The sequence below is a fragment of the Herpailurus yagouaroundi genome, unplaced genomic scaffold (assembly GCF_014898765.1).
Source record: "Herpailurus yagouaroundi ecotype Mexico unplaced genomic scaffold, PumYag 100, whole genome shotgun sequence".
Lineage (NCBI taxonomy): Eukaryota > Metazoa > Chordata > Mammalia > Carnivora > Felidae > Herpailurus > Herpailurus yagouaroundi.
In genome coordinates, this window is record NW_024412391.1 from 52,885,915 (window position 1) to 52,958,003 (window position 72,089).

A 72,089-nucleotide genomic window follows, 5' to 3' on the forward strand; every position below is an offset into this window, starting at 1 on the left:
TATGGGACACACTTAAGCTTAAAAATTATTTGTTGTTTATCTGAAATTCAAACTTAACTGGGCATCTTGTACTTTATCTGACAATTGAAGAAAGGGAGGAAAGAGAAAATATCATTGTCACATTGCATTATGGTGCTATTGATCCCATAAATAAAAGTGGTATAAGTTGAGGTAAACACAAGAAGCCCTTGCAACAATTCTAACTGGATGTTATAAATTTACAGTTATTAAATCTGTCTGGAACATTGTCAGTGAAAAGGATAATATCCCAGACCAGCCCAAAACAGACAGAATCACTACAATGGAGACTGCTTCCTAGAAACTAAGAATTGGGCTGGACGGAACTTTCATTGACCTGCCTTCTAGCCAAATTATAGCTAGTTTCCAACAGACACTGAATGTCATGAAGGGAAATCCATATGCCCATCAGTTGACAAACATTGAGTCTTGTCGCATTAGAAGCAAAGAAAGTCAAACAAAAGAAAACAAGGGAAAATATATTTCAGAACATGGGAGAGTAACTCCTACCCAAGAACATAAGAGAAGTATTGTTTATACTTCTTGACATAAACAATAGTAGCAAGAGTATGAAGTTCATGACACAAGAGCCAGAAGTCAAAAGGATGCACTGAGAGGCTAGATACGCCAGATAAAGAAACTTTAGGATTTCAGAATTAAATATAGTCGGTGTATTAGAAATTTTATTGAAGTCAGTGAGGGAATTACAAACATTGAATCAGAGTTTAACTATGAGATGCTCTCTCAGAATTTATCAGAAAAAAAACAAATATAAAACTGAAGCTATTTAAAAAATGAAAAGATGACAGAAAGAATAAAGTTTCAAGAAAAAAGCAATCTAAATGCATCAAAATGAAAAAAAATGCATCAGATTTGCCATCTGCAACTATAAATGCCAGAAGAGAGAGTGGGGAAATAGCTGTAAAATTTGAGTGAAAATTGGTCCACCAATGCCCACATTTACCTAAATTATCCTTCTTGTGTAGAATAAAATTTACATTCTCACATATGAAAGATGCAGAAAACATATCACATGTGTACATTTCTTAATAATAAATTTTATTGAGAAATCCTTTATGTGTTCAAGAAAGTAATCAAATTGAGAATTCAAATCTCAGCATGTCCTGGAGAAAGTGTCTTGGTGGTTTCCATAATCACCCGAAGAACACTTTAGTGATGTAACAGTGTGGTTCTCAAATGCAGAAGAACTAAAAGTGGGGAGCAGGGGGTGATATTTGAAACCACCAGCAGTTAAGTCTCATTTCAGATTAATTAAATCAGAAATTCAGAGCAGGAGGCATAGAAGTGGGCATTGAAAGTCTTAAAAGCTCCATATTTGATTTTCATGTGTAGCTAGGGTTGAGACCCATTGTTTAGTTACAAAACAAGCCTGAGATCAGAGGGCCTGGGTTTGAACTCCTTGCCTAGGACTTCTGGGACAAGTAGTGAATGCAGGCAAATGGCTCAATCTAGGTGGACTAAATTTACTCATTTTACAAACTGCTATGATCATAGTTGTGCCAGTAATAATAACACCTGTCTCATATATTTGTCATTAGCACAAAATTAGAAAATGTATGTATCATTCACCAAAGGAGGTTTATACAATTTCTAGCAACAGCAAAGTATTTTCATGTCCTTTCTGGGACTGACAGTGTGTGTGTCTTGCTGTTAAGTTGGCCTTTCTTCCACAGATCACCACATTCGATGTAATTCCAAACACATTTCAGTTCTACAGAGAGCCAGGCTCGAAAGGACCTCTGAACTTTGGACCCTCCCATATCTTTTGAAGTAAACCAATCCTGGCGCTCTCCTCACTGTGTCCTTGCTCAAACCTACATGGCCCTCATAGAGCACAGCCCTGCTCTCTCCTGCCTCTGCGTCTTTGCTCCTTGCTCCTTGGTTCACACACCTGCTATCACCTCACTAACTCATCTTTCCTCTTCACTGTGCTTTCCTGTCTGCTCCAGCTCTCGGCAACCTTGCCTTGCACCCATATCAACTTAGTCCTATTCCCCAATACCTTACCTTATAAAATGGAGTTCTCTATTATTTATGACTTAGCACATATTTGCCCTAGATAAACCTTAATTTCCTGTGGGTGGTGTAGGAAGAAGAGAGAGTGATATGGGAAGAATATGTAACAATGCACAACAATGCTCATGATAAAGTATTGAAACGAACAAAGAAGTGGGACGCTAAAATGAATATCCAATATTGATTCAATTATGGAAAACCACATAAGGCAAAGACTGGAAAAATAAACTAAGGGGCTGGCAGTGGTTATCTCTTAGTGGTCAGATTATGAGGCACTTTTATGTTTTCTTCATACTTTTCTCTATTTCCCATGAGCAATATAAGTTCTGTAATAAGTCACAACATGTTTTATAAAGAAAAAGAACTGTGATACTAAGTGGTATATGTAACAGAATCAAACTTTTCCAAAAACATGTATTGTAAAAATACAAGAGAAAAAGTATAACGAAGATCTATGAGTGAAGATATATGAATGGTAAGGAGGCACACGAAAAGTTTTCTGAGTGTCATTATTTACTAAGAAAACGCAAATTAAAGTCACAATGAAATATTGGAACATGACTAAATTAAAATGTCTGACTACACCTGGGGTGCCTGGGTGGCTCAGTCAGTTGAGTGCTGGACTCTTGATTTCAGTTCAGGTCATGATCCTAGGCTCGTGGGATTGAGTCCCACATTGGGCTCTGTGCTGAGTGTGGAGCCTGCTTAAGATTTTCTCTCTCCTTCTCTCTCAGCCACTCTCCCCTGCTTGTGTTCTCTCTGTAAAAATTAAAATTAATTTTTAATTTAATTAAAATTAAAATTAATTAAAATTTAATTTAATTTAATTTCTGCCTGGGTGGCTCAGTCTGACTAGCTCAGGTCATGATCCGACAGCTTCTGGGTTCGAGCCCCACATCAGGCTCTGTGCTGACAGCTCAGGGCCTGGAGTGTGTTTCGGATTCTGTGTCTCCTTCTCTCTCTGCCCCTCCTCTGCTCGTGCTTTGTCTCTCTCTGCCTCAAAAATAAATAAATATTAAAAGATATATTTTTAATTAAAATTAAATTTAAAAATGTCTACCTAATAATAGCCAAATTCACATCTATATTTAATGTTGGCAGCAATGCCTATGATAGAAAAAAAATTGGAGATAACCTATCCAACCCTATAGAAATTATTGGAAAATTATTTTATCACTTGAAAATAGGACATTTTACTGTCCACAACAATTATGTTTTGAGAGAATTTTAAATGATAGGTTAAAAGTTTATAATATTATATTGAGGAAATATGTCACATGTCAACAATAGTTAATCTGTGGCAGTCGTAGGGGATATCTAATTTCTTTTCTTCATGCTTTTCCAAATGTTAGCATATATTACTTATATTACAAGAAAAAATAATTATGTCCTAATTTAGTAACTGTTTTTAGAATACAGGTACAATTACTTCAACAAAAGCATTCATTCTTTATGAACCAGTGTCCCTTGCTGTGAATAACTTGGGTTCCTGTGGCAATGGCTTTTCTTGATATATTTTGTATTTTTGGCTTCATTATTGGTCCATCTAATATCCTATATGGCATTGGTACTCAAAATGCGGTGTGTAGGGGCGCCTGGGTGGCTCAGTCGGTTGAGCGTCCGACTTCGGCTCAGGTCATGAGCTCGCGGTCCGTGAGTTTGAGCCCGGCGTCGGGCTCTGTGCTGACAGCTCAGGGCCTGGAGCCTGTTTCAGATTGTGTGTCTCCCTCTCTCTGACCCTCCCTCGTTCATGCTCTGTCTCTCCCTGTCTCAAAAATAAATAAACGTTAAAAAAAACTGCAGTGTGTATCCCTGGCAGTTCCTGAATTCAAAAGTATTTTTATAATAATACTAAGACATTATTTGCTTTTTACATTGTATTGACACGTGTACCAATGATACAAAAACAATAGTGGATAAACTTCTGGTGCCGTTATCATGCATCAGGGAGGTGACACCAAACTGTACCAGTTGTCACTGTTTTCTTTGCCATCACATACTCACTGTAAAAAACAAAAAAACAAAAAGACAAAAATATTTACTTTAGAATGTCCTTGAGGAAGCAGTAAAAGTTATTTTATTATCAGTCCTGAGTACATGTGTTTTTAATATTCTCTATGACACAATAGGAAATGAACCTGAAGCATACCAAGTATGATGACTGCCTTAAGGACAAACAAGCATAACAGCACAAGTGCTATAGACTGAATTCGAAGCTGAATTGGCACTTTTTTCGTGGGACACCCTTCTTACTTGAAAGGAAGATTTGGGGCACCTGGGTGGTTCAGTCAGATTTTGGCTCAGGTCATGATCTCAGCGACCTTAGGTTGGAGCCCCGCGTCAGGCTCCGTGCTCACAGCTGGGAGCCTGGAGCCTGCTTCAGATTCTGTGTCTCCCTGTCCTTCTGCCCCTGTCTCTCTCTCAAAAATAAATAAACATTTAAAAAAAGAAAGGATGACTGACAAAGAGCTTTGGTCATTCAGAGCTGTATATTTGATAGACATTCCCTTGAAAATGATCAAAGTGAGCTTGTTCCTTCTAGGAAAACAACTGGCAGTGTTTTAGTCAGTGATAAAATCTGAGCTTTCTGGTGAAAGAATTTTGAGAAACGTATCCATCACTGTAAGTTTAACAGCTTCCCGATACCTAGTGACTGTTCTATGTAATGAATTTAGTATTATTGAATATGATTTTTTTCTATGTTACATGATGAAATGGGTGCACATTTAGAAAAGCAATGTAACTCACCGAACCAACATATTACATATAACCCGTGCATGATGTTACAAAGTGATGCACGGGCAAAAGATCCATTCAAAGCGCAACAGAGACCAACGGCCTTTAAGCTAAAGAAGTAGAGTGTGCTGACAGTTTCAGATTCTATACTGCAATGAACTTTTTAGAGGCTATTATTATAATACCTTTTCGGTCACATTTGAATATAAGGTAAAATTTTCTTTATATGTTTCAGTAAAAATAACATATCCCAATAGATTAAGTGCAGAAACATGTAACATAAATCCATTAAGTTATTCTCAGTAAATCCCTGAGTTGGGTTTATAAAGCCATGAGTTTAGAGGCCCCCTGAGGTATTGCTTTAAATGAATGAGAATTACTATCAGTTTTCTGGTACGTACATTCAACAAAACAAAAGAAACTGCCTTGTTTTAAAAAATTATCGTAATGAGACATTTTCTCTGTTGTCTTTTGTATCAGAGATAAATAAATCATTTGTAAATATTTATTTTTTGGAAATCATCCTAACGTTATTGACCTATACACCCAAAATACATTTTTCCAGTGTATCCGTTAGGATCGTGTTTAACAATATAAAACCAAAATTACAGTGAAAGAGATTAATTTTTCTAACATAAAAAGAAGTTCAGGTAGGTCCTCCAGGGCTGGTGCAGTGGCTTTCACAATGTGGTACATGTTTTAGGCTTGTTACAGCTTTCTTCTTTGCCATTCCTAGCATAAGATTTTAATCTTCAAGTTTCCAGGGTGGTCACGCTACCATCCATGCTCCAGGCAGGAAGAAAGAGGCAAGGAAAGACAGCAGTAGGAGCTATTAGTTTTGCATCTCGTTGGCTAGAACTGTGTCACATGACCACTCATAGCTGAAAGAGAGGCTGGGAAATTGAGTTTTAACTCTTACTATCCTTACCGTCACTCACCCCTGACAGGCAGGGGAGGAATGGATTTGAAAAAACACATTGGATCAGCCAGTCCAAGTGTCTACTTTTTTGAGTAATATTGGCTCTTTTCAGTGGAAGAAAAAATAGAAACTGACAACCCACAGGAAAAATCAAGGTAGGCATGTACCTCCTCTTGGGTGAAATGAATACAGTAGCATTGACAGGGTGGCCAAAGGTGATATTAACTACAAAGCACACTCTGTTGAAAAGTAAACAGTAAATGCAGAACTTGGTTATATTCTTAAAAACAAGAAAAAACGAATTTGTAATTTTTCTTGTAGGAGAAAAAATCATTTTAGGATCAATAATCCATTACAGAATAGCAAATTCAGCTTCTGTCAATCTTCATCATGTGGCTCACAATATGTAAGGAAGATAAAAGAAGGGAAGACAGAATGTTTGTGAGCCAGTGCTTACTAGAAACAGTCATCTGAAGATGATATCACAATTCTTAATTGTAGGAAGGCTTCATTCCTTTTGCTGTTGGAATGAGCTGTTAAATTTGCTGTTAAATGAGCACAACTGTGTGTCTGGCTCTTTATAGTTAGGTTACAGCAATGCATAAGGTATCATCTCAGGAAACTCAACATTCCAGTGAAATTTGCTCTGAAGTTTTGCCCATTACTTTATCCACAAGAGGTTGATCAGCCAATTGATATAAAATTCTATGGAAAATACTACGGATATCAAGATTTCTGCCTATATTTTATATACTTCTCAAGATACAAAATACACTTTGCCCTACAACAGAGTCACTGAGTACATAATAAATGACTTAGTGACTCTTATTGGATAAGAGACTGGAGATAATTTTCTTGAAACCAAATTCTTACAAATTACTTTAAATAGGAAGTAGAGAGGAAAGCAATATAGCTATGTGCTTAGAACAGATTAATTATTATTCCTGCACTAGGAAGGAGATTGAGGAGCAAAAATTAGACTAGAAGTTTCTTTTTGCTGAAAGAATCAACTAAACTTTATTTTTTATTGTTAGCCAAATCATAATTTATGTAATCATTTCTATATCATTGTTTCCAATTTTTTCTATTGTTAATGATATTGTAAAAAAATCTTTGTGTGCTCTACTGTAGTATATCCTTTGGTATTCTTATTCATTTTATTTTCATTGAAGTACAGTTGACACACAATGTTTATATTAGTTTTAAGTGTACAACAGTGATTTGACAAGTCTATTTTTTTTTATTTTTTTTAACGTTTATTTATTTTTGAGACAGAGAGAGACAGAGCATGAACGGGGGAGGGTCAGAGAGAGGGAGACACAGAATCTGAAACAGGCTCCAGGCCCTGAGCGGTCAGCACAGAGCCCAACGTGGGGTTCGAACTCACGGAAGGCGAGCTCATGCCCTGAGCCGAAGTCGGACGCTTAACCAACTGAGCCACCCAGGCGCCCCGACAAGTCTATACATAATGCTGTGCTCAACACAAGTGTAGGTACCATCTGAGAAGTGACTAAATTTTATCTTCTTTCTAAGAAGATAGGAATATCCAAATAAAAAATAATACTTGAGGGCCAAATTGGATACTTTCTTCAGCTTTCCTAAATTTCAATGGTAGAAAATATTATGTGTGTATATATATATATATATATATATATATACATATATATATATGTATGTATATGTATCATCTGATATATTTTTGTAAGTATGGCTTTTACATTTTTTCTTTAAGCCAACATTTATTTGAAGTGGCTATTAAACTTCTTGATGAGTTTTTCTGCCTTGGAGTCTGCTGTTAGTCCCAAATAAAACCAAATACCTACTCAGATCTTTTTAACAGTTTACCAAGATTAAATGTGCCCAAACCATAACATTTATGTGGGTTTGACATTCTAGATTCTGCTTTCAACCCTAGCAGATGTTTAATTGGGGGAGGAAGGGAGAAAGAAATTTCCAGGTTTATACAGCCATTAGCGGAAGTCAGAACAATAGATAGGCTTTAGCCAAGCCTCTATTTAAACATCCAGCCGTTTGAACCTGAAGAGGGTCTTTAATTAGTCAATTCTGGTTCTGTATAACTTTGGGCCCCATGGTTCAGCATTTAGTCCTTTAAATAGGTTATAGTAGTGGAATATCTTTGCACATACGAATCTCTTTATTATGAAAATTTTGTGATAGCTTTTAGAAAAGGGGCATATCTATTAGATATTTTGTTGGAGAACATTTATGAATATCAAGTCTCCGCTTAGTTCTAAGTCTTGGCTGATAGGATTTCTTGTGGATCCTATTTCTCTAATGAAATAATTTTCCACCTGGAACTGTCTTTCCTTCATTCTTGTTAGTTCTATTAAAGTCCAAATCTGTATACAAAAATTCAATTTTAATTTTAAAATATCACTTTGCTTGTGTGTAAAAGCCAAGGCATTTTCATATAGATATCAAATGTAAGTATAATAAAACAGTTTCTGACTACAGTAGTCCCCCTTTGTATTCTGGACATATGTTCCAAGACCCCCAGTGGATTCCTGAATTATGGATAGTACCGAACCTTATATATACTATGATATTATACATACATACCTATGACAAAGTTGAATTTATAAATTAGGTTTGGTGAGAGATTAACAACAATAAGTAATAATAAAAATAGAACAATTATAACAGTATACTGTAATAAAAGTTCTGCAGATGTGGTCTCTCTCTCTCTCTCTCTCTCGCTGTCTCAAAGTACCTTATTATACTGTACTAATCCTTCTTCTTGTGATGATGTGGGATGATAAGGTGCCTATATGATAAAGTGAAGTGAGGTGAATGAGGTAGGCATTGTGACTTAACGTTAAGCTAGTATTGATCTTCTGATGATAAGTCAGACGTCATCTGCTTCCAGACCACGGTTGACTGTGGGTAACTGAAACCTCAAAAACTAAAACCAAATATGAGGGGAACTACTGCACAAGGCAAAAGAGAAGGGGAGAAAGTATGGTCCTGAAATGCAGAAGATCTGACCTTTGTCCCAGTTCTGCCATTCATCATTAATCTCCCTTTGTTTTTTCATACAACAAGTTAGGATATTGAAATAAAATATCAAAGGGTTTTTTTTAAATTTCTAAAATTTCATAAATCTTGTAAGTATTAGAGAATGGGCATATTCTATTTATTGTTATTTTACCGTTAAATCTTTACAGGATATCTAGCACACCAATATTGTAATGACATCAGGGAATACCTTACAGTTTACAAACATCATATGTACTATTAGGTTATTATTTTTTAGCTCTTTAGGCCCATCTCCCAGGAAAACGTAATTATGAGAACTAGAACAGATTGTTCCAAGAGGAACAGATTGAACAGATTGAACAAAGAGGAAGATTTGTACTTCTAAAATCTCATCTGGTAGTTTTTGTAAAATATATGACCTATTAAATCTAAAATCAAAGCCCACTTAATACTTATTAAAATTGTTCAGCCTCTCATGAAATTTTACACACTGCAGATTAGGAAGAAAATGTATACATTTTTCAAAAATCATACCAATGACACCACCCTTTTTCATTAGCATCATATCAAAATAAAAATTTATCCAGGACCTCCTTGAGGCAACATCTGTTCCATATTTACTTTGCTATTACCAATCTTTTCAGTTTTCTTAAACCTACTTCTAAAGATAAACTTGATTTCATAGAAGTCTAATTTCAAACACTGTAGAACAAGGCTCCCTTTGTTGAATTCAGAATCTACAGTACTTAGATTGTGGAAGTGTGTTTTTAATGAAGAACTTCATAGGAGGTATTTAGATCATTATTAATTTCATACGATACCAGTGGGAGCTCTTTTAGCATTTCCCCCTCTCTGCTATTCACAAAGTTACTGTGATGGTTTTATCATTTCCATAATGTGTCATTATTTTTCTCCTGACTTTTCCTGAGTTCCAGAGTCACATATTTCTCACCCCAAACCCTCTCAGGTGATTAGACTTTATAACTGCCCTCTGGGGCAACTTTATTTCATTTTGAGCAACTCTTGCAGGAAGTGCACACACACAAACTCATCCACAATACAAACACACAATCCATTCACTTATTCGGTGAACATTCGTTGAGCACCTTTTATATCCTGGACACTCTGCTAAATATTGTGGACGTCAAGGTAAATATTACATGCTTTTCCTTTAAGCAGAGTGCAGTCTATTGGCTAAGACAGACGTATAGCTAAGCATTACAGTGAATCGTTAGGTGGCAGATTAATTCAGATAAGTGCAAAGCCCAGATACAGATCAGCAGGGGAAGGATTGCTAGGACAACACTTTTTAAATTGAAGAGAAGAGTGAAGGCAGGGGCTGTGCTGCCACATGCTAGAGCTGGGACTGGGGATCCTCTTTATCTTCAAAGGAAGTCCATTTATTCTCCCACAGGGTGTGCATCGCATACACAAGTGGTTGGTTATTAGACCCTCTGAGCTTCACAACCCCATCCATTCATTCTCATTCCTCAGACTCAAACCATGTATTCTCATTCCCCAGAGAAAGAAACCTCCTTCACTTTGGGACTCCTGCCTTCTAGTTACGACCTTCCCGTACCCTCCTTGCTGTTGTTCATCGACACCCTTGTCACCGCTCCACGTTTATCAAGGACCTCAGCACTCTGATCATCTTCTTTCTTGCCACCAATTTCCTAGCCGGTTTCAATGTCAATGCAGACAGCCTGAACTAACAAACTTTCTGTGCAGTTCCCTGATCTTTTCAATTCCAGAGACCAGCACTGCCTGGTCCCTCCCACCTGTAACTTACCAGCGCCCTCTTATTTGCCTGTTCTGGATTCTTAAACTGCTTTCAGCAATTCCTTGCTTTGCATCCTATTTCTCTCAATCCCTTCTTTTCAGTGCTCCAGTTCTTTGACCACATCAAGACCACCACCGCGTTACTCTCCATTTTCATTCTATCCTTCCAGCATGTCTTGTCTTTTCTTGACTTGTGTCTGCCTGAACCCAAAGGGTTATTAATTCATCCCCTTGAGACCGAGTATGCCTGACACAAGCACCTGCTGAAGAAAACACGAAGCTTAGCTTTCTCTTTCTCAGCCTCATAGAAATCACTTTAATCTCCTACCAGCCAATCTCCTTGATGCCCTTGGTATTTTATCACTTTCACCTGATGGCTGAAATTCACAATCATAAGAAAACACTGACCCTCAGACCAGCACCGCTTTGACTTCTTGACCTCCTTCAGCCAACATCTGCATGTATCACAAACTATCCCCTTCCATTTCATTGGGAAGAGAGACACCCACCTCTGGCGAAAGCTAGTCTCTCTCTAACCTTTATCTCGTTCTCATTTCTGCCTATATCCTCCTCACCTGATTCATCCATCACCTTTTTCTCTCTTCATACCAGCCTCTCATTTTCAACAGATCAACGTAGTTAAGTTACTTTCGACTAAAAAACCATACTCCTTTCTGTTTCTGGTTCCTGCTCCACCTATTTCTTCCCCTTCTCCCCCTCTCATACCTAAGGGTCCACAAAAAAAAAAAAAAGAAAGAAAGAAAGAAACATGTGCTCTTAGCTTCCACTTCCTCACCTACGCTTTATCAATTTTTATTAAAAAATATTTTACATGTGTAAAATGATACGTATATATAAGATGTAAATGGTAATTAAAATGTGTCCAGAGTTAAGCTTAGGATATAGAATATTATCAATGCTTTTAAAATAAGCTTGTGGGGTGCCTGGGTGAGTTAGTCCGTTAAGCGTCTGACTTCGGCTCAGGTCATGATCTCACGGTTTGTGAGTTCAAGCCCGACCTCGGGCTCTGCACTGACGGTGGGGACCGGCTTGGGATCCTCTGACACCCTCTCTCTCTGCCTCTCCCCTGCTTGCTGTCTCTCACAAAAATAAATAAACCTTAAAAAAAATAAGCTTGTATTTCCCTTCTCATTCCAACCCCTTCCCCTACAAAGCAATCATGAATTTTTGCTCTTTTTCATTTGCTTCTCTATAATTTATATAGACCTCAATAATACAATTTCATTTTATATGTTTTGATTTTATATCATATCTATAATACTGTTTGTATTCTTCTATGACTTGCTTCGTTTGTTTGTTGTTTTTATTCCACACTAGGTTTGTGCAATGTATCTATATTGCTAAGCAGAGAAGTTGTGGTTCATAATGTGTTATAGCACAGGAATTTACTATAAATAGATGTTTCCAGTCGTTGCTATTATTCTATTGAACCACAGGACATTATAGTTCTGTAGTTTAAAAATATTTGATTGCAAGTATTTACTGTGGTTTATTCTACACAGAAAGTTCTGTTGTAAACATTCTTGCACATGTCTCCTTATGCCACGTGTGAGAAATTTTCTAGGCCAGGACATCTCTATATTTACTACATAAGGTAAAATTATCTTGCAGATTTATTGTTCCAGTTAGTATCAACATCATCAATGTTTAAAAGGTCCCATTGTTTCACATTCTTAATATCACATGGTATAACAGGAAAAAAATTGCAAATCTGTTAGATATAAAATTATATTTCATTGTTTTAAAAAAGCTTTTTTAAGATTTTTTTAATGTTTATTTATTGTTGAGAGAGAAAGAGAGAGAGCAGGGGAAGAGTCAGAGAGAGAGAGAGAGAGAGAGAGAGAGAGAGAGAGAAAATCCCAAGCAAATTCCATGGTCAGCGCAAGAGTCCAATGTGGAGCTTGAACTCACGAACCATGATATCACCACCTGAGACAAAATCAAGAGCCAGGTGTTGAACTGATTGAGCCACCCAGGCATCCCTTGTTTAAAAAAAAAAAAAAAAATTTTTACTAAGACTTTATTTTTTTAGAGCAGTTTTAGGTTTACAGCAAAACTGAGGGGAAGGTACAGAGATTTCTCATATACTCCCTATCTCCACACTTGCATACTCTCCCCCTTTATTAATATACCCCACCAGAATGGCACATTTGTTATCAATCTTGGACCCACCCTGACACATGCCAGTCACCCAAAGTCTGTAGTTTACACTATGGTTCATTCTTGGTGTTGCATATTCGCTGGATCTGGACAAATGACGACACCATCCATCATTAGGGTGACATGAGAGTGTTTTTGCTGTCCTGAAAACCTACTGTTCTCTGCCTATTTTGACCCTTCTTTTTCCCAACCCCTGGCAACTGCCAATCTTTTTTACGTTCTCCATAGTTTTGCCTTTTCCAGAATGTCATATAGTTGGAATCTTATAATATGTAGCCTTTCGGATTGGCCTTTTTCAGTTAGTAATATGCATTTAAGTTTCCTCCATGTTTTTCATGGCTTGACCATTTCTTTTTAGTGTTAATATTCCATTATCTGGATGTACTTCAGTTTATCCATTTACCTACTGAAGGATATTTTGGTTGCATTCGAGTTTGGGCAATTATGAACAAAGCTGCTATAAATACCTACATGCAGGTTTTTGTGTGGAAATAAGTTTTCAACTTATTCGGGTAAATACCTTAAAACCTTTGGCCCATCTTAAATGGTTGTTTGTTTTCTTATTGTTGAGTGACTAGGTTTCACTGTTTTGGTGATCTTATGTCTCTGGACTGTGAACTTCACAAGTGTTTTTGTTTTTCTTCTCCCCCACTTAGGTGGGACAGGATGACTACAGCCGACTGGAGTTAGGATTTACCTCCCTGCCCAGGTCCATTGGGCTCTGGTAATATCCCGGCCAGTTAAGCTCCCATCAACTAGTTTCTCCTGAAGTCAGTCCTTGTTTAAGAAGAACACAGATGATTCGGTTTATTTTAAAATGCTTCCTTTTCCCCTCCCCCTGCCAGAGCACCATTTTTCTCTGATATTTATTGTGGGAACCTGGTGGAGGTCTCAGAAGCAAAACTTAAAGTATTGTGGCCTCCCATGGCTAGGTTCCTGTGGAGTCTTTAACTCTCAGAGTTGTCCACACTGATGTCAAGCAACTTGTCAGGACAGGCCAGGCTTTTTCTTAGCGTGTTCCTGGTTCCCAGCGTGCTTTCCACGAGTGAATCTGCTCACGTAAGTGGCAACACCCTTTCTTGTCCTTTCCCTCCAATCTGGGGCACAACGTTCTCTTTGCCTTCAACTTTTCTCTGGACCCAAGAAAGATTGTTAATGTTCCATTCTTTTCAGCTTTGTACTTGTCTTTAGGATGGGGCATTGTCCAAATTCCTAATGTGCAGAATTGGCTTTTCTGGTTCGGTTTTTTCGTTTGCTTGTTTATTTTTCTGTTTAGTAATGAGGTTGTGTACTTTTCGTATTTTAATTGGCTATTTGTGTATTTATGTTCCCCGTTTTCTACTTAAAAAATTATTTGGTAAGTATTGTCTGTAAATTTTGAATGCTAATTTTTCAGTGATAGAGCTGGCAAACACATCTTTCCAGTTGTGGTACATCTTTCCTCCTCGTTTTTAGGTTTTTAGCCTGTCTTTTGATGAACACGATGGTGTTCTTAATGTTAATAGAGTCAAATTCACTAATTGTTTTCTTCAGTTTTTTTTTGTTGTTGCTGTTGTTGTTAAATCCTTTGCTACACCACGATAATGGAGATCTGTTTCCGTTTGGTTATGTGAAAAGTTTTAAGTTTGGACTTTGACACTTAATTTTTAAATCCATTTAGAACTGATTTTTGAGTGAGATATGAGGTAGGAATCCGTTTTCATTAAAAAAAATGTATATGGATACCCATTTCCACGGCACTACCTGTTGAGTCGTTCCTCTTTTGCTCACATATCCCGTTGTCAAAACTGGCCTACACCAAGTTTCCTTATAAGGAAACTTTGGTTTAATTCAGAGCCTGCTCTTCACTTCAGCTGATCTGTTTGTCTATTTCTGCACCAAAGAAACCATGATATCTGTAAGGGCATGTCTCCATGTTCGGTTTCAGTTTTCTTGACTCTAATCCTTCCACTTAAATTGTCAAATCAGGCTTTTAAACTTCAAGGAAAATCCATTTTAAAATTTGGAAGAAATTTCATGGACTCAGTATATCAATTTGGGGATAACTGACATATTTAAAATATTGAATGTTTTATTTATGAATACATATTTCTTAACATATGTCTTTTAAAAGCTACTACAAAAATATGTATGTTTAATTCTACAAATTGTATTTTCTGTTTAAGTTTTGTGTATTGATTATTTATAGTTGTTGAATTAAGCTCTTTTACTAATTTATATAATTTGTACCTTTCTTTAGTTTTTTAATGGAGATAATCATACCTGCAAATAATGAGGGGTTTTTTTTCCATTCTTTTTTATTCTTACATATTTTATTGAATTTTCTTGTTTTCATGTGCTTTTAAGATCCTTAGTTCAATGTTAAATATATGTGGTGATAGTATCTTTATTTTATTCCTCTTTTGGAAGAGAATGATTTTACCATTTTACCAAAGACTATGATGTTTCTTATGAAAAGTTGATACACACTCTTTGCCAGTTGGGAAAGTTTCCTTCAACTCAAGTTTGCTGAGAATTTCTAATATGAATGAACACTGTATCTGTCTTACTTGCAAAAAAGTGAGATGACTTTATGAGTTTTTACAGTTTTTGTTATTAATATAAATTAACTTCAAAAATGTTGACTAGCTTATATTTTGAAGAAAGTCAACTTAGTGTGTTTTTTAATATATTGTTGGATTTGGTTTGCCAATTTGTCACAGGATTTCTGCATCTGTGTTTATAATAAAGACTGAACCTATAATTTTTCTTTTGAGACTTTGCTTACTGGGTTTTGGAATCAAAATTATAATCTCATCAAACAAGTAAAAAAGAAGTGTCTCATCATGTTTAGTTTCTGGAAGAACGTATGTGATCATTGGAATTACTTGTTCTTTATATATCTGGTAGAATTTGTTGTCACCCTGGGGACGTGGGACATGGGATGTTTTATGAGAGATCGCAGTTGAATTTTTTCAATGATTACAGTATGACACAGATCTACTAGTTCTTTCATATATCCATTTTTGTAAGAGATAATTTTCTGGAAATGTGCCCATTTCATCTAAGTTTTCAATGTATTGTGTGCAACATTTTGCTATCATTCCAGTTTTTGTTAGTTCGGAAGCTTCGCCAGCATTATTTATATATTTCCCCTTTCTTCTTGATCAATTTTGTCTGAAACATCTGTATTTGTGTTCAAAGAACAGATATGGTTTTGTTGATCTCCTTATTGTATCTTTATTTTTTACTTTATTAATTTTGGGGTCTGTCTTTATCACCTCCTATGTTTGGGATTTTTGTTAATATTTTTCTAAACCAAGATGTCTGCTTAATTTATTTTCAGCTTTTCTAATACAAAGCCTTACTATGTAAGGCTAGAAATTGCTTTCTGTGAAATATCTATATTCTACATTTTTTTGATACATAAAATTTTTTTATAATTATAAAACTTTCTAATACTTATTGATTGCTTTGTGTTATTTAGAAGTGTTTTCAAATCCCTAAACATGAATCTTTTCATAATCTTCTTATTGACTTCAAACCTAATTTTGTTGTAGTTCTAGAATGTGATTCATGTTAAATCTTTCATATTTGTTTTATAACTATTGCATGGTTTCTCTATATAGTCAGTATCCTGAATGCTTGCAAATAAGGTTTTTCTCTAATTGTTTTGTATTTTATTCTACATCATACAGTGAAAACCTATTAATTGTGTTCTCAAAGTCTTCTATATCTTACTGGTTTTTTTTTTTTTTGAGGGGAGGGGGAAACTAATGGATCTATCACTTGCCAACCAATATATCTCAAAAATGACTCACTATGACTTATGGATCTCTCTCTGCTAATTTTTACTGTGAACATTGGCAATTGTGAAATTTGGTGCGTGTGATTTCTTTATCATTAGGTAGTGACCCACTAACTGAAACCAGGTTTTTTACCTTAAGTTCAATTTTATCTATTTTATCTGCTATTAGTATGGCCACATTAACTTTAGTTTACCCTTTCATTGAAAAATGTAGGTTTATATTTTACTTTTATTTTGACTCTCTTATTTTGTGCTATTTATGCTTAATGCAGTTTAGAATTAATCTGCATCTTCATATGACTTCACATTTTAACTCTGATCATGCTCTTTGTGACTAACTAGTTGTTTGATTTCTCCCTTGGTTATTATTTTTAAAACTCTCTTGCTGAAAATACCCTAAGGTATGTCATGTCCTGGCATAATTTTCTCCCCTTGAGTTTGGGGAGAGCTTGTGACTTGCTTCTAATCAATAGAACATAGCAAAAATAGTGGGATGTCACTACCTTGATTACATTATATGGCCAGGGTGATGGGATGATATGTCCATTATTTACATACTGAAGAGATTGTCCTTAATAACTTGAAGTTAGATGTCATTTGTGGGAGGTTCTATGAAACAAAGTGGACTCCAGCTAACAGCCAAGAAAAGGTCTGGGTCATCAGTTGTAGAGCCTCAAGGATATTAGTTCTGCTAATAATATGAATGAACTTGAAATGGATCCTTTCTCAGTAGCCCCTCCATATGAGAACAGCTCATTTATGCCTTGACTGCAGTCATGTGAGACCCCAGGTCATATAACCCAACTATGTTGTATCCAGACTCCTGATCCTTGGAAACTTAGAGATAATAAATACTGGTTGTTTTCAGCTACTAAGTTTGTGGTACTTTGTAACATAGCAATAGAAGACTAATACACTCTAAATTTATGTTGTATTATTTTATAAAGTTAATACTTGTTTAAGTTCACTCACTTTTACTATTTTATTTGCTCACCTTTCCTTCTTGAACTCAATTTTTCTGAAATGATTTTTTCTTAGTCTGGAAGTATGTATTTTAGAATTTCTTATTTTTATTTTCTTAAAGTGATATATAGTAGTATATAATTCTAGGTATGTAGCTATAAAATTGTTTTAATAAATGGGATCCTATATTACAGTTTCTGCCTTGTGTTGTTTGGAATTCAGTTATCATTCCAGTTGTTTCTTTGGAGGTAGTGTGTTTTTCTCTCCAGATTTTTTTTTTAATTTTTAATGTTTTATTTATTTTTAAGACCGAGAGAGACCGAGTGTGAGTGGGGATGGGGCAGAGAGAGAGGGAGACACAGAATCTAAACCAGGTTCCAGGCACTGAGGTGTTAGCACAGAGCCTGATATGGGGCTCAAACTCAGGAACCGTGAGATAATGACCTGAGCTGAAGTCGGACGCTCAACTGACTGAGCCACCTGGGCGCCCCATCTCTCTGGATTTTTTTTAAAGGTGTTTTCATTTGTATTCTCTAGTTTGCATAAGGCTGAGCTTACTTTGTTTCAGTCATCCCTTCTGTTTCTCTGCTCTTTGTTTTTAGAATTTTGATTTGACTTAGATTACATCTTAATATTCTTTGCTTCATGTCCCTCAACTGCTTTCATGTTTCTTCTCTATCTCTCTGTCTTCTCTAGGGGCAAGGTGCTTCAGATCCATATTCCAGCTTGTTCCTGCTCTCCTCAGTCATGTCTGAGGCCAAGTGGCACACCTATCAAATTATTTTTTTAAAGTTCATTTATTTGTTGTAAGAGTGTGTGTGTGAGGGAGAGGAAGAGGGGGAGGGGGAGAGGGAGGGGGAAAGAGAGAGAATCCCAAGCAGTGTCCACACTGTCAGTGCAGAGCCTGACCTGGGCCTCGAATCCACAAACTGTGAGATTGTGACCCGACCCGAAATCAAGGGTTAGATATTTAAGTGAGCCACCCAGGTGCCCTGCACACCTATCAAATTCTTACTTTAACTGTATTTTCATTCTATATGTCCAAGTTATTGTGGATTTTTATTTCAACTGCTCACTTTTCTTTATACGTCACTTTGTCCTTACTCGTATTTTGTTGAAGTTTATTTTTTTGAGAGAGCGTGAGTGAGCATGCATGAGCAGGGGAGGAGCAGAAAGAGAGGAAGAGAGGGGATCCCAAGCAGGCTCTGTGCTATGAGCACGGAGTCCAACACAGGGCTTGAGCTAGAGAGCCATGAGGTCCTGACCTGAGCAGAAATCAAGAGTCTGAGACTTAACCGACTGAGCCACTCTGGCGTCGCTTCCTTATTTGTTGTTGGGTTTTTTTTGTTTTTTGTTAGGTTTTTGTTTTTGTTTTACTTGAAATATGCTAATCTTGGAAATGTAACAATCAGAATATCTGAGCTCTTTCTAGGTCTGATTTGTTGAATGTGATGAAACATTCTGATGAAACTCTTTCACTGTTGCCTTTTTTCTTTTGTACTTTTAAGTTCTGAGATGAGGTAGGAACTTGACAGGAGGAATTCTTTGAGGCTTGATTTGATAGTTGATTCATCTCGAGAAAACTATTACCTTCTTCTGACAGGCGCTTGGGGAAGCTTTAAGCCTGGGTTTGCTGAAGTCTCTATCAGACTGCAGGCAGGGAAATGTGGGACGCTGGCCTATAGAAGGATTAGCTCTGGTTTAAGACTTACCAGGGGACATTTTGTTTATTTCTTAATACAAGGCATATTTTGTTGGCATTTTCTTTTTTTCTAATTGACACTTTAACTGAAGATTCGGTTCTTTACAGGTCTCAGAACTGGAATCCAGCTCTTTGACCAGTACAGATCCGAGTTTGTCAAGGTCAAAACCGAAGCTCTAGGTTACTGGAATTAACAGATGATTTCATTGCTTACAACTCTTTGAGTTAGTTTTTCCCACAAGTTTTGGCCTCTCATGACTCTGATCGTTTCTCTTACTCTCTCCAACTCAAACATTCAGGAGCTTTGCAGCAGGATCATTTTTCAGGATATTTGCTCTGCCAATATTGTTGGAAAAGGAAGTCTCTGTCTACTCTTCACCTTCCTGTAACCAGGGTTTGCCCTTAGCATTTTACAGAATCTACCCTTGGTCGGGTCACCAATGACATCATAATTCCTAAGTAAAGTAAATTCCCATCAGGTCTTTGCTCCTTTTGTAGCCTGTGAAATTATCATTCGCTTTATTAATCACTTTTCTTCCTTACATTATCAGATGCCTTTTTCTTATTACATAGGCATGCACACAGACAGACACATACACACACTAACTCAGCACCTGCCATTACCAACATGTAGTATGTTCTTTTTCACACTGCCTGCTTTCCTAATGAGGTCTACCAAGAAATAATAACAAACCAAGGAAATTTTCCCAATCCTTTTTCTGTCCAATGGGGTAGTGGACATAGGTCTCAACAGCTCAATTTTCTAAAAAAAAAAATTGTTAAAGAACCAATTGCCTTTGAAGACAGCACTGTGATTATTCTAAAAATGCCCCATCCCATCTTAGAATTTTCCCATTGCTTAAAATCCTGTTACTTGCTGATTTTATTGTACTCGTCCTTCATACTTGACTTATTTGCTTCAAATTACTAGTGATTAAATGGCTAGGTGCTCTTCTTTTAATGGCAGCTTTCCAATTCTATACAAGCTACAAAAGCCAACTTGAATAAAGCTGCTCTTGGAATAACTGGAGTGGAAGGTTCTAGAGTTACAAGCCACTTCACCACTAGAACACCAGGTTGAGGTTTGATTTTTGATTTTTTTTTTCTTTTTCTTTTTCTTTTTTAACCACATGGCTAGGGCAGGAGGCAGGCTCACTAGTGACTGTTCCACAGTCACTAATGAAAAAGATTGCTTCATGCCAAGCTGAACTTTGCTAGGAGAGTGGCCTCTCCATATTTTGTAGTAAAACTTTCTTTGAATTAAAAATTATAAATATCAGATCAAATACTAAGTGAGATCTGGACCTCCTGCCTTAGCTGTTGGCAAGAAACTGGAATAAAACCTTTGCTGAGGAAACCCTCCTCTTTCTAGACCAGAAACAGGTGCACCCAGTTTCCCCTTCATCTCCAGCTCCTTTTGGCCAGGTTCCTTCACTGGTCCCTGTGTGTGTTCAGTCATGATCTTCCCTTACGCCACCTGATCACCTTGTGTGGAGATCTTGGCATTAATCACCAGATAGGCCCTGGTGAGTGTCACAGTTATATTGTTAAGATTGATACCCATTTGAGGCTAAGGTACAGACTCCCTCCTCCTCCCTCTTCCCCTCTCCCTGACGTGCAGGTGCCCTCCCCCTTCCCTCATTCTAATGTAAATAAAATGAAAACAATTAAATCTATAAGTAATGTTGACAATAGGCAGGAAGAAAAATAACCCCCAACTATTGGCTTCCCAGAACCTAGAAACCAACATCTCTCTTAACTCCTGTTTGAGGTAAAAGAAAGCAAAGGGACTTCAGTACTTATGTTGCCATGGTCAAAAGATTAATATAAGTTGTTATTTTTAACTCAGTTAAGAACTTGGGAACCTCTGCAACCAACCACTTCCCTCATAAGTCCAGTCAATGGTTTTCCTATATGCTGAGAAAAATAGGTGAAGCATGTTTCCAGGAGCCCCTGCTGCTGAGGTTGCCCACATTCAGGTAAAAGCCTGGGAAATAACTGAACCACCAGAAACCTACTCCTGAGACACAGAAGTAGAAAAAATTTACACACGTCGAAAAAGAGAAGTTGAGGTGTCATGGGTATGGCAACTCCAGAAACTTCCTCATGGTAAAATGATACAGAAGTGTGTGCTACCCTATTGACAGAAGCTAAGACCAGTCTTTTTATAGCCACCGCAGAGAGTATCTTCAAGATTGCCAAGTGCTGAGATATTTTCAACTCTGGCACCTGGGACGACAGGAAGGGTGTATGCAACTGTGTGAGCGGCACCCTTTGGAAGAAAGCTGGATGTGCTCTTGAGGACTGCTCATCATTTCCCTTTCTTGCAGCTAGGTAGAATTTAGTGACCTTCCATGTAGATTTTTTGAATTCCACATGAGAGCAAAATAACAAAATGATAACATTTATTTTATATCTAGGTTTTGTTTAAGGTCCACCTGAGGAGAAAATGACCTAAGAAGTAAATAGAAGGCGAAAAAATAAAAGATCATTGTAGTCTCACCGTTTATTCTATCTGTTGAGTTAGATTTTTATTTTGGCATTCAGGTTACTAGTTCTTCTTATTCATGTGTCTGAAATTCTATTTTGTAGTTACTAAATAATGTGTGTGTGTGTGTGTGTGTGTGTGTGTGTGTGTGTGTGAGACGTTTTTTAAGATGCTTCTACAAATTAATCAACTTCTCAGTTGGAATGTGCAGGTGTTAGACTGAGTGCCTCTGTGATTGTTGTGGGGTAACAGATGGGCTGTAAGGAAGAAGGAGAAAGTGCTGGCTGCATACAGGTCACAGATTTTGATCTGCTCTGCTACAAGGATCATATACTCAAATACCTGAAAACACGTGGAAGTATATCAATGTTTTAGACTCCTGCCAGTATAAAGTGAAATAATTGTTTTGAACATAATAACTGGTCACCTTAGTTAATATACTAATAATCATTGCTGGGTGATGATAATGTATGAGTATCTACGGGTTGTGCTTCATATTAGGCATGAGGTAGTTTGATTAATCCTTCTAAGAACTCTGAAGTCAGCTCTGCTTTTATCCCCATTTAAAGGTTGAAGACAGACACAGAGATTTAACGATTTGCCCAATCATTCAGCAGATAAGTGGTTAAGCCAGGATTTGAATGGAAGCTGCCTGACCTCTAAGCCTGAGATTTTAAGCTCTGCCTCAAAGGATCTGTTTGATTTACATGTATTAATCTTAAAATGGAAACATAGAGACAATTTTTTATTTAGATTTTAGAAACACGGACTTAGATTACAGAAGCACAGCAATTGGCAATATATCCTAAAGTCCTGTCTCTTAATTGGCTGGACTAGTTTTCCTCTGGGAAAGTTGTATTTATTGTCCTTTGATGGGGGCTGGGGGGTAGAATGACACTTTGATCCAGTCACTAGAGCTTCCTCCTAAAGACATGTGTCCAGAAAGGGATTTGAAGTTGAAAAATGTTTCCTTTTTCCTTAAGGCTATTCCACACACCCGTCTAATGAAATGGGAAGTTTTATGTTGTGAGATTCACTTAGTTCCTTCTCTTCCCAACTAACGGAGATTTTGGAGGCCACCAAAACAGGATCTGACACCAGAATAGGCTCCCTGTCATTGATCATATTTGAAAACGGTAGGTCATGAAATGTGACCGTTACCGTCAAGATAGAATAACATGGGCTTTTGATTTCTAGCTTCTTAATCCCTAGTTTAAAAGCTTAGCTTTTGTAGATCTGCAAGTGGACTTTGAAAACAATAGCATGTTCTTTGAGATGGCTGGGAAGTGAATGAATATGTGAGATAAAAAGGTTTTTTTTTTCCACATAGTAAAATATCACACTATCTTTTTATGTGAACACACGTTCCAGCTTGTATTGCTTCTCCACGATAAATAGCCCATGTACATATACACAAACACATATATTAAACATTGGTGGTGTTTTTGGTTTTTGGTTTTTTTGGTGAAGGCACTATTCTTTTTAACATTTGAAAATCTTAAGCAGCACTATAGATGACTTCCAAATGGTAGACTTGTAGCACTTGTGGCAGTCTAAGAATGTGGAAGTCTGGAAAGCCCCTCAATGGATGCCATAACATGACTAAAACCTGTGCTTTGAACAACTGCCTCTCAGAAAATCTTCCCACACATATTATTGATGGGGATTATTTGACAACATGTAATAAGAAATAGTAATGTTTCCTGACTTGACCCTTTGAAAAGCAAAGAATGGCAAATGTTGCCCCAAGGAACAAGCCAAGGTAGAACATCTTGTAATTCATCTACATGCAAGATGCATTCCTTTATGGAAAGTTTACTGAGAGGAAATGAATAATTGCACCTAGACTTGAGTATTTAAGTGTATGACACACAAATACAAATACTGCCTGAAAGTCCGCCTACCCTGGTGATGAGAAAAGTATAGTTCTTTGTAAAGGGAGAAATTCCCAGAAATCACCCTCTACGATTCTTTTCTCTAGCTTTACTCTCTTCTAAGCACTTTTTATGTGATTATTTTCCATTTAAAAGGTTCAAATGCAAAAACGTCTTAAGGACTTGTGAAGTGTTTTAACATCCTGACAGCAGAAAATAGATCTTCCATCCCTGTTTACATGTATACACACACCCTTAGACAGCTTGCAGCTTTGACCCTGTCCCCTGCCTCCACTACATACCACTCAAAAGCCAGATTAATTAAAAAAAAAAAAAAAGCTTAAATGGTTTATTTTTGTGAAACCGCGTGTGCGTCAGTGTGCACGCAAGTGGGGGAGGGACAGAGAGAGAGGGGGGCAGAAAGAGAATCAGAAGCAAGCTCCAGGCTCCAAGCCATCGGTGCAGAGCCTGACAACAGCCTAGAGCTCATGAACTGTGAGATCGTGATCTTAGCGGGAGTCAGACGCTTAATCAACTGAGCCACCCAGGCAACCCCTCCCCCTCAGTAATTTCTTAAATACAGATAATTTTTTGCTTATTCCTTGCTCTTCTTGGTTTCCAGTTACTCAGGATAAAAGACAAATCCTTCTCCTTGACTTTTGAGGTCTGGTGTGATTTGGCTCTATTTATTTCTTTAGTGTATAACATTCCACCCAACCTTTTGCTTACAATCTTCTACCATTGTAACTGCTTGCTGTTTCTCCCATAGGCCATGCTTATTGCTGCCTGAGGGCCTTTTGTCGACCTGAAATCTTGTCTTTTTATGTGGATTCCTCATTTTTATCTACTTACTTCCTCAAAAAGGCCACCCTTAGCCATTCCATTTGAATTGAGTCACTCAATACTGGTCTTTCATAATCCACTGTTCTCTTCCTTTGTAATACTGGAATAAGTATTTTTGCATTTACTGTTTAAAGTGCATCTCTTCTGCTAGAAAATGAATGAAAAGAAGGCAGAAACAATATCTGCTTCATTTTCCATTATATATTCAGAACCTATCACTTCATTTGGTGCCATTGTATATGTGTATACAATAATGTTAATATTTTCAAATAAAAATCGTTTCTGGCTTCGAACTATTCTCCTTTCTCATCTCCAATTACCTTCAGTTATCCCCCAAGAAACTTCAAAGTTATCCTGAATTTTACAGTGAAGTGAGGCAATACTAGATGTTTCACCAGTTGGTATACTTAGAAGACCAAAAAGCAACCAGTTAGCTAAGGTAATGGCACTAGCAAGGTAACTTTTTTTTTGTAAGAATTCCAACTCTAAATTTTGGTCAGTATCATCATTGTGATTATCTGAGATATGGTTGGCAGGATATGCCCAGATCTTAAAACTCTGGTTTTATTAGACCATAAAGACCATTTTGACCATAAGTGTCACCTGGATTGGCTCCCTGACTCCTGGTAATGCACAGGTAGGAAATGAAATCTGTACAATTGGTGGTTTGTATTGCGCAGACCAAGGAGCAATACCCATTCTTTGCTAGTTATTTTGGTGTCATGTTGATCTTGCCTTGAGTTGTAGATAACTCTACCATGCAGTCACTCTTAAAATGTCACATTTCAAACTGGTTGTGGTGATGGCTGCTTCTTACTAAGGCACAGAAAAGAACATCTAGGTAATACGGCTTTGAAGAATGTTGGAGAATATTTGAATCATTTCGTTGAGAAATGTGACTTGTATCCCTTGACAGATTTCAATTGTCACATTGAATCACAAACAGAAATAACCTTCCTCACTACATCTCAAACATTTTTGAATGAGCTTTTGGAAAATGAAAAACCTGTCTTAACACACCGTGGATCCATCCACTGAATGGGTTGCCTTTTCTTAGCACCATCTTCTGGTTTTTTCTCCATGCATAGCTTGCAATATTCCACAGTCTTTGATGATTCTCTTGTGGTGAGTCTACTTCTCAGACTAATGATGCAAGTATTAAAAAAAAAACACCTAGTATTTTCTTATAAAAATGTATAGATAAATTGACTTAGTGTACAAACCTTAGAGAAACTGCTGCAAAATCTTTAGGCCAAATTTAGAGCACAGCTTGTTAAGCTGCATTTGTTGATAGAAAAATTTCATTGCCTTTCTTTAGATGGTTGAGAAAAATCCCCAAATGATGGCTCAGCTCTGTGTAAGTGTGTGTGTTGCAATTTTTAAAATTCAGACACATAGGATTATTAAACTTGGAGCTGGGTAAACAAAAACCAAGATAACTCAAACATAGTAAATTTTGAAAAACAGGCAGACAACAACAAAACAATAGTCATCGTGTTGGATCCATAAGCAACACATTTCAGAGTATTTCAAAACTTGTATATAGCAAGTAAATTGTACTTGTGGGAAAAAAATGTCAGTTCAAGAACATATCTCAGAATTTTGGCTTGGCACAATACTTTTCAAATGTTAGCGATGTCTTTTTTTTCCCTATCCAAAGGCATAGAAGCATGCATTAGTTCTCTGAATTTATATAAAAGTAGAAAGAAAAATTGTTTGTTAGTGTTGGATGCTTTCGTGCTTGTGTAACAAAAAATCTGGCTGAAATGCTTTGGCAAGTATGCAATGCATCATATACTATAATAACTTATGGTGTTTGGAAGAAAAATAAAAGCAGCGAAGATATTGTGGTTTTGAACTTGGCAAAAGAGTTGTAGAATGAAATTGGCCTATGTACTTTCACAAGAACTATTACAATGGATAACAGACTTTCTAAGGATTGTATGTAATGAGGTGATAAGCATCATATCCTACAATAACCTTTTAAGGGTCCATATATTTAGAGAATCTTAAAGGGAGATTATTTTATGGAGAAGGGTTTCTGGAATTAGGAATAAATGAACTTTTTAATGTAGTTCAAGAAAGTCTTTAAGTTATATTCAAAAGGGATTTTAATATAGGAATATTTTAATTACTTTAACATTGATAAATATTTAATGAATATCTCCTTTGTGCTGGTGTCTACCGAGGATATAAATATTAGTAGAAAAACAGACGCTGTTAATACAGAATTTATGTTCTCATGGCCTCCCATGTAGGCATATGTCTACAATAATGCTATAGGCCAAATAAATTTTATAAGGGAGTTTGGTTTAGGTAGTGGATCAGGAAAAGCCTTTGTTAGTGTCACTCTATAATCTGCAGGGAAGAAGTAACTATTCCCATTCTCAAAACAAATACCAAATACAGATAAATTAATATAACCACCTTCTCCAAAGATGGAAGAATACTAGTACAATGAATATGGGACAGAGAAAATGAAATCCTCAAATAGGCTTATTTAAGATCCTTTAATAATGAGTAGAGCATTCATTGATTCCATGGAAGTTGGATGAGTTTAAATCTCCTTTTTGTATGTTGTCTCTCACCTCCTATCACAGATGTGGTCTTTGTGGGAGTGTCCACTGTTCTGAAGCAGCAGCTGTGATAGGATCTTTTGGAAATTGGGATCCTCTTACTCTTAGTCTTAGAGTAAAGGGATAGGGGCAGTGGGTGAAGTACAAATGACCCAGATTTGTATGGAAAGCAGAAGAGAGTTCACGATTTGTTATCTGGAAATCCCTATCTGGAAATCAGGAGCCCATTTTTTTTTTTTTTAAACTGGAGTGAATCCCATGAAAATAACTCTCAGAAATCACACCAATATGGTGTCATATGCCACTAGCAGCTTGTAAAGGATTTTAGGATTTGGCATCCCAGCTGTTTCTTCTTAGGTGCTTTTATGAAAGAGCTTTTGAAGTTAACCTTGGAAGTTAGGAAAGATTCCAAATGGCCAAAATAGGAAGAACATTCTAGAAAGAGGAAATAATAGGTATGCAGAAGAGTGAGGCAGGTTGTGGGTATGGGGAACAGAGCTGGGGGTAAAAGTTTCACAAGCGACAATGCTGGAAAGAGACGTAAGGTCATACTGAAAGCTAAGATGAGGAAGTTGTGACAAATTTATCAGGAGTTAGCATGTCTCTAACATTTCTACTTGAACATATGACCAAGAAATTTTTCACATATCCTAGAGGAAAATGTACCCTCCCCCTTTTCCTTAAAGTTCTGTCCCTTTGAATCTACTCTGTAGCGTTTAATTTCCCACTTCTGATTCTCAAAATTTATCAGGTATATCTGATAAATTACTCAGATTATAAATAGTTTTGTTTTCTGGGTATTAAAAGGTGTTGGCCAGCATAATATCAAAATTGAAAGCTGTCATCCAGTTTATAATTTCTATTCTTCATGGGGGGGTATTAAATTTTTTTGTATACATTTATTTTCATTTAGGAATATTTTTATTTTAGGGTTATTGAATTATATGTATAGCAAATTTTACTGTGCATAACTGTACAGTTCTTTGATTTTTAACAACCACCATTATCAAGTTAGAGAACATTTCCCCTGTAACAAACAACTTTTTCTTGCTCCATTGTGGTCTCTGCCTTCTCCTGATCCCTTTCAACTCCTGATCATATTTCTGTCTTTATAGTTATGCCTTTTCTACAATGTCATATAAATGAAATTGTAGAATGTTTTTTATTTTTTGTTGGGCTTTTTTCTCTAGCATAATTCTCTGGATATGAACCAAGTTGTTGGGAATATCAGTATGTTCTTCTTGTTGCTGAATAATGTATTATTGTATGATGGACCAGAGTTTGTTAATCCATTCACCAGTTGATGAACTTGTGAGTTGTTTGTAGTTTTGGGCTATTAGGAAACAGAGCTGCTATGAACATTCACCTCTGGGTGATTTTGTAGAAATGTAATTTGGATTTTCTTGATTTAATATTTAAGAGTGAAATTTCTGGGTCCTAATTTGTAAGAGAAGGCCAGAATATTTTCCAAAGAGGTTTTATCGTTTTGTATTCGTATCAGCAATTTTCTTTTTCTTTTTGTTTGTCTTTGTCTTTTTTTCCTTTTTGAGAGAGAGAGAGAGCACGTGAGTGTGTGAGCAGGAAAGGAGCCCTCTCAGCTTACACATTCCCTCAGTTTCACTAATAGATGTGTTCGCAGCCAAAAAAAAGGTGACGGGGTTTGGGGCGGGGGGAGGCTCTTCCTTTTCAAGAGAGCTTGCAGCCAGCTCCTTATCTAGCCCACAGAAAAATGTATCGTTTGTTAATTATTGTTTCAAGGGAAGACTTTTTCTTTTTGCCTTATCAAAATGCTGCCAAATTTTTGCTCTTGATTATTTTTAGATTGTCCCCAAGCCCCACACTCCAAGTGAAACATGACAAATTCTCCCCCATGGGAGAAATCTAAAACATGCTTAGAACATTTGCTTCAAAGTTAATCGTCAGTGCTTTCTTCATGCAAGGATTTGTTTGATGTACCTGGATATAGATTATCAGTTGTGCAATTTAGCATGTGCTGCATGGATAGAAGGTCATTTAGGATCTTGGGTTTCTTGGTATTTCCTGGTTTTAGGGATCTCTGGTGTTGGTGAATGGCTTTTCTATGGGTCTGTTAATGGTTGCTTATTTGAAACATTAATATGATACTTCTTAAAACCATGTGTAATCATCATGCATGGGGTCCAGAGAGGGCCTCAAAGGTCTATGTTAATGTGGGATGTAGTTATTAATATTTAACATCCTAAAACAGATACTGCAAATTTTTTAATGTTTATTTTTGAGAGAGAGGGAGAAAGAGAGAGAGAACATGAGCAGGGAAGGCAGAGAGGGAGACAAAGAATCTGAAGCAGGCTCCACTCTCTGAGCTGTCACCACAGAGCCTAATGGAGGACTTGGATTCACAGACTGCGAGATCATGACCTGAGCCAAAGTCTAATGCTCAATTGACTGAGCAACCCAGGTATCCCCTAAAACAGATACTTTTAAAACACAGGAATACACAAGTACATCATCTATTAGACATCAGAGGAATGATACTATCACATGTCATGTAATCTCTGGAAAACTGCATTTTGCCCTTGTAAGAAAACAAATGAAAAAGATAAATAGCATTTTGGTATTATTATGAAAATAGTTTGACATCATGAACCTTCTGAAATGATCTCAGGAACTTTCTAGGGGTCCCTGGATCATACTTAGACATCTGCTTGTCTGTGGTGAGGAGGGATTGGGATTTAGGAAAGAAGACTTATGTTCTGGTCTCCCAATCCTTGACTTGGATGATGGCTTAAGAAAAGAATGGGTAGGGGCGCCTGGGTGGCGCAGTCGGTTAAGCGTCCGACTTCAGCCAGGTCACGATCTCGCGGTCTGGGAGTTCGAGCCCCGCGTCAGGCTCTGGGCTGATGGCTCAGAGCCTGGAGCCTGTTTCCGATTCTGTGTCTCCCTCTCTCTCTGCCCCTCCCCCATTCATGCTCTGTCTCTCTCTGTCCCAAAAATAAAAAAAATGTTGAAAAAAAAATTAAAAAAAAAAAAAGAAAAAAAGAAAAGAATGGGTAGTAGGGATAGGACAACCCATATATACTATGCTTTGAAAATGCTACATCAGTGGGATAAAGGTATGTTTTTCTTGACTAAATAAATAGTAACTAGCCAAGCACTGGAAAACATTGGTAGATAAGACAGACTGTGCTCACATGGAGTGTGTTCTCTGCTTTCTAGAGGCAGACAAAATAGTAGACAAAGACACAGGTTAATTTGAAATCATGAGACTGTCGAAAGATAATTTGCATAGATCATGAATAGTAAACTCTGGGACAGAATTTAGGCTTAGGAAGTTGGCAGTAAAAAATTTTCTTTTCAGAAAGATGACGGAAACAGTATGGTATCATTTCAGGATACATAATAAAAATTGGTTTTTGTTAGTGTACTATGAGTGGAGGAAACAACAGGCCCCCTATGCCACTCAAAGGGCTTCCATCCCTAATTCAACTCAACTGAAAAGTTAGAGCAAGATTTTAGCATGAACGAGATGGAGAAACGATTTGTGCCATGTTAAGTCCTATATTTCTTTGGGAATGAACATCTTACGAAATAGAGATGGCAAGTGCACGCTGAGAGGAGTCACACTCTACTACAAGCAGACATTTTGGTACCTATGTTCCAGTTGAAAAGTTTTGCCAAGGAATTTCTGCTAAGATTTTTCTGCCATCAAAGAGCCCTTTCTTGGAGAAAGACTTCTGATGGGAAATCATTCAGCAAATGTTACAGCTGAATTAATCTTTCATCCTTTGTCCTTCTAGGTATGTAGTCTCAATTTATTATGTAGGTGTTGTAGGTGTGCATTTGGGAATGTGTTGTCTGCAACAGCATTTTCATAATTATTTACGTCTGTGTTGAAATTAATCAGCTCTAAATGTCTAATAAAAAAATTCTGATTTAACTTTAATAAGAATTTCTAATACAAAATTTGAACTTAAATTCTGTGTTACAGGGGCACGTGGGTGGCTCAGTTGGTTAACCTTCTGACTTCTGGTCAGGTCATGATCTCATTGTTTATGGGTTTGAGCCCCGCATCGGGCTCTGTGCTGACAGCTTAGAGCCTGCTTCACATTCTGTGTTTCCTTCTCTCTCTGCCCCTTGCCTGCTCATACACGGTCTTTCTCCTTGTCAAAATAAATAAACGTTAAAAAAATAAATAAAATTCTGAGTTACAAGAAATCCATTTTCTCATCCATTCTAAGAAGTAGATGTATCATTTCTACTTGAGACTTAAAATATTTCAGTGTTTGTTTGTTTAATTTTTTTTTTATTAGGAATGAGGTTTTTCTTCATTTGCTTACCCAGAATTATTAATTCATTGTTGACAAATGATTTTGCTTTGCATGACTTTGTACGATAAACGAATTTGGGTAAAATATTTAGAGAACTGGTAGGAATAATTAAAGGCTAAAATTAATAATCACAAGTTTCTTTTGTATATGTGATGTGATATTTGTATTAAAGAATTTTTGTAACAATGATTGTAGAACTTACATGCAAAGGAGCATTATACCTTCAAAGTAGTCATTATAAAATAATGCTATCGTGTCTCCAAGTTTTAAACTTGATCTTACTGCTTTATGGCCACACCTCATAAAAATAGGCCATACCAGTAAAAATTGCATGTATTCCACAAATGTTTATAATGCTTAAAACTTTTAAACTGGACACAGAGCTGATTTTAAAATTCTTCGGTATTCCAAAGAGAGTATTATTAAACTTAACCCTAAATATTATTTAAAATACTGAAGTTGATGCTTCAGTATTAGTTCTCTGGCTTTTATTTGGTCAAAGTTTGTCCTTGTTTGGCATGATGAATGTTGAAGCTCCCATGACCCAGCTGTGCCATAATGTAAATACTTAACTTGCCACAGCATAAGAGGAAAAAAAGGAAACTCAAAGGATGGCAACAAAAACTCCTGCCCATTGCATCACATATTTCTTTTTCTTAAAAAAACATAAAATACTTCTTCAGGTATTTAACTTCCTCTCTTGAAAGAAATGTTCATTTTCTCTTACAGCAAAGCCAAAGCTGTGAAAATCAGTGGAGCTCTGCAGCAATACCAGCAACTTGTGGTGTGGGTGATTTTAGTTTGTTTCATCAAATCACAGCCATTGGCATAAAAGAAAAGTTCCAGGCCAAGAATAACAATCATTTGTGTTAGGCCTGGATTCTGTAAGGCTCTTAAGCGCCCTCTCACAGTGCACGTATAAGACTACGAGCTCTTGGTGTGAAGTGATTAAATATTTAGAGAAAATACATGTTTCTCAAATTCTGATGATTTTCTCCACTGTCCTATCAAATTGAGAAGTTTATAAGAGGTAGAATAAGAAATACTAAAACAACCATATATGCATTTTTAAAAAGAACTATGATAACTGAAGAAACAAGGACTTCATAGATTGAAAAGGTATATAAGAAATAACATGGAAAAGCAAAAGTTTAAAATTTTATAAACTTCTCTATTTCTGGAAGCAACGGAAGTAGATTGCTAAACCATATCGCATATAGACACAATGTGTAGTAATTCCAACAGGCATATTCTATTACTTCTGTTAGGGAGCTCTTCATTCTAACTGTTGACCCATGATATGTTTATCCATGAAATTAACCAATAGAAGCTAAAAAGAAAAAAAATCAGGGTTAGTGATATATGGTTACTGGAGTACTCTTGAATGACTGCTCCAGGAACCATGGTCTTTGAAACTCTTTTAGGAAACAGGTAATTGAAATAAGCATGTCTTGACCCAGTGATTCACTTGGATTAATAATTCATCTTAAAAAAAAAATACTGGGCACAAACAATCGTTACAGTGCCATTTTAAATGACAAAAATAAAAGCAACTTAAATGTCAACGTCCTGTAAACGGTTAAGTAAATCATGGTACATCGATAAGATGAAACATTTTGCTTCACATATTAAGAGGTATGTGAGTGTTTTAGAAAGCATGGTTATCTGCAGTTTGCTATTTTCAAATTCCCAATTATTTACTGTTTGTCCTTAGGCAAGTGACATAACCTCTTTGAATCATTTTCTTCATCACTAAAGTGGGATAAAATACTAAATACCTCACACAGTTGTTGTGAATCCCTTTAAAAAATAAACCTAAAGCAGGACTTGCTTCTTAGAAAGCACTTAACAGAGATTAGCTATTAGTACACTTCAAATACATAAAAGTTTATATTTAGCAAGGTCATAAAAAAAGAACAGAAAAAAGGCTGAAAGTAAACATCCAACAAGGTGCATAGATGTCTTTACCTGGTAGAACAGCTAGTAATCTCTGACTTTATATTTCTAACATTGTACATTCATGTGTTTTTAAAAGGGGAAGTTATTGAAACACTTGATGTAAGAAAGAAGGGCATGATGTCGGCCCTCATGGAGTTGAGAATTCAACTGAGAACCAGGGTTAAGAATAGGAGTAGCTATCATTTGGGGGAGAAGGAGTTAATACTAACACAGAGACAGTAGATAAATGATCAGCAAGGATGGAAGAGATACCTAACCAGGAAGGTAGTGCTCCGCTAAGGCCTGACTGAATTAGGTTTAGGTACATGCGAACATCTATGCTTTTCAGAGTGATAAAACAATGAAAACAAAGGCAAGAGGAAATAAGGCAAAAGCAAAAGGAACAACTGTTGACAAGTCACTCAGATTGGTTGAAATATAAGATAACTGAAGTGACAGAAATCAGAAAGACTGTTTGGAACCCACAGTAGAAGGTCTTAAATGATAAGCTGTAAGTTAGGACTACTGAAGGCAGTTGACTCTGTTGAGGTTCGCATTATCTAGAGAAGGAGAGAGGAGGTTTTAACTCTGGTTGAAATCTTGTCTTCTACCTAAAGATATTAAACCATAGAACAAGAAAGATCATTGTACCCTTTGATTCTTCTTAGTAAGTTTTTCCGTGAACACGCTCACATTACAGCTTAAGATCCTCTGAGGTCTGCCTGCATCTGACTTCCCCATACTCTGTGTTGACCCGCATGTAGTGGTCTGTCACCTGTCTCCTGAGCAAATACCCCTTCACACATTTCCAACTATGGTCAAAAAGCTCCTTTGTCCTCCCACTTGTCTTTTGGACTGTAATGCTGATTTCTACACCCAGCTCGTTTTCAGGTTCCACGTTAGCCACAGTGGTCCTCGAAAGCTATCTGTGCTTGCTTTTTTTAAGACCTAGAAGTTCTGCCTGTTTTATGCTGACTCAAGATTACTTGATACTCCTTGTTTTAAAAAAAAAAAAAAATAATGTTTTTATTTCTTTTTGAAGGAGAGAGAGAGAGCATGAGCAGGAGAGGGACAGAGAGAGAGAGAGAGAGAGAGAGAGAGAGAGAGAGAGAGACAGTATCCCAAGCAGGCTCCAGGTTCTAAGCTGTCAGCACACAGCCCAGTATGGGGCTCAAACCCACAAACCGCGAGATCATGACCTGAGCCAAAGTCGGGTGCCCAACCGACTGAGCTACCCAGGCGCCCCAGATCACTTGATATTCTTGATGCGAAATTATTTTTTTGGCCTGATACTTAGTGGTTAACACCATACGTGGGTTCAAGATGAAACTGTGATGCTTCTGGGTGTCCTCCATGTAGAATCTTTTACAAGGAATGACCGCTTAGCTTATTCTTTTAAGTGTCTTTTTTTTTTTTTTTTTTTTTTACTAAGTCCATGAACCATGAATTACTAAAACAACATTGGCTATATGAGAAGAGCTCACTTAATCTATCCCCTTCTGTTTCTGCACGGGTTTGTCAGGAAATAGATTTAATTTTCTCATTAAACACATGTAATTTTCAGATGTTACTAGTGTTTGTGCAATGCTTATTGAAGAGTTTTGGGTGTTTAGCAATGGTTTCCAAACACCATAGCGAAACCAAATTGGTTTCTAGCCTCAGATGATTTCTTCCTGCATAAATTTTTAAGTGGAAGCAAAAATGAGATCTGTATTTAGAGCATTGAATGCATTGAATAATGTATTGAAAAATATTTGCAGATTAAAGCAGTCCATTTGGAGACTCTTAAATTCTGCTTCAGTTTTGCAATTAATAAAGATGTATAAAACCAAGAAGTCGTCCAGCTGACAGTGGGAAGGTCCTCATTTAAAGGCACTTCATAATAAATGCTCCAAGGCAATAGTGAGGCTTACTGCTGATCACTTTTCCTCAATGGTGGCTTGATAAAAACATGCGCATTAAGTATTTATAATTGTAACTTCATTTTTACATTAAAAATAGCACCAGCAAGGACTTTTAAATGACAACGCTCAGAGATTGGCAAGGGTATAGTAAATGAGCACTTTCCTACATCATTAGCAGGAATGTTGATTGGTTCCATATTTCTGTAGCATAATTTATTACATATTTCCAGAGGCTTTAGAATGAGAATACCCTTGAATATAACCATCCTACTTCTAAGAATTTTTCCTAAGGAAGTAATCCTGAATGTGCACGCAAATGTAGCTATTAAGATGCTTATCATTGCACAGTTACCATAGAGAAAAATTGGACATGAACAAAAGGTCCTGCAATTTTAGAATGATTATAAATAATTTATGATTTTCAGATACCTATATATACATGGCAAGTGTATAGCCACCACATAATATTCGGGGAAAATACTTTCTGACATGGAATAATTTTCATGGTGTGGTCAGTTACAATGAACCCACTGACAATTCTTCCAGAAAAACAAACATATGTCTAACATTGGTGATAGGCTCCAAAGGTAACAGCTGATAAAAAGTGTTGAGGAACATACTACAACCACAAAGTTGAGGCACTGTTAAGGAATATAAAGAAGGTAAAACAGGGTGATGTGATAGAGACTGGAAGACTGGGCATGGGCCACTTTGTCTAGACCAGTCAGGGGAGGCCTCTGACATTTGAATTGAAACCTGAATGAGGCGGGCTCTTGGAGATCTGGGCAAGAACATTCTAAGCAGAACAAACAACAGCACAAAGGCCTTAGCACAGATTGAGCTTATAATGTCTAGAAATGTATATATCAGAATGTTAACTGATAAAGTTTACTTCCTACTGGTGGGATTACAGATTTGTTTTCACTTTATTGTAGTTGCTTCCCTGTAGTATTACTTATCTGTAATTGACATGGACTAATTTTTAATGAGAAATAATAAAAAGTAATAATAAACTACCATTTTCATTTATGTGCATTCGGTGGACTTTCCCAAAATGACTGCTTATACTAACAAAGATAGGGCCTTCAAGCATGCCTTTCTTAGTTTTAGATTGTCAACTGTATGATTAAAACAGCCAATTTTAGGGGCATCTGGGTGGCTCAGCCGGTTAAGCATCTGACTTTGGCTTAGGTCATGATCTCACAGTTCGTGAGTTTGAGGCCCGCATCGGGCTGTCTGCTGTCAGCATAGAGCCTACTTCGGATCCTCTGTCCCCCTCTCTTTCCGCCCCTCCCGTCTCTCTCTTCTCAAAAATAAATCATGTTTAGAAAATAGCCAATTTTATAGATCATTCTTATCTTGGCTTGCTGTTTTCTTCAGGAAGTAACTCGTTTAACCTTGGTGACATTCTATGGAAGCGTAATGATCATTTAAAGTTGCACATTTGCTAAAGAATCTAAATCTAGACTTACATGATGGCTCTGCACAGATTGGGGCAAATTTATTTTGGCTCAAAGTTATGATAAATGAAAAGCATCCCACTTAATACTAAAATCAAATAGAAGTGGGGGCAACAGTCCTTTACACATGACTTCCAATAACATGAATCTGCTTTTAGATGCAAACGTACTACACATGACCTTACATACAGGACTTATATACAGCACCACTTGCCAGAAAGGAAAAATAAGACATGTGCTTTCTATTGATTGTGTAGGGAGCAACTCACTGAATCATCACATTTCTTCCTAGTGAAATAAGCACTTTGGTCTTTGCTCCATTTTCTGATAAGAGGTTAATAAATAATCTAAGGGAAGGTACACATTTGAAATCACACTGTATAGCTATTCTCCGTTCCCTTTTATTTAAATCAATTTGATTTCTTCTCCAAACCCTGCTTGTATGCTGTGGCAGCAGAGAGCAATGTGATTAGAACCACACAGCTGGTTAATTTACTAAAGATGCATAAGGTCTATGGAAAAAGAAGCAATATCTTTGCAAAAAAAAATTTAAAGTTAACAATGCAAACTTTGTTTGGCAAAAGAAGGAAGAAACTTTGACCTCCACAGGGCTAAATTTTTATGAGAAGTTGCACCCCTAAATTAAAATAAAGCATGTGTGGGATTCTGATTAAGTACACCTTTGGGGATATAGAAGAAGGAGAGATGGATTTTTTGGAGGAAGACCAGGGGGGAAAATCACTTTCTGCAAATTTTCCTTTAGTTTGGCTCTGCCTAGGGGATTGTTAGGATTTATCTGATCCTCTGAAGTTCTATCAGACTTTACCTTTTAATGAAAAGCAGGATAGGTTTAGAGTCTTAAGGGGCTCACTTGGTAGGAGCTTTAATTAAAATTGAAGGGTTTGTAAGAACATTTATATTAAACATTTCAGTCCACTCAGTTTTCTTTCAGATGTATCTGTTGTTAAAAAAAAATTTAACTTCTCTGAAAATATGAGTCTATGGTTCAAAGCAGTTTATAAAGAAGACAGATCTGTGTACTGTTTCTATAGACCAAAGGACCTCACAAAGTCTGGCTAGGATAGACAATAAAACTGTTAGCTTGAATTACATGTAAATCAAATTAAAACACATCAGACTAATATATTGAGTAATAGGAGACATAGTACTTAAGATTATTATTTTTAATTTAAATTTTAGTTAACATACCATGCAATATGGGTTTCAGGTGTAGGATTCAGTGATTCATCACATACAACACCCAGTGCTTATCACAAGTGCCCGCCTTAGTACTCATTGCCTATCTAGTCCACCTCCCCGTCATCTCCCTCCCCATCAACCCTCAGTTTGCTCTCTTTTGTTAAGAGTCTCTTGTGGTTTGTCCCCCTCTCTCCTCTTTCCCCCCCACCCCTTCCCATATGTTCATCGGCTTTGTTTCTTAAATTCCACATATGAGTGAAATCATATGGTATTTCTTTCTCAGATTGACTTATTTTGCTTAGCATAATACGTTCTAGCTTTGTCCAATTCATTGCAAATGGAAAGATTTCATTCTTTTTGATGGCTTTTTTTTTCCATTGTATATGCATACCACAATTTCTTTATCCATTCATCAGTTGATGGACATTTGGGCTTTCTCCATAATTTGACCATTGTTGCTAGTGCTGCTATAAACATTGGGGTGCATGCATCCTTTCAAATCTGTATTTTTGTATCCTTTGGGTAAATACCTACTAGTGCAATTGCTGGATTGTAGGGTAGTTCTATTTTTGTTTTGTTTTGTTTTTTTTTTTTTTTTGAGGAACCTCCATACTGTTATCCAGAGTGACTTCACCAGTTTGCATTCCCACCAACAGTGCAGAAGTGTTGCCCTTTCTCTTCATCTTCACCAACACCTGTTGTTTCTCATGTTGCCAATTGTAGCTATTCTGACAGGTGTGAGGTGGTATCTCATTATGGTTTTGTATTTCTCTGACGAAGAATGATGTTGAGCATGTTTTTATGTGTCTGTTAGCTATCTGGATATCTTCTTTGGAAAAGGATCTATTCATGTCTTCTGCCCATTTCTTTACTGGATTATTTGTTTTCTGGGTGTTGAGTTGGTAAGTTTTTATAGATTTTTAATACTAACCCTTTATCTGATACGTCGTTTGCAAATATCTTCTATTCTGTCGGTTGCCTTTTAGTTTTGCTGATTGTTTCCTTCATTGTGCATAAGCTTTCTCTCTTGATGAGGTCCCAGTAGTTCATTTTTGCTTTTATTCTCTTGCCTCTGGAGACATAGATACAACATGTACTTTTTTCAGCTTTTAAAATACATGCTGTATCTTACATCTTAAAAGCTGATAAAGCTGAAATACACTATATTAAACTAAAATTTGTAGAGATATTTGGATCCTTTCAATTAAAGAGATGAGAAACTACCGATTCCTTTTTTGAACTTTCTTAATTTGTCACCTTCAGATTTATTAAAGGAAAATGTAGATAAAATCATTATAACATAAACAAAAGCAATGAAGTATATTAGTAACATCAAGACAGGTTATTCTGACATCTAGAAGAATATTGTAACAAAACTTTTCATATGTAAATTGCAAAATGTCTCTACATTCTAAAAGGTATTAAACAACTAAGGATGCTTTTGGGTTGAGGAGAGTTCTCCTATCCCTTGGAACACTCACATGCAGTCCATGACTTTGGAAATGCACCAATAGCCATGGCATCAGGATCAAATAGTGGAACAAATGTTAGTAAAGTGTAGTCTGTTTTCTATTCATATAAAAACTTAAATCTGAGTTCTGGTATAAGCTCCCAGTACCCCATTGGATCCTTCAGTGGATTTCCTGGGAGGCAAGAACAGCCCTTGACCAATGCTCTTAAGTGTTTTCATGCTTTAAAATACTAAGATCTAATGTCAGGTCATTCTAACTCTTCGGTTGGTGACTCATTAGGCTCTGATCCAAAAAATGTTAATTATTCATCCAATTCACATTCCTTCTGTGAATAATGATCAACTCTGCCTTAATATGAATACTTAATCCTTTGGTTTCTAGAAAAGGGAACTAAAATGCTTGGCTATTATGTGTGTAGCTTTCCTAAACATTTCACAATTCTCCCCATGTTTAAAATGTTCAGGGGGCATATATACTAACTGAAAACTAATAGACATTCTTAATAGAAATCCGCCACCCACAGAATATTCACATACTCTTCCGCAATGGAAGAAAGTGCTTTGGGCTAAATCTTGGGATTGATCATAAAACCTCTAAATTAAGAACTATGTGATTAAAAATAGTAAAGCACAGTTAGACAAGCTGCCCAGTCATTCTGAGAACCCTGAAATAATCAGTGTGACCACACAGAGAGGAGGGACTGGCGCTCATCCAGTTGAACTTTGTGATTCAACTTAATATGATTAAATATGGCTAAATTATGGTTAATACTGGTTAAATAAATACAGTTAATAAATATTTCCACTCATTTCCTTTTCTGTTTGTCATGTTAATCATTAAGACGAGCAGTGGTGGATGCAGATAGGCATTAGAGAGTATATGTGCTGATGTTCGGTAGAGAGAATGTAAGAGTGCTTCAATATCTGGTAACCCTGGGTAAATTCATTTTAAATTACCTTTTGAAACTTGACAGTTGGTGTTCCATGGTCCTACAGGTGCATATTCTTGGTCCAAGTTCCATATTTTAAACATAAAACATTATACATTTCTACAGATAGAACCTGGTTGGATTAACAGCTGTTAGATACAATCTTTAGCTTTAAATCCTTTTCATTTTAAGTACAATTTTCTTGGTGAGTTCACCTGAGAGAATTTCTGTCCTGTCCCCAGGACCATCTCTCCCACCTTCCCATGAATTTCCTTTCCTCTGAGAGTCCTGCAAAGTCTCAGGGGATATGTTGCTCTGTGAACTGCTTGACCACAAAAGAAGTAGAACTTGACCTCTTAGTCTGTAAAAGTTTTCATTACTCAATCAAGGTTAAATCTTCCTGCTAGTTTGAAGAGATCAATTGTTTTATGAAGTTAATTCCCTAAGTGAAGAACTCCTTCCTGTACAATTTGAGGCACAGTGATCAAGAAATTTAAAAAAGAGCCCAGAAGATGAAGAATGTGCTCTGCCTAAGATTATGTGTTACAACCTTTTTTTTTTTTTTTTTTTTACTTCAGGGAAAAATCTGAAATATTCCCTGAAATACTAAGAAACAGCAAATATCAGCTGAAGAAACACATTTTGAACTATATGGCAAATATTAAAAAAAATTAAAACTAAAGTTGCATCAATGCTGGAAATAGCTACCAAATGAAAGGTGTTGACATGTCCTTGCAAGAGCAATACTAATGAGAGGGAGAGAAGGAAAAGAATCTTCAGATGGGGAAACCCATGCACATACCCACACATCTAGACATGTACACACACAAATGCATGATAGTCCACTCATGTTCTTCCACATGTGTGTGTATTCCGATATTTTGGAATGTCCTCATTGCCAAATTTAGGTATATATTTTATACTGGACTGTTCAGTTAGCTATTTCTCTATGTCAACAGTTTATACATGACTCTTCATTCTGTCTAAAACACCCAGATCAAAGTTCAGAACACAGACCACTCACAATGAATAGATCCATTTCACTCGTTTCCGTTAGTTGAGTTATATCTTGACTGAGATTGATTTTATTTCTCCCCAAACTGTCATTAGAAATGTTACAAAAAGTAAATGCAATAAGGAAGAGATATACTGGACACATGAAATTTCAGTTAAAACTTTTAAAACCTTTTGAGAAAGGGAGTCATTAAAAAAATACTTTGAATTAGGTGTAGGGAAGAAAGTTGTTAGCGGTCAGGGAAGAAATAGTAACACTTGTAGAGAGATTCTGCACTTACTATGCTCTCTTTGCAAGTGTCTCTGGGTTCTCATTCCATTAAAAATAAAATCGGTCTAGGGTGCCTGGGTGGGTCAGTCGTTTAAGCATCTGACTCTTGGTTTAGGCTCAGGTCAGGATCTCAAGGTCATGAGACCAAGCCCCGAGTTGGACTCTGTGGTGACAGCATGGACCATGCTTGGTATTTTCTTTCTCCCATTCTCTATGCCCCTTCCCCACTCTCACATGAACCCAAGAGAAAGAGAGAGGAAGAAGGAAGAAAGAAATTGGTCTAGTAACTAACTGATGATATAATGGTAGAAGTAAGTGACAAGTGCCATCATTTTGAGAAGGTAAATTTCTATGTCTAAAGACAGGACTTGGTTTCATATCAAAAGATCAATCAAAAGTCGCACATTTACATGTTTTAAGTTTAAAAAAGAACTGAAGATATAGATCTACATCATGTTTTCATGACTTTCTGCATTTCACTGCATTTTTCATTTAACCAATTACCTATTAGTCTGGATTTCATCATAGAAAAGTGCTTCTAATGTCATTAACTTAAGCTGGTTTCATTGTACAAAGTACTTGAATCAACTTACAAAAACAGATGTTATAAAAGCATTTAAAATATTCTATGTAAAATGTACATAGATGTCAGGTAAAAGTGTAAAATCAAAGCTCAGATTTTAAGGAAGTGAAACAACAGAGACCATAATAAAGCCAGTTTTATTTAGTTTTGAGATATGGGTCACATCAGTTTTCTAACTGCTAACGCAAAGAGAAACTGACTGCAAGATTCATAGTAGCCAAATTGAAATAAAAGAAAAATGAAAACAGACTAGTTGGTCAGGCAAAGCACAGCTTTTTTGGTACTGAGAAAAATCTGATAAACAGCACTTCAGTCTGGCATGGTTGTTTGGATAGTGCAATATAGCTGAAATAAAATACATTTATAAAGTGCTCAAAAAACCCAAAAGAACTTGATACATGGCAGTATTGCTGTGTGAATTTCCAAGATAACCTTATACTAACAGCAGCTCATTCTGCAGCACTTGAACATTACCAGGAAGAGTTCACAGCTTATGTGGGTTATCTTCTTCACTGCAATCACAGAAGACAGGTGATAATGCTAGTGCCGTTTTAAGGACAAAAATTGGAGGCCCAGAGACCAAGTTTATAGGACTAGTAGACATAAGAGCAGCCCCAGGATGCCATATTCCCTCCCATCATAAGGCTAGAAGTTATTTTATCCCAGTATTTTTAGCCCATACTGTTCAGCCTAGTCCTTGGACAGCTTCCCTGAGCTGCTTTTTCTGGCAGTTCTATTGAAACCTGCTGCCATATTTGAAATACCTGGATGGCTTAAAAAAAAAAAAACAAAACTTTTTGGCTTCACCCCCAAAGATCCTGATGTCAGTTTTTTTGGAGAGGGGCTTGGCAGCAGGTATGTTTTAAAATCACTTGAGGCTGGAGCGCCTGGGGGCTCAATTGGTTAAGTGGCTCTTGATTTTGGCTCAGGTCATGATCTCGCGGTTTGTGAGTTCAAGCCCTGCGTCGGGCTCTATGCTGACAGTGTGGAGCCTGCTTGGGATTTTCTCTCCTGTTTCTCTCTCTCTCTCTGTCTCTGTCTTTCTCTGCCTGCCCCTCCTGTGCTTATGCACACTCTTTCGCTCTCTCTCAAAATAAACAAGTCTGTAGGTTGAGGATCTATGGAGGTGAAGCAAGCACCTCTTTATTCTTAGTGATAAATAACATTTTGCAAAATAAGTGTCTTTATCCTCATCTTCTGGGCTATCATTGCAGGATGTGACATAATTTTCCCCCTTCTCAGTTCCCTTCTGCTGCCACCAAATACAGGTAGTGAGCTAAGATAAGTGAAATTAATTCAGTCGTATACCTTCCTTTTTGGTACAAATTGCTAATTAATATCTAGGAATGATTCTCTTAGAAGCACCTTTCACCCGTCTCATGTTCATTGGGGATGAATGGTGGGAAAGGGAGGGGAAGGCTGCTTGTTACAAAGCATTCATCACTGTTCTTCCTTTTGTCCTCCTCACCACCACCCCCACCCCCCCCCCCCCATCCGGCTGAGGGGGGGTCTTTAAAAAACCGGGGGTTGGGTTAATTGCAAAAGGGTTATTTAGCTACTACAGCTGCTTTGTTTGCCCCCCCCCCCCCCTTTTTTTTTTTGGCAGTTCTCATTAGGATCGATAAACTTATAATACCTCCCATTTCCAGCTTTATAGCATGAGCCGCAATTCGTGGTTAACACAAAAAGTCCTTCCCCATCCTATTACGTTAATTTTTAGCCAAGCTTGGTGACTTTTCTGTTTTTTTCTACTGCTATGTAACAAACTTATTTAAAGATTCAGAATTAAAAAGAAGATAAAAGGTGGCCAGTCAAGGCCAGAAAGAATTGGCACGAGATTTTCAGTGTGCTAGACAGAAAAAATATGCAGCCGAGAATCCTTTATCCAGCAAGTCTGTCATTTAGAATAGAAGGAGAGATAAAGGTCTTCCCAAACAAACAAAAACTGAAGGAATTTGTCACCACTAAACCAGCCCTACAAGAGATCCTAAGGGGGACCCTGTGAGACAAAGTACCAGAGACATCACTACAAGCATAAAACATACAGACATCACAATGACTCTAAACCCATATCTTTCTATAATAACACTGAATGTAAATGGATTAAATGCACCAACCAAAAGACATAGGGTATCAGAATGGATAAAAAAACAAGACCCATCTATTTGCTGTCTACAAGAGAGTCATCTTAGACCTGAGGACACCTTTAGATTGAGAGTGAGGGGATGGAGAACTATTTATCATGCTACCGGAAGCCAAAAGAAAGCTGGAGTAGCCATACTTATATCAGACAAACTAGACTTTAAATTAAAGGCTGTAACAAGAGATGAAGAAGGACGTTATATAATAGTGACAGGGTCTATCCATCAGGAAGAGCTAACAATTATAAATGTCTATGCGCCGAATACCGGAGCGCCCAAATATATACAACAATTACTCATAAACATAAGCAACCTTATTGAGAAGAATGTGGTAATTGCAGGGGACTTTAACATCCCACTTACAGAAATGGATAGATCATCTAGACACACGGTCAATAAAGAAACAAGGGCCCTGAATGAGACATTGGATCAGATGGACTTGACAGATATATTTAGAACTCTGCATCCCAAAGCAACAGAATATACTTTCTTCTCGAGTGCACATGGAACATTCTCCAAGATAGATCATATACTGGGTCACAAAACAGCCCTTCATAAGTTTACAAGAATTGAAATCATACCATGCATACTTTCAGACCACAATGCTATGAAGCTTGAAATCAACCACAGAAAAAAGTCTGGAAAACCTCCCAAAGCATGGAGGTTAAAGAACACCCTACTAACGAATGAGTGGGTCAACCAGGCAATTAGAGAAGAAATTAAAAAATATATGGAAACAAACGAAAATGAAAATACAACAATCCAAATGCTTTGGGACGCAGCGAAGGCAGTCCTGAGAGGAAAATACATTGCAATCCAGGCCTATCTCAAGAAACAAGAAAAATCCCAAATACAAAATCTAACAGCACACCTAAAGGAAATAGAAGCAGAACAGCAAAGGCAGCCTAAACCCAGCAGAAGAAGAGAAATAATAAAGATCAGAGCAGAAATAAACAATATAGAATCTAAAAAAACTGTAGAGCAGATCAACGAAACCAAGAGTTGGTTTTTTGAAAAAATAAACAAAATTGACAAACCTCTAGCCAGGCTTCTCCAAAAGAAAAGGGAGATGACCCAAATAGATAAAATCATGAATGAAAATGGAATGATTACAACCAATCCCTCAGAGATACAAACAATTATCAGGGAATACTATGAAAAATTATATGCCAACAAATTGGACAACCTGGAAGAAATGGACAAATTCCTGAACACCCACACTCTTCCAAAACTCAATCAGGAGGAAATAGAAAGCTTGAACAGACCCATCACCAGCGAAGAAATTGAATTGGTTATCAAAAATCTCCCAACAAATAAGAGTCCAGGACCAGATGGCTTCCCAGGGGAGTTCTACCAGACGTTTAAAGCAGAGATAATACCTATCCTTCTCAAGCTATTCCAAGAAATAGAAAGGGAAGGAAAACTTCCAGACTCATTCTATGAAGCCAGTATTACTTTGATTCCTAAACCAGACAGAGACCCAGTCAAAAAAGAGAACCACAGGCCAATATCCCTGATGAATACGGATGCCAAAATTCTCAATAAGATAAAGCAAATCGAATTCAACGGCATATAAAAAGAATTGTTCACCATGATCAAGTGGGATTCATTCCTGGGATGCAGGGCTGGTTCAACATTCGCAAATCAATCAACGTGATACATCACATTAACAAAAAAAAAGAGAAGAACCATATGATCCTGTCAATCGATGCAGAAAAGGCCTTTGACAAAATCCAGCACCCTTTCTTAATAAAAACCCTTGAGAAAGTCGGGATAGAAGGAACATACTTAAAGATCATAAAAGCCATTTATGAAAAGCCCACAGCTAACATCATCCTCAACGGGGAAAAACTGAGAGCTTTTTCCCTGAGATCAGGAACACGACAGGGATGCCCACTCTCACCGCTGTTGTTTAACATAGTGCTGGAAGTTCTAGCATCAGCAATCAGACAACAAAAGGAAATCAAAGGCATCCAAATTGGCAAAGATGAAGTCAAGCTTTCGCTTTTTGCAGATGACATGATATTATACATGGAAAATCCGACAGACTCCACCAAAAGTCTGCTAGAACTGATACATGAATTCAGCAAAGTTGCAGGATACAAAATCAATGTACAGAAATCACTTGCATTCTTATACACTAACAATGAAGTAACAGAAAGACAAATAAGGAAACTGATCCCATTCACAATTGCACCAAGAAGTATAAAATACCTAGGAATAAATCTAACCAAAGATGTAAAGGATCTGTATGCTGAAAACTATAGAAAGCTTATGAAGGTAATTGAAGAAGATTTAAAGAAATGGAAAGACATTCCCTGCTCATGGATTGGAAGAATAAATATTGTCAAAATGTCAATACTACCCAAAGCTATCTACACATTCAATGCAATCCCAGTCAAAATTGCACCAGCATTCTTCTCGAAACTAGAACAAGCAATCCTAAAATTCATATGGAACCACAAAAGGCCCCGAATAGCCAAAGTAATTTTGAAGAAGAAGACCAAAGCAGGAGGCATCACAATCCCAGACTTTAGCCTCTACTACAAAGCTGTCATCATCAAGACAGCATGGTATTGGCACAAAAACAGACACATAGACCAATGGAATAGAATAGAAACCCCAGAACTAGACCCACAAACGTATGGCCAACTCATCTTTGACAAAGCAGGAAAGAACATCCAATGGAAAAAAGACAGTCTCTTTAACAAATGGTGCTGGGAGAACTGGACAGCAACATGCAGAAGGTTGAAACTAGACCACTTTCTCACACCATTCACAAAAATAAACTCAAAATGGATAAAGGACCTGAATGTGAGACAGGAAACCATCAAAACCTTAGAGGAGAAAGCAGGAAAAGACCTCTCTGACCTCAGCCGTAGCAATCTCTTACTCGACACATCCCCAAAGGCAAGGGAATTAAAAGCAAAAGTGAATTACTGGGACCTTATGAAGATAAAAAGCTTCTGCACAGCAAAGGAAACAACCAACAAAACTAAAAGGCAACCAACGGAATGGGAAAAGATATTTGCAAATGACATATCAGACAAAGGGCTAGTATCCAAAATCTATAAAGAGCTCACCAAACTCCACACCCGAAAAGCAAATAATCCAGTGAAGAAATGGGCAGAAAACATGAATAGACACTTCTCTAAAGAAGGCATCCAGATGGCCAACAGGCACATGAAAAGATGTTCAGCGTCGCTCCTTATCAGGGAAATACAAATCAAAACCACACTCAGGTATCACCTCACGCCAGTCAGAGTGGCCAAAATGAACAAATCAGGAGACTATAGATGCTGGAGAGGATGTGGAGAAACGGGAACCCTCTTGCACTGTTGGTGGGAATGCAAATTGGTGCAGCCGCTCTGGAAAGCAGTGTGGAGGTTCCTCAAAAAATTAAAAATAGACCTACCCTATGACCCAGCAATAGCACTGCTAGGAATTTATCCAAGGGACACAGGAGTACTGATGCATAGGGGCACTTGTACCCCAATGTTCATAGCAGCACTCTCAACAATAGCCAAATTATGGAAAGAGCCTAAATGTCCATCAACTGATGAATGGATAAAGAAATTGTGGTTTATATACACTATGGAATACTACGTGGCAATGAGAAAAAATGAAATATGGCCTTTTGTAGCAACGTGGATGGAACTGGAGAGTGTGATGCTAAGTGAAATAAGCCATACAGAGAAAGACAGATACCATATGGTTTCACTCTTATGTGGATCCTGAGAAACTTAACAGGAACCCATGGGGGAGGGGAAGGAAAAAAAAAAAAAGAGGTTAGAGTGGGAGAGAGCCAAAGCATAAGAGACTGTTGAGAACTGAGAGCAAACTGAGGGTTGATGGGGGGTGGGAGGGAGGGCAGGGTGGGTGATGGGTATTGAGGAGGGCACCTTTTGGGATGAGCACTGGGTGTTGTATGGAAACCAATTTGACAATAAATTTCATATGAAAAAAAAAAAAGGTGGCCAGTCATCTTACCATGGTATGTTTGGTTTATCAAGGGCAAATTTACTTCATGAGTCTTAAATATTGAATGATGCTAGAATATTTCAAAAATGAGTCAACTTAGAAAACAGATACTTGCGTCTAAATGTTGGGAGTATATTTTTTGCATAAAGAAATCAAGGAAGGAGGTAAATGATAAAAAGCAAATAAAATAAAGGGCCCTGGGTGGCTCAGTTGGTTGAGCATCCAACTCTTGATTTAGGCTCAGGTCATGATCCCAGGGTTATGGGATCAAGTACCACGTCGGGCTCTCTTGTCATGCTCTCTTTCTCTCTTGCTAAAATACAAATTAATGAAATAAAATAAAAATTGCAAAGTTAAAAAATGAATTTTAATTTTTTTGTGCACAAAGAACTCTAAAATAGGTTTGGCATTATTAATGTCAGTTTTTCCTTACATTCCGCAGCACTGTCCAAATGTATTACAAAAATTAAGATGGATAAATGATGTAGAAGTGTCTGAGTCAGTATCTGGCACATGGTGGGTGTATGAGAAATATTAGCTGAGTGTGAGTAGAGGTGGGGGTTAGCTGCAGGCCAGCAGACTGTATTCAGTGGGGGGTGAAGGATGTCACCCCCAGTACAGAGCTGAGAGAGACAGGCTTTCCCCTTTTTTCCAGCAGAGGAGATGGCGGGAAAAGGGCCCCTTTACCCTGGCCCTGTGCCAGGGCCTCGAGCTATTATTATTAGCTACCATAAATAACTTGGGTTGACACTGACATCCTTCCAGGCCATCACGTTTTAATAATGTTAGAGAATGTATGAACATGAAATGAGTTTTTAAGTACTTAGTATATGTTTGACTTCAGAGTTCTTTTACCAGTGAGATAACAAATCTAATAACAAGCGGTTACTTTAGTAAATCATTGTTGTTGAGCATTTGCCAAAAGGCAAAAACTGATAAATTGCCCTCGCTCTGTCTCGTGCCTTCTTTCTCTTTGCCTTTTGTCAATAGGGTATTAGTAAAACATGTTTCACGAAGATTGCAGTGAGAAAGCCTCTCTCAAAATCACATGGGGCATATTGTAAGCTGACCTACTGTCATTGAAAGTAAATACAAAGGACTCTGGAATTTAGCTAGCTGGATGGCTCACAAGTACTGAGTAGGGGGTGGGGAACTTATCTTGAAGTGATGTTTGTATTTTCACACTTTACGTACAATGAAGACATTTCACAACCCAGCTGAATGGTGCCTGATCTAGGAACATGTTGGAGCCTCCATACAGCTCTGGGCTCACCTTTTCTAAGCTTGTACTTATGACAACAGAGAATGGTATTGATTTCTTTCCATGCCCTACCACATCAGCAAAAATTCCATCTAGATGTAGAATGTGGGATTTTATTTAGCTGGAATTGGTGCCGTTGAAAAATGGAATACCTTGAATTTACCATTGAACAGAAGGAATTGTGCCTAATGATAATGTTTTTTTTAACCTAACTTCAGTTGTGACCCCAAAATACAGTAAAGCTCCGAGACTCCTTTCAGGTTTAAAATTACTTAACTCCATATGCTAAAATTAAAACCTCTGTTTTAAGCTAATTGTCTTTCCCAACATAGAATTATTATTTTTTAAGGCAGCAGTTTTCAATTCAGGGTGATTTTTGCCTTCTAGAGGACATTTGTCAATATATGGAGACGTTTAAGTTTGTCACAACTGGTGGTGTTGTGCTATAGGCATCTAGTGGGTTGCCATGGACTGATTATTTGTGTCCCATCAAGATTCATATGTTCACATTGGGGCGCCTGGGTGGCGCAGTCGGTTAAGTGTCCGACTTCAGCCAGGTCACGATCTCGCGGTCCGTGAGTTCGAGCCCCACGTCAGGCTCTGGGCTGATGGCTCGGAGCCTGGAGCCTGTTTCCGATGCTGTGTCTCCCTCTCTCTCTGCCCCTCCCCCATTCATGTTCTGTCTCTCTCTGTCCCAAAAATAAATAAACGTTGAAAAAAAAAATGAAAAAAAAAAAAAGATTCATATGTTCACATACCTCATTCATTCACATTAGGTTAATGGTGTTTGGAGATGGGTTCTTGGGGAGGTAATTAGGTCATGAAACCCCTATATAATGGGATTAGTGTCCTCCTAAGAAGAGAAGCAGAGCTAGCTCTTACTCCCTTTTTGCCATATGAGGGAGGATACAATGAGAAGATGGTAGTCTCTAAATCAGGAAAAGGGCCTTGACCAAAACCTCACTCATGCTGGCACCCTAGTCATGGTCTTCTAGCCTCCACAACTGTGAGAAACAAGTGTGTAGTGTTTAAGCCATCAAATCTATAATACTAGGATATAGCACCCCAAACTAAGAGATGACTAGAGCCCAGAGATGTTGCTGAACACCCTATGATGCATAGGACAGCTCTCCACAACAAATGTCTGGTCCCAAAATGGCAACTGTGCTGAGGTTGAGAAACCCGTGAGTGATGAATGAATGCACGTAGGAAAGAATGACGTGGGTTAGGGATGGGAACTTGTTAGGAGAGAAATCTAGCACTTGTATTTCCTGGCAACGTTTTGCTAGTTGCCTAGTTGCGATTTTGCAATGTTGATTTTTACTTAAGAGGAAGCAAAGCATGCTCAGACTGACTGAGAGATACAGATGTGAACTGTCTTAATTATGAGACGGTTCCTCTGCCAAGGACACACAGGAATCCAATTTGCGCATTTACACAAATAGAAGACATTGAAACGATTCATCTTCTTAGTTTTTTTTTCTAAAAGAAGCTCTCAGGAGCAATTGCATTCACCTTAACCATACCAAAAGAATTCTCTGATGGGACAACTCGTTACCATATCAGGAAAGAATAGTTCTCCGTTGAAAGTATTGCATACCTTCCTGCTGGAGGCTCGGGTCCACACACACCAGGCCAGGGTGTTGCCTGTAAACACCCGGTTTTCAAAAGCGTAGGCCAACAACTTGGGAGCTGCCTAGGAGCTTGTTGGCAATGTAGAGTCTCAGGCCCAGCCCAGACCTACTGAAGCAGAGTCTGTGTTCTAACATTATCGAAGAGTGCGGAATTCTTGTTATGTGTGTTCAAGATTAAGAAGCAGTGCTAGATGTCTTCATTCTGTGCTAATGAAGGCCTAAGTTTTGAGAGAGTGAATGAAATGGATTTTACTCTTACCAAAATAGGTGGGCATTTGTTGATTACTAGTTGTGTTGCATTAGGCAAGTTGGTTTACCCTTTCAGTTTTAGCGTTGTCATTTGTCAGAGGAAAGAGGGAGGGATGAGAGGATCTGAAAGTTCTTTTCCGCTTCTGACGAAGGAGGGAAATAGTATTTTTCTCCGCTATACACATAACTTATAACTGAGTTGTCCTGATGCGTGTAAACTTGAGAAAAAGAGGATTTCTAGTCATAGATGGACTACCCCGTGTTAATTAATAGTCACTGAATTCTTATGCAAAATATTCCACCTCCAACCTTGAAAATGAGCCTACTCAAGTCTGGGGTGTGCCTCTCTCGCTTGGCACTCAGGTCTACTCTTTATAGGGACATTCTTTGCCGCCTTGGTTGCCTGAACATCATGTATAAATTATCCATTACCAAGCACTGCCGTTGTCTGCACAAGCAGGCTCTGCCTGGGGACTCCTGGGCAATACCTACTTGGTCCTGGTCACCCCACTTGAGTCCCAAAGCAGAAGTGGCCCACGTCCTTTGAAGCCAGAAAGGCTGGGTACAGGTGTAGGAAGAGCTTTCAGCACAACTGACAAGGATGGAAAGGTTCTGCAGTTCAGCTTTTTTCAAGAGCTACGTCTGGAGAGTAATTTGGGGAGATAATCTTTTGCTTCTCTGTGTGCACAATTCAGGAGGCTGTAGGATCACAACCGTGAGCCAAATCATGGACACCGCCACATCTCTGTTCCTGTGAAGTACTGGGGGGGGGCACTCAAAGTTATTTTTTCTCTGGAAATGGGAATTAATTAAAGCATAAAAGTAAAATTTGTTTTTACTGTAAACCATTTCCCACAAAAAAATAGGTTTGTTATGGTGCAAGTAGCCAGGTATAAACTGCTCTATGACCTGGAGATGGAAATAATGTAACATTTCTTCACATCCCAAATCAAATTAGAACTTGGTCCAGCTGCCAACCACTAGGTGAGCTAAACGCAAGTGTTACTTCCTCTTTCCAGTTCATTGAAGATTTCAGAGGGCTTTTGTCTCGCTTCCGTGGCAGGTGGTGACGTGGGATACCTGAGGGGGCATCCAGACTAGTGGCTACTGCAGACCTGGAGCTGTTGCTCATATCGGGGGCTACTCACGCACATTCTGGCTGGCCTTGCAGCCCGGATGTGTTCAGTTTGCTGCTTGGGCCAGTGGGACTCTCCACAGATTAGTTAGTCCATTCTTACTGTCCCATGAGGAAGAGGTTGGACCTTAGAAAAAACTAACCCTTGCGTTCTCCAAGAAGGACAAAGTTTATTTTGATTCCTTGCTAATGTGGCACAAGAGTCACCTCATGCCCCTCTGTGAACAGGGCACATGTAGAAAAGACAAATGGAGGTTAAATTCCCAGAAGGCCATCTGCTCTGTTTACAATGTTAACTTCAGAAAAAATCTCCTATATGTAAGCAGAGAAACACCTGTTCTTCTGAGTCAACCAGGGAATTTAAAAAACAAAGATGCATCTATGGAGAAGCAAATCTCAATTTTTTTACAGCTCTGTGGGTGTTTCAGGTGCTCAGCCTGGCTTGAAAATCCCTGCGGGAGGAAGAGAGCATGAATTGGGGAACCAAGCTACCCAGCTGTTCGGCTCTGTCACTTACTATCTCTATAAACTGAGGCAAATATCTACCTGTCTGAGGCTGTTTTTGTTTTTGTTTTTTAAAAAAATAGGTACTTGGGGCGCCTGGGTGGCGCAGTCGGTTAAGCGTCCGACTTCAGCCAGGTCACGATCTCACGGTCCGGGAGTTCGAGCCCCGTGTCAGGCTCTGGGCTGATGGCTCAGAGCCTGGAGCCTGTTTCCGATTCTGTGTCTCCCTCTCTCTCTGCCCCTCCCCCGTTCATGCTCTGTCTCTCTCTGTCCCAAAAATAAATAAAAACGTTGAAAAAAAAATTAAAAAAAATAGGTACCATCTGTTGTGGGGGAAAAAACATACACCCCAGTATGTCTTTTATCATAATGGTAAAAATCATAGAATAGTTATTAATACTTGGTACATTTTTAAACACTGTAGTAGGATTTGCATTGCTACAATCTTTGAGAGCAATTTGGCAATTACCTTTCATTACTTTACATCTACATATCCTCTGATGCTAATATTGCAACACTAAGAATTTAGCAAACAGTAATATCTCCAAAAGCATACAAGGATGTAAACATAAAGATGATTATTTCCACATTTTAGTAAAATAGTAAAAATGATAACCTAAATTCCCACTAATAGGGGACAGATTGGATAATTTGTGGCATATGCATACAATAAATGACTACCCAAATTCCTAGAAAGAAAAAAAATTGAATTATATGAAGCGAAAAAGCTTCACACACATGCAAACATCACAATACATGGATGTGATTGCTTATGAATAGAAAATTTTAAAAAAATATATATATACAGATAAATACAGCAGGCCATTAGGAAGCAGAGCGGTGAGGGGAGATGCTACTTTCACTGTTGTATGCATTCCTTTACTCTGATGTTTTTACAACAGCAGGTACAACTTTTGCAAACATGATTCATGTTTGGTCTTTTACATCGGACATATATTTTCTAAGGTGAAGCAAATAATGAAGATGAACAATGTTGATGTTATTAATCCTACTGTTTGATAATAAACATATTATCATTGTGCATAATTTACTGCATCAAGGCTTCTCTTCTTGGTCTTGTGGATAATTGTCTCCCTTTGAACCGACTCTCTGCCAGGTGATCTATTCTAGCCAGGATCAACAGAACAAAGAGCTCTTCACTAATTTCATGGGGCCACTTGGGAAAGAGACTGCTATAGGAGTTACATAGGACCTCTCAGAAAATTCTGCCATTTAATTCGATTTCCTGGGCCATTACCAACACATAAAACTGTGTCCTTCTGAAATGCTCCTTCTTCTATTACTGGTTTTAAGGGCAATTTCCTACCCCCTCCCCTGACTCCCAGGGAGCACTTGGTTATATTTGGAGAAATTTTTGGTTGTCATACTCCTGGTGGGGCTGTAATTGGCATCTCCTAGATAGAGGCCAGGGTTGCTGCTAAGCATCTGACAATGCACAGACCAGCTGTCCTGACAAGGAAGAATTAGCTGTTCCAAAATGTCACTGATGCCCCAAGAGAGAAACCATGCTCCACATCAGGACAGAGGGGGTATTTCTTTTAAGCTGTTGGGGAAACTCTATGCTACCCTCATAAAGACAGTGTCTACTATTGATGGCTAACTTTTTTAAAAAGTTTATTGAGGTGAAATTTACCAATAAAATTATAAGATATTTCAAGTGTACAATGTTAGGATTTGAAGGACAGATGGATTGTGAAAGGATTCCCCTCATTGACTTAATTAACACATGTGACCTCACACATTGACCCCAATCCTCCCTTTTTTGATGAGAACATTTAAGTTCTACTATTAGAAAATTTCAACTATAAAATAGAGTATGATCACCTCTAGTCAGCATGTCATACATTCGATCTTCAGACCTTATTCATCTTATAGCTGAAAGTTTATGCCCTTTTACCAACTTCTCCCTATTTCTCCCACACTCCAGCCACTGGCATCTACTTTTCTACTCTTTGGTTTTTGAGTTTGAATTTTTTTTTTTTAGTCAACATATTGAAATATTTGTCTTTCTCTGTCTGGCTTTTTTTCCCCCAGGTCATGCTTTCCAGGTCATCCAAATTGTTTCAAATGACAGGATTTCCTTCTTTTTTAAGGTTGAATAATATTCCATTGTATTTATATAACACATTTTCTTGAACCATTTATCCTTCAGCAAACACTTAGGTTGTTTCCATACCTTAGTTGTTGTGATCAATTCTGCAATGAACAAGGGAGTACAGATACTTCTTCAAGATAATGGTTTTATATCTTTTGTATATATACCCAGAAGTAGGATTTGGAATCATAGGATATTTCCATTTTTAATTGGTTGAGGAACCTCCATACTACTTTCCATACTGGCTATACCAATTCATATTCCCACAGTGTGTAAAGGTGACTTTTTTTCCCCACATTGTTGCCTGCATTTGTTTCCTCTTGTCTTTTTGATAACAACCATCCTAACAGGTGTGAGGTGATATCTCATTATGCTTTTGATGTGCATTTTCCTGATGATTAGTGATGTTAAGCATCTTTTCATGTACCTGTTGGCCAGCTGTATATCTTCTTTGGAAAAAAAAATGTCTATTCAGGTCCTTTCTCCATTTTTTAATTTGGTTCTTTGCTTTTTTGCTATTGAGTTTTATGAGTTCCTTGTGTATTTTGGATGTTAACTCCTTATTAGATATGGGTTTGCAGATATTTTCTCCCATGGTATAGGTTGCCTTGGGATTTTGTCGATTGTTTCCTTTGCTGAGAAAAATGTTTTCAGTTCAATGTAGTCCCACTTGCTTAGTTTTACTTTTGTTGCCTTTACTTTTGGTGTCAAGTCCAAAAAATCCTTGCCAAGACCAAAGTTAAGGAGCTTACTCCCTATGTTTTTCTTCTAAGAGTTTTAAGGTTTCAGGTTGCACTTTTAATCTTTAATCCACTTTTATTTTATTTTTATGTACAGTATAAGATAGGAGTACAGTTTCGTTTATTTGCTTGTGAATATACAGTTTTCCCAGTAACATTTATTGAAGACACTATCCTTTCCTTATTCAGTATTCTTAGAACCTTCATCAAATGTTAGTTGATCATTTATGCAAAGACTGATTTCTGGGCTCTTTATTCTCCATTGATCCATGAGGCTGTTCTTTTACCAATGCCATACAGTTATAATGGCTATAGTTTTGTAATGTAGTTTGAAAGACTCTAGCTTTTTCTTAAGATTCCTCGGCTACTCAGTACCTCTTGTGATTCCATACATATTTTAGGGTTTTTTTTCTGTTTCTGTGAAAAATGTCATTTGAATTTTCGTGGGGATTGCACTGAATCTGTAGATTGGGTTGGATGTATTTTCATTTTAAAATATTAATTCTTTAAATCCATGAACATACAGTAGATTTACATTTATTTATGCCATTTTTCAATTCTTTCATTAATATAGTTTTTACTGCTTAGATCTTTCACTTCCTTAGTTAAATTTATTCCTAAGTATTTTACTCTTTTTGATGCAGTTGCAAATGGTATTGTTTTCTTAATTTCTTTTTTTGATAATGAATTGTTAGTATACAGAAATTCATCTGATTTTTGTTTATTTTTGTATCCTGCAACTTTACTAAATTCATTTATTCTAACAATTTTTGAGTGTTATCTTCAGGGTTTTCTATATGGAATATCCTGTCATCTTAAAATAGAGAAAATTATTACTTCATATTTTCTAATTTGAATGGCTTTTATTTGTTTATTTTTCTTGCCTGATTGTTCTGTCTAGGACTTGCAATGCTACAATGAATGTAAGTACCAAGAGTGGGCATTCTTGATTTATTCCTGATCTTATAGGAAAAGTTTTGGCTTTTTACTATGAAGTATCATGTTGGCTGTGGGCTTGTCATATATAGCCTTTATTATGTCAAGATATGTTCTGTTTATACATAGATTGTTGAGTGATTTTTATCATGAAAGGATATTTTATTTTGTAAAATGCTTTTCCTGCATCTATTGAAATGATCATACAATTTGTATCCATCATTTTATGAATGTGGTGTTTCACACTGATTGATTTATAAATGTTAAACAGTCTTTGCGTCCCTGGAATAAATGCCACTTGATTCTGGTGTGTGATCCTTTTAATGTACTGTTGAATTCAGTTTGATAATATTTATCAAAGATTTTTGCATCTATGCTCATCAGGGATATTGGCTTGTAATGTTCTTTTCTCATAGTGTCCTTACCTGGCTTCAGAATCAGAGTATTGCTACCCTCATAAAATGGGTCTGGAAGTTTTCTCTCTTCAGTTTTTTTTTTTTGTTGTTGTTGTTGTTGTTTTTGTTTTTTTGTTTTTTTTTTTGGTTTTTTTTGGAAGAGTTTGAGAAAGATTGATAGTAATTTTTCTAAGAATGTTTGGTAGAGTTCACCAGTGAAACCATCTGGTCCTGGACTTGTATTTGTTGAAGAGTTTTTAATTACTGATTCAGTCTCCTTGCTAATAATTGGTCTGTTTAGATTTTCTATTTCTTCATGATTTAGTCTTGGTAGGTTGTATGTTTCAAGGAATTTATTCATTTCTTCTATGTTGTCTAATTTATTGGCACACAATTGTTCATGGTAGTCTCTTAAGAGTTTTTTGTACTTGTTGTCTTAGCAGTTTGAAGTGTTTCCTCTTTCATTTCTAATTGTATTTACTTGAATCCTCTCTCTCTCTTCCTTGTTCTTTCTTTCTTTTCTTTTCTTATTTTTTTTTTTTTTCTTGAGCCTGGCTAAAGATTTGTCTACTTTGTTTATCTTTTTAAAACCCAGCTCTTGGCTTCATCAGTTTTTCCTATGGTCTTTTTAGTCTCAATCTTATTTATTTCCACTCTGATCTTTGTCATTTCTTTTCCTCTATAACTTTGAGCTTATTTATTGTTCTTTTTCTAGTTCTTGAGCTGTAAAGTTACGTTGTTTATTTGAGATCTTTCTTGTTTCATAGTGTAAATGTTTATTGCTATTAACTTTGTTCTCAGAATTGCTTTTGTTGCAATGCATAAATTTGGTATGCTGTGCTTCCATTTACATTTGTCTCAAGATGTTTTTTTATTGCACTTTGATTTCTTCTTTGACTCACTGGTGTTTCAGGAGTCTGTTATTTATACATATTTCTAAATTTTTCAGTTTTCTTCTTTTTTGTAATGTTTATTTTGAGAGAGAGAGAGAGAGAGAGAGAGAGAGAGAGAGAGAGAGAAGAGCACAAGTGGGGAAGGGGCAGAGAGGGAGCAAGAGAGAGAATCCAAAGCAGTTTCTGTGCTATGAGCACTGAGCAAATACAGGACTCAATTTTGCAAACCATGAGATCTTCACATGAGCTGAAATCAAGAGTTGGGCATTTAACCAGCTGAGCCATGCAGGTGCCCCATCAGTTTTCTTCTTTTAATTGATTTCTAGTTTCTTAACATTGTGGTTGGGAAAAATGTTTGATATATTTCAATTTTCTTAAATTTATTAAGACTTGTTTTGTGACCTCACATAAGTTCTAGGCTGGAGAATATTCTGTGTACATTTGAGAAGAATGTGTTCTGTTTTTGAATGGAAACTTCTATAAATATATGTTAGGTATAACTTTTATAATGTGTAGTTTGAGTTCATTTTTTAATTTATTTTCTGCCTGAATGATCTATCCATTGTTGAAAGTCAGATTTTAAAGTACCCCTCCATTATTATTTTTTCTCCCTTCAGATATTAAATTTGTTTTATATATTTAGGTTCTCGTATGCTGAGTACATAAATATTTACTAGTGGTATATCCTCCAGATAAAAGGACCACTCTATCATTGTATAATGGTCTTTTTGGTCTCTTTTTACAGTTTTGGCTTAAAGTCTGTTTTGTCTGATATTAAGTATAGTTACCCCTGCTTGCTTTTGGCTTCTATTTGCATTAGATAACTTTTTTCTCCCTTTAGTTTCAGCCTATGTGTGTCCTTAAAGCTAAAGGGAGTCTCTTGTAGACAATATATAATTCAGTCTTATTTTTATATCCATTCTGCTACTCTGTATCTTTTGATTGGAGAATTTTAATCCTTTTTTTAATGTTTATTTATTTTTGAGAGATATATGGAGAGAGAGAGGAGGTGGGGGAGGGGTAGAGAGAGGGAGGGAGAGACAGAATCTGAAGCAGGCTTCAGGCTCTGAGGTGCCAGCACAGAGCCCCACGTGGGGCTCAAACTCACAAACCACAAGATTGTGACCTGAGCTGGAGTCAGATGCTTAACTAATTGAGCCACCCAGGCACCCCTACTTCCTTTTTATTTAAAGGAGTTATTGATAGGTATGATCATACTATTGCCATTTTGTTAACTGTTTCCTGGATATTTTAGAAATCCTTTGTTCCTCTGTTCCTCTTTTCCTTTGTGATTTGAAGATTTTTTTATGGTGGTGTGCTTAGCTTTATCTTTGTGTATTTACTCTTTGTGGTTATCATGAGGCATATATGCTATATACATAAAATATATATATATATACACACACACACATATGTATATATATATGTATATACATATATTTGTGTGTGTGTGTGTGTGTGTGTGTATATATATATATATATATATATATATATATGTCTATTTTAAGCTGGTAACAACTTAACTTTGAGTGTATACAAAAGCTCTGAATTTTAACTCTCCCAACATTTTATGTTTTGATGTCACAATTTATACATTTTTACCATGTGTATCCATTAACAAATGATTATAGTTATGGTTCTTTTTAATAACTTTTATCTTTATACTAGAGTTGTAAGTGATTTACCTACCACATTTACCACATTAGAGTATTCTGAATTTAATTATATATTTATGTTTACCAGTGAATTTTATATCCTCTTTTTCCTTTTGCTAATTGGCATCCTTTTGGTTCAGCTTGAAGAACTCTATTCAACCTTTTTTGTAAGACTAGTCTCATGTTGATGAATACCTTCTGATTTTGTTTGTTTGGGAAACGATTTATCCTTCACTTCTGAAGGACAACTTTGCAAGGTAGAGTATTCATGTTGGCATTTTTTTTTCTTTCAGCATTTTGAATATATCTTATTATTCCCTTCTGGCCTGCAAAGTAGTTGCTGAAAAATCCTGCTGATAGTCTTTTGAGGGTTCCCTTGTATGTAACAACTTAGTTCTTCACTGCTGCTTTTAAGATTATTTCCTTGTCTTTAACTTTTGGCAATTTAATTATAATGTGTCTTGGTGCAGATATCTTTAGATTCTTCTTATTTGGAATTCTGTAGGATTCCTGGATCTGTACCTGGATGTGCATTTCTTTCCTGAGATGAGGGAAGTTTTCAGCCACTACTTCTTTGAATAAGCTTTTTGCCTCTTTCTCTCTCTTTTCTCCTTGCAGAGCCTCTACCATGTGAATATTGGTCTGGTCTGCTTGATTGTGTCCAATAAGTGCCTTCAGTTATCTTCACTGTTTCTCCTTGATTTTTCTTCTTTCTACTCTAATTGGATGAATCCCACTGCTGTGTCTTTGAGTTTACTGATCGTTTCTTTCATTTGATTGGGTTTGTTATTGAATCCCTCTATTGAATTTTTCAGTTAATTTATTCTTCAATTCTATGGTTTCTGTTTGGTAGACTTTTTAAAAATATTTATTTATTTTTGAGAGAGTGCAAGGGGGAGGGGGGCAGAGAGAGAGGGACAGAGGATCAGAAACAGGTTCTCTATTGACAGGCTGACAGCAGTGAAACCGAGGTGGTGCTGAAACTCAGAAATCGCAAGATCATGACCTGAGCTGTCATACTTTCAACCAACTGTGTCACTCAGGTGCTTGCTGTTTGGTAATTTTTAATATTTTCTATTTTTTTGTTCTTGTTGAAATTCTTTGTTCATACTTTGCTCTCTGGATCTCGGTGAATATCTTCATGATTGTTATTTATCAAGTAGATTATGTACATCTTTTTCATTAAAAATCTATTTCTGGAAATTGATCTTGTTCTTTTGTTTGAAACATACTTTGGTTTCTTTATTTTGCTTGCCTTTTTGTTGGTTTCTGTGCATTAGATAAAACATCCACCTTCTAGGTCTTAACAGAGTGGCCTCAAGTAGGAGATAAACCTTATCTATCAGTTTGGCCTGGGCTCTCAGTTTTCTTTCAACCTTTGTGATTGTCCAAGCTGCCTTTTTGTTAGTGAATCCCAGTAGTTGAAGGCATGCCAAGACCTATCAGTGTCCAAAAGGAAAGGAGTGCCTTCAGTGCCAGATGTAGATTAAACGGAAGCTGGAAGCTCAGGCAGCAGCTGAAAATGTATGCAGTTAAGTCCCTTCTAGGGAAAAACAAGGAGATGGGTGTTCTGTCATTCTTTGTCTATCCTGGGCTCAGGTATATAGCCATAGGAAGGTGCTCCTGACTGACTTCTATAGTCTTACTGGATTTGTAAGTGGAAGCCCCTTAGCTACTACAGTAGGCATACCAGGGATTCACCCTTTGGGCAGAAGCTGCAAAAGCTGGGGCATGGACATGTGTACATGCTCCTTCCAGGGAGATACTGGTGGCTTGGAGAAGACTACAAGCAGTCAGTGGGAGAGGTGTTGGTCAGTTTCCTTGGTTTTTAGGGATGAGTGCAGCCAGCCCCTATATGTGTGCTAAGTTAGAAGCCTGACTGAGGCAGCAGCTTTCAAAGTTTGCAGATGTACGCTTTCAGACAAAGACTAAATGACGGGCAATTTTGCCTGCTCTCTCTGCACTGAATCCTAGGGGCAGAGCCTTAACAGCAAGTGCTTCCACCATGTTAACAACTGCTCCTTTGTTTGCTGTTGGTATGGACACAGTCTTTGTTAGCTTTGTGTTTTGGGGGACTGTCCCTCAGTTGAAAGTCTTAAAAGTTAAGTACTAAATGTTAGGCCCAAACCCTGTGCTCCTCAGGGAGAAGCTGAGAGTTGGGAGTTCCCTCCCAAATGTGTGGTGTTGTGCCAGGGGTAGGGTTTATGGCAAAGTGTACCTCAGCCTTTCCTGCGCATTTTGATGTTGGTATTTTCTCATTTGCCTGATGTGTAGGAGTTGTTCATTAGTTTCTAGATTTCGTTCATTGTTAATTGCTTTGTAACTATAGATTTGATGTGTGTGGGGGAGAAGGGGAATTCGGGAACCTCCTACATTTCCAGCTTGATTGAGCTCCTCATTCATAACTATCTTGATGGTTTGTGTCAAACTTTTAGGCACTTGGAGATTTTTAACTGAAGCAATTAAGGAAGATTAAAGAATTTGAATCTTCTAATGTGTACACTGGCACCATTATAAAACCAGGAAAACAATCATGTCATGAGCATCATTGACAATGTATTCCAAATTAAACGATGAATGTTAAATGATCTCACAGCATCAGTTATAGCCAATACCGCAGCGTGTAGTAATCACGGTTGGAACCAGAATTATTTTTCTTTCTTTTCTTTTTTTACATTCTTAAAAATTATTCCAAGAACTAAAAATGAATTTGGTTAGAATGAGAACACATAAAATAAAATAGGATAGCATGAAAAGAAAAAGAAATGCAAAATAAAGCAGTAACAATGTAAACTGGAGTCGGAGGTTAATGCAAGTTAGGGAGAGATAAAAATGTAACCCAAATGTGCAAGCTCTAAAGGCATAAATCATTGTTCTAGCTGTTCCCTGATTTGGTTTTAAGTTGCCTGGTGTTCAAAATAAAAAGAGAGTCAATTACAGTTTGATGAGGAGAAAACATGCTGTTTTCCTAGTTCTAACACTAAGAAAGCATATGGATCCTTTCTAAGGGACTTAAATACATCCCCCACTGTAAATGCCGTAATTTCTTAAAACTGCTTTTCCTGGTACCCCGCAATAAAAATTCAGATCAAAAACACCAAAACAAAACTCAATGAAACTCTCTGCGAGGATGGTGAAAATAACATGCCTAAACCACAAAGAGTTTTGTGATGGTTAATCTTGACTAAAAGAAAAATTTCGAGTATGTTTATATGTAATACGGCTAAGAGACCATACAGTGAGTACTTTGGGTGTGAAAATAACATTAAACTCTTCCACATATTAAAAAGCTGGATTGGGGAATCTATGTGCTTAGGCAGAGAAATGGCAGATAAGTTTAATGTAAAAGGGCATACCATAGCTATTCTAATCTTACCTATAAAATAATAGGACTCTGAACCATAGGAACAGTCCAAGAGAAGATCCTGGGATCTTTTACCGTAGTTCAGAATTTTCTCAAAGTATTTTCCTTGGAATAACTAACATCATTGGATGAGCTCTGAAGATGGTTCCATCGTCAAGTAAGTTTGGAAAATATTAAACACCAGTTCCCTCTCTTGGATAATCGTGATACGCAGTAACACATTAGAGACCTGTAATAAAGGATATCTGATTAACTTTTCTTTGCCTAAGTTTTCCCAAACTTATTTGATCATCAAATCCACATGTTGACATCTTGTGTGACTAATATTCTATAAAAACCATGCATTTAAAAACATTTTGTAGTTTCAGAAGACAATGACTTGATGTGCTGTTAAGATTAAAATAGCTTTAAAAACATCATTGTGAAGAAAGTTCTAGCAAAGGAAACAATAGGCATTAACTCAAAGCTCTTGCATACCACAGCCAGAATACAATTCTGGCCAATCTATTTCAAAAAAAGTGTGGCTTCCTCAAAATACCGAAAGGCTAGTGAAAAATTATATATTGAACACTTGGAACATGGAAGAAAAACAGAAGTCAGAGTTCCTTTCTGTACTATTAAATCTGTTTGGTAAGATGACTTTTAAATGAATTTTTAAATGCTGTAGCTGTGGTTTCAAAGAAAGCCTGGGAGTCTATTATCTAAGTGTTGTCATACTTCTGTTTTAAACAGATACTGATGTAAGTCTTGCAATGTCCATTTTTCAATTAAGAACTTTGATAAATACACAAATGTGAGTATAAATTTTACAAATGGACTTTGTGCAGAGAGGCACACGTTAATTTTCCAGGAAAGATTCAGTTCTGTCAAGAGCAAGGAGCCATCATGAATATCTTAGCTGATGAATGTTCAGTGGGAGATATTTAATTTTATATCTCACTTTAATAAAGGAGGGAAACTTTCTGAATGATTGGTCAGTCAAATGGCCAAATCTTTTTTTTTTTTTTTTCAACGTTTATTTATTTTTTTGGGACAGGGAGAGACAGAGCATGAGCGGGGGAGGGGCAGAGAGAGAGGGAGACACAGAATCGGAAACAGGCTCCAGGCTCTGAGCCATCAGCCCAGAGCCCAACGCGGGGCTCGAACTCACGGACCGCGAGATCGTGACCTGGCTGAAGTCGGACGCTTAACCGACTGCGCCACCCAGGCGCCCCTCAAATGGCCAAATCTTAAATTTGGTTTTATTTGCTAGACAAATGAGGAGCATTTTAGGTAGAATAAGCATTAATTATCTCCCATTCTAGCCTCAATTTCCTCAACTATAGTGATAATAACTTTTCAATAGTAACTCCTCAATAGATTCCAAAGTAGTAATCTTGCCTTGCTATCTGAGAGTTAACCCAGTTGAGCACTTGACCTTCAAGAGAAATTGTAGCTGCTTGGTGCATGTAGTTAAATCGACGATTCAACTCTTGTACCCGATCAGAGACCACCTTGAAATATTTTTTTTAAGTTAGAACTTGGAAAAAAAATAATCAAAATTTGAACTTGGAAGACAGATGAATATAGCAGAGTCTTTGATGCCACCGGTTAGTCGCTATGTGTGCTGAATAATCTTTTTTGATTGTTTTCAGTAAAAACTCCCCTTATACTAGAGTAGTCAAAATTAATTCTGAAAATGGATAGGAAACTGCTGTGCAAATAACGCATTGAACAAATGTATGCTGTACTATCTTCAGAAAAAAGAAAAAAAAACTTTTCTGATAGTTTTGGGTGGCTTCCTCTCTTTTTTATAAATTCTATTTCTTAAGCATATGCTTCTTGCCACTTACTCTTTTTTAATGATCTTTATTAGACATGAGTACATGATCACATCATGGTACCTACCAGTAAAAAAACAAAACCAAAAACTTTTCATACTCAAGCACTTTAAATGCATGGCTGTAAAAGGATGTGCAAAATAGTTTTGTTAATTTTAAATGCAGAACAAACACTTAAAGATGCATATCTGACGCTACTTGTGTAATGTCTAACTTACTGAAATAAAGCAATTTTTCTTCTAGGAATTAAGCCAATTTTTTGGGTTATTTGGAAAGATCAGACACATTTATCAGGACCTTCTTCAGAAACACATGTGGGGCTGTAAGCAATGTATTTCCTGGCTTCTGACATGAGCTAAACATCTGGAAAAGCCAAAGCTGTAATGAAGCTGTGAGTTGGCTGTGTTCTTGCACATTTATTTGCAATGCCAAAGCAAGGCTGGAGCCCATCAGGCACCACTATCATCCTCATAAAGTGGAGGTCCTTTTGCAGGCCCAGATGTGTCTAAGGGTGGAGAGGAAGGATGGGGAACACTGCCAGACCTTCCTGATCCTCCCCTGCAGAAAGGCCAAGAAGAGATATGGAGAACAGCTTGTCTATTCTTCTCTATATAGTATTATAATGGCAGAGTAAATATTTTCCTCATAATGGCTCCCCTGCCTTCTGAAAATTTATAACCATGGTGTTGGTTTTCTATCGATGCTGTAACAAATAACCACAAATTTTTGGCTTCAAACAATACAAATGTATAATTTTGCAGTACTGCAGGTCAGAAATCCTAAAATCAAGGTGTTGGTAGAGCTGCCTTCAAGCACTAGGGAAGGCTTGGTTTCCTTGCCCTTTCCAGCTTCTGGAAGCTGCCTATATTCCTTGGCCTGTGGCCCTCCATCCTCAAGGCAAGCGGCAGAGTATCTTTAAATCTCTCTGTCTCTCTCTCTCTCATTGACCTATGCTTCTGTCATCACATCTCTTTATCTGACCCTGACATTCCTGCCTTCCTCATAGGAGCTTGGTATACACCAAGATAATCAAGGGTAGCCTTCCTGTCTCCATCTTAATAACATCTACGAAGTCTTTTGCTATCTAGTCTGGGGATTCAAATATGAACATCTTTGGCAGTTGGGGCGGGGGAGGCATTAGTCTGTCTACCACAATCATCTTGGTCATTTTTATTGCTTTTTTTAGAATCCTTTCATCATGTGTCAGTTGGGACAATTATATTTACCTTATGGGATGTATCATGAGTCAGCGAGATAATCTGGATTAAGCAATATGGCAAAGCCCTTGAATGATGGCCTTGGGAAAATTTACTCTTTGAAAGTGTTGTTAATTCAGAAGTACAAAGCTTGGATTCTGTACCCACTACTGCCTCTGTGACCTGAACAGGCAGCTTTGCCTTTTGGCTCTGTTTCCTCATCTCTATGCATAAGTGGAGTTTTCTGATCAGGCTATGAGGATTGGTAGCCCTGACATAAATGTCAATATAACCCCACCTACAAAAGAAAGGACTTAACAACCTTCCCACAGTCCCACCCACTTATTTATAAGAGTATTGGGGCAATGTTTCTCTGGTGTCCACACATCAGTTCTCAAGTCATCGCATTGGGTGCCCTCTTGGTTCTCTGGTCCAGCCAAGAAAACTGAGAAGCTATAAGATAGGAAACAGTACAATATGTTAGACAACTAGGATTGGGAATATGAGAGGGGCCAACAAACAAAAAATTTCATGGACGTTGCAAATAATTTTACAAAAGCAGCGTCAAAGAGAATGATAATGAAGACACTGCCATAGCCTCTGGAAAGGCAGACAGGATTAAAACCAGTATTCAGAGTCATCATCACATTATCTTAAGGCACTACTTCTGCACTGAGCCAGTCTATCTGCTGTAAATGCTCCTAAGTTTTATTGGCCAACATTTTATCTTGCTCTTCCCTCCATAGGAGAAAGGCCAAGTGGGTGACAGCCACTGTCCACATTCTTCAAATAGGTGAAACAAATCCATCAGTGGTCCTGGGCACAAGGGATTTGATTTTTTCCATTTTTTCCTTTGGCTGAAAGTGTAAGAGGCAGTGACATGGAAAACTGGGCTGGCTCTGCCAGCTCAGAACATCTCAGAATAGTCCATTCTAAGGTCTAGATGTAAGACTGGGGAATAGAGCAGGTGATCCCTGTTTGACTTTTGGGCTAAGTTACCATTTGTAATGATGACAAATTTTCATATTTCTTCCTTATTTCTCAATAGCTTCAAAATTCAAATGGAAAAGAGAAGTGCTATCTGTTTTTTGTTAAATGCTTTATGCTATCAACCAAAATCTATTTCTTCTTCTTCCATAGAAATATAATGTTAGCTGGGCCGATGGTTGCAACCAGGTGTGACCACGTGACTAACTTCGTGGGTACAGAATGTGGGCAGAAGTGTAGTATGTGTAATTTCTAACTTACTTTCTCAAAGATCCATGGTCTGGGAGAGCTCCTTCCTTTCCTTCCTCCTGGTTGGAAAAGACAGTGGCTAGAGCATATTGAGGATGGAAGGGTTGCCCGACCTGTCTTGGTGGCTTTGTGGAGTAAAGCCTATTTATAATAGACCAATGTCTATTTTTGACATGATGCACTTTTGGTCTCTTCATTATTACCAGATTGGCCTTTACCCCAACTAATACAGTTTACAAAAATTTTAAGAGCTAGCAATTTTAACATTTATTATCATGTGCTAGTGACTATGCTGAGCACTTTACATGTATTATCCTATTAGTTTTCCAGAAGATCCTATAAGGTAAACCTCATTATATTATCTTCTTTTTTTTTTTTAATGTTTTTCATTTATTTTTGAGAGACAGAGCGAGTGAGTGAGCAAGCATGAGTGGGGGAGGGGCAGAGAGAGAGAGGTGGACAAAGAACCTGAAGCAGGCTCCAGGCTCTGAGCTGTCAGCATAGAGCCCAACATGGGGCTCCAACTCACGAACTGACATCATGACCTGCACAGAAGTCCGAGGCTTAATCGACTGAGCCACCCAGGTGTCCCTATCTTCTTTTTACATAGAAGGGAACTAAAGGCACATAAAATTTAAATAAGATCCTCATATCACACGTCTAACAAGAGAGGAGAGCCAGAGTTCAAACATAACGTACCCTGGCATGTTGCGTTGGGACAAGGACTTGGGGCAGAGTGTTAAAGACACAGTTTCAGAACAATTTCCAAGGAGCTTTAGAATAATGTATTTTGAGGATAGAGAGTATTTGTGGTTTGTCATGTTATCTCTGTGGTCAAGAATGGGGAGCATGTCCAGCAAGGAAAGCGGTATGCTTGAAAGAGTAAGCAGAACAGTCATAAGTGATGGAGGCAATTTTCTGTGGGCTTTCTGCAAATTTTGCAGAAGGTACCAATTTCTTTTGTTCGGAAACAATCTTTTCAAGATGTTTGCGTAGTGAACAGCCTCAGAACAGGTAGTGTCTCCTTTCACAGCAAAGGGTCAGGCATGCCTACCACCATTAAAAAAGATGAGTGTTCCCTCAGTGTAGGGTTCCTTTCTTTTAAGTGCATGTCAAGATTTTTGTCTTGCCTTGTGGGGAACCAACACAGATGCTAATCAGTTGGTACAATTAAGAGGAAGGGAAGTATCTTCAAAGGGAATAGAAATTAATACCCTAGAAAATAGATACCCACTTAGAATTTGTTAAATTCTAACTATGTTAACCTAATTCTAAAACACAGATTACAGTCTCTCTTCTAGGTCTTTATGCCAGAGTCCTCAAATTGGATGTCAGTACCCTAAAGTGTCAACAAATAGGTAGTTTAGAAAACATTTTAAAGATACAGCATCATGGAAAAATGGGAGTTGAGAATAACTGTATAGATATTCTGCAAGCATTACAATATCCAGCATTATCTGAAACTATAATTCTGAAAAAAAGAAAATAAGCAGTTTCATGTATCAAGGGTAAAAAAGGTATTTGAGTATTTTGATTTTCCTAAGTGGAGACTAATGTGACCTTCTTGTATTGGGGAAAATATACTGGACCAGAACTCAAGATATATGAGGTCAGTGTATCACCAACTAAAGAGACTTGTACAGGATAGTCTTTGTTTTCTTTTCAAACATAAAATGGGGGGACACGAAAGAAATCATTCCAAAGATCATATCTAACACAGAAATTATGTAATCACAGATTGTCAGAAGTAGAAGGAAATTGAGTAGTGATAATGTGATATATATACACATCAGAATTTTGAATTTTCTCATAAATTGTAAATGATCATTTCTAAAGACAGATCATTATATTTCATATCTGCCTAATTCATCTCCAAGTATCTTTTAATGATAGTCTTCTTTACATTAAGGTAAACTCTAATAGCTTGTAACTTTTATCATTGATCCTCAATTAACTTCTGTACCATAAACAAGAATGTTTTTTCCCCCGTGTTAGTATGTCAGTTATCTGAAGCAATCATGTCACAGACAATTCTTTTGTTTTCCAATGTCTTAGTTCCTGATTCCTATTAATTCTTCTATGTATGAATTTGTATTCCCTCATGGTTCTCATTGGTTTTAAAATGTGAGTTGCTTCATGCAGGCTGTATACATCAGATACCACAGATACAATTTTGTCTATCCATCCTCCTGAAAAATTTCGTTGGAGCCTAGGGCCTAGGGCCTTTCTAGGGCCTAGTTTCAGAAGCTGATCCTTAGGAGCTGTGGATCCTGTCCAAGCTGGTGGTGGGATTGGAGGTGGGGAAAGAGGCCAAAACTTGTTCTGCCTAGGGTGAAGTTTTAAAAGTTTCAATTAAACAGCACAAGAAAGCAAACTGGACAGACATAAATTCTATCCAAGCAAGTGTTGATATCTTAAAGATCATATACTAGGAAAGCAGACAAGTTTACCTAATGAAGGTGATTTTGCTTCTCAGGTGGGAGTCAGAGGGTCCCCAGGACAGGGTAGTCTAGGGCGGGCCTCCACATTCTAATAATTAAATCATAAGAATGTGTTGTTTTCCACATTTTAATGTACATATGAATCGTCAGAAATGCTTGTTAAAAATAAGATTTTCGGAGCACTTGGGTGGCTCGGTTGAGAGTCCGACTTCGGCTCAGGTCATGATCTCGTGGTTTGTGGGTTCGAGCCCCGGGTCAGGCTCTGTGCTGATGGCTCAGAGCCTGGAGCCTGCTTCGGATTCTGTGTCTCCTTCTCTCTCAGCCCCTCCTCAACTTGTGTTCTGTCTCTCTCTGTCTCTCAAAAATAAATAAATGTAAAAAAAAAAAAACAATTTAAAAAAACAAGATTCTCAAGATTTTTGAGCATGAAGTGTCTTCAGAAATCTAACTTTTATAGCATTCCTCCTATGATATGGATGCAAGATGGCCCATGAACACCCAGGAAAATAGACTATTTGTGGTTCATTCATGGACCCCATGTCCTTAAGGACCTGGACTGTTAGTGAGGGACTCCCTCCTGATGGGAGGGAGTAAAATAGAAACTATTCAACTGGGTTCTTGAACATCAATCTCAAACTGCACCCTATTGCACTTGGTTGGCTAAATGTTCATGGGATGAATGATTTCCTACTCCCTCTCTCTAACCACTCCCAAATCCTTGCTTGTTGAAAACATGTCTTTAATTTTAAAACTTCTCTCAATCCCTATAATTGTTTGTCTCCTACACAACTCCTTTGCCATCTTATGTAGAAGAGTTTTGCCCCTTAGTTTGCCTTTTCCGAGGTGTGGGTCAGCACATCACTCTAGCTGAGTTCTAGCTGTGATTGTAATCTAAAGTTTGTAAGATCGTTGAAGTACAGAAGCAAAAGATGCCACTGTGCAGTGGAAGTGACTCCTATGGTAATGGAGAGGGAAGCACAGAGATGGAGGTGTGAACAAAAATGATGGGAGAATCACTAGATTTATTGAGGGAAAATGGTTCATTCAGTTTTGTTCAAAGACCATTTAAGGTTCTTGTAGGATATTTAAAAATGGTACTAAATATTGTACAAAATAAACCATGGAAAGTCTGGGCCAGAAACTCAGAGGAGAGATCTAGACCACACACAGAGTCATACATAAGTGATATAATTAGGTGAGATCATGAAGACAGAAACAGAGACAAGAGGAAAAGGGACAGACCAAACCTTATAAAAATGTCTATCTGTAGAGTTACAGAAGGTTGGACAGAGGGACAAAGAGTGATCCGAGATCAAGAAATTTGAGGACAATGATATGGAAGCCAAGGAAAGAAAATATTAAGGAAGAAAAACTTTCCCCTTAATAGCACACTGGCACCCCATAAAATTGGAAATAGTGAAATTCAGAGTGTGAAGATTAAATAAGAGGTCAGTGATGAAGTAAAGCAAGCAAGTCATAGCCAGCTGCTCTATTCAGTAATGAAAACAAAACAGAAGAATGATATAGTTTGATTTCTTTTCCTTAGAAGGGAATGGACTATGCTTATATGCTGAAGAAACCATCGCACTGAAGATGTGAGAAAGTGGAGTAAGGGAAATCTGAGAGGATGGTTGACAGAAACGTAAAAGTCAAAGAGTAGAATACTGAAGTTGATGTCCGATTGTTTCCAGTCAAATTAGAATGTTATTGTAGCCAGAAATGAGGAGGCCACGGGGCCGGAGGGTAGATATTAGAAAGATGGGTTAGATGAGTGGGGGGTAGATATTAGATAGGTTAACTGAGACAGAAGTCTTATGTTTTCTATACAAGAGGTACAGAGGTAGGCAGACAAAGGTTGGGTTTCTGGCTCTAAGTTCTGAGGAACCTTGGCTCATCCTATTGTGGCTTCACCTTTCTAGTTTCTAGCTTCTGTTTTACAGGCTCCAGGGAACTTCTAGCTCTGTCTTCATCATGTGCACACGTGCTGGCTAGCAGAGGAAAAGGCAAACGCAAACTAGGTTCCCTGCCACTGCGTCATGTGTATTGAGGCATCCTTTCTGGAAGTTACCACACAGATTTTCCTTTCGTATGTTTGGCCAAAACTCACATTAGCTACACTTATCCATGAAGGAGGCTTAAAAATGTAGTCTTTTTCCCCCATTGTGACCAGAGGAAAGTCACAGTTCTCCTACAACGAAAGAAGGGAAGATGCTATTGCCAGTCGCTGCCACAGACACGGTAAACGTTTTTGGTGAGGCCGTCAGTTCTGTCACTTTGTCTAGTTGACCAGGAAAAGAAGGTGTTTTGGCCCGGGCTATGGATGGGAGTGGCAGTTGCCAAGGAGGTGGTGAGCAATTCAAGTATACAAGCAAACATACTGTGGAAATCTTGATACTGAGGTCCAGGCTGAGGGAC